The 72089-nt window shown below is 42.3% G+C and overlaps 4 protein-coding genes across 7 annotated transcripts in view; all 4 read left to right on the top strand.

The window, feature by feature from the left end:
- Positions 1-15667, top strand: part of LOC139380743 (ephrin type-A receptor 6-like) — a 193992-nt gene extending 178325 nt beyond the window's left edge. Inside the window, exons 13-19 of the mRNA XM_071123725.1 lie at positions 1-29; positions 11144-11205; positions 11303-11512; positions 12284-12433; positions 13108-13301; positions 13406-13555; positions 13931-15667. The exon at positions 1-29 is cut by the window's left edge and continues 157 nt beyond it. Of these exons, the coding sequence (XP_070979826.1) occupies positions 1-29; positions 11144-11205; positions 11303-11512; positions 12284-12433; positions 13108-13301; positions 13406-13555; positions 13931-14039 (904 nt within the window). The 3' untranslated portion in view covers positions 14040-15667. The remainder of the gene's footprint in view (positions 30-11143; positions 11206-11302; positions 11513-12283; positions 12434-13107; positions 13302-13405; positions 13556-13930) is intronic.
- A 4088-nt stretch (positions 15668-19755) lies between these two features.
- Positions 19756-20628, top strand: LOC139380259 (ADP-ribosylation factor-like protein 6). Its single transcript, XM_071122804.1, has 3 exons — positions 19756-19831; positions 20128-20222; positions 20394-20628. Exons 1-3 carry the CDS (start codon positions 19785-19787, stop codon positions 20525-20527), a joined length of 276 nt encoding a protein of 91 aa, XP_070978905.1. The 5' UTR covers positions 19756-19784; the 3' UTR covers positions 20528-20628.
- On the top strand, positions 20444-32912 carry LOC139380257 (claudin-14-like). 4 transcript variants are annotated; one of them, XM_071122802.1, is made up of 7 exons: positions 26648-26870; positions 27045-27111; positions 30351-31080; positions 31224-31452; positions 31581-32264; positions 32411-32570; positions 32891-32912. In XM_071122802.1, the coding sequence occupies exons 3-5, from the start codon at positions 30847-30849 to the stop codon at positions 31862-31864; spliced, it is 747 nt and encodes a 248-aa protein (XP_070978903.1). In that variant the 5' UTR covers positions 26648-26870; positions 27045-27111; positions 30351-30846; the 3' UTR covers positions 31865-32264; positions 32411-32570; positions 32891-32912. The 4 variants fall into 4 exon arrangements, with proteins under 4 accessions (XP_070978902.1, XP_070978903.1, XP_070978901.1 ...); XM_071122801.1 differs by lacking the exon at positions 26648-26870 and adding an exon at positions 20444-20523 and having other exon boundaries at positions 31581-32570; XM_071122800.1 differs by having other exon boundaries at positions 31581-32570.
- Positions 32913-36107: 3195 nt separating this feature from the next.
- Positions 36108-44308, top strand: LOC139380289 (high-affinity choline transporter 1-like). The gene is made up of 8 exons (XM_071122858.1): positions 36108-36313; positions 37302-37415; positions 38361-38516; positions 38723-38871; positions 39002-39145; positions 39281-39434; positions 41082-41299; positions 43003-44308. Exons 1-8 carry the CDS (start codon positions 36130-36132, stop codon positions 43654-43656), a joined length of 1773 nt encoding a protein of 590 aa, XP_070978959.1. The 5' UTR covers positions 36108-36129; the 3' UTR covers positions 43657-44308.
- The last annotated feature ends 27781 nt before the right edge of the window (positions 44309-72089 follow it).

Below are 72089 nucleotides of genomic sequence, written 5' to 3' on the forward strand. Positions count from 1 at the left end.
CATTAGGCTGGACGGCGTGGTCACCAGAAGTAAGGAGGATCATGGGAATTGCACACACAGAAAGTGTGTGTTTATGTGGGACAGCTGCCTCTAACACCGTTAATGAGTCATTACAACCAGCCATTCCACATAGCTGCATATGCCACACACACACAAGCACACGCTACAGCACAATGTGTAGCAGCCATTCCACGCTCGTCTAGTCCACTGTTCTGTAGAGACACCTGTGTACGCCACACTGTCACTTTCTCCATCGTTCTTTCCCTCTGATCTCTCTCTTCACTGTCAGACACTCTTCTCCCTCTCTCTATCCCTTTCTCTCTCCTTCTCTCTCTGTCTCCTTCAGTCTGTCTCCATATGTTGTTTCCCCTTCTCCACTCCAGAGTCTAATTAAAGGAGAGGTATCAGGGTGTGACTATCTTACCTGAACAGAAACACCAGGTAATGCTCCTCACTCACCACTACTTTATACTCTCAGTAGTTCCTCTGGATTGGCTTCTGCAGATACAGAGAGATGGAGAGAAGAAGAAAGAGAGGTAGAGAGGAGATAGGAAGAGAGAGGTAGAGAGAAGATAGGAAGAGAGAGGTAGAGAGAAGATAGGAAGAGAGAGGTAGAGAGGAGATAGGAAGAGAGAGGTAGAGAGGAGATAGGTAGAGAGGAGATAGGAAGAGATAGGTAGAGAGGAGATAGGAAGAGAGAGGTAGAGAGGAGATAGGAAGAGAGAGGTAGAGAGGAGATAGGAAGAGAGGTAGAGAGGAGATAGGAAGAGAGAGGTAGAGAGGAGATACGAAGAGAGAGGTAGAGAGGAGATACGAAGAGAGAGGAAGACAGAGGTAGTAGAGAGGAGAGAAAAAGAGAAGCTAGACAGAAGACGTAGAGAGAGAGAGAGGTCATGATCAGATGAGCTCCTGCATTTTTCAGAATGTTCTAAAAAAAGATAGATTTAGAGTTAGATAAACTTGGATTTTTTTGTCAGGAACATATACAGGATGCTACCCTCTACAACATAACCTTCACTCAAAACTCAAAATCTACAACCTGATTTTGGACGGAATTACAGAATCACCTGGAAGGCTTACAACTACCAAAGATTATTATTCCAACGCGATACAGCAAATGCTCTGGAAAACAACAGAAACCTGAAAACACCATCCAACCTGGAACTGAGTGAGTAATGTTTAGTCTTAAGCTATGTTTTATTTCCAAAAGCCAAGAAGAAGAATACGTTACATTACTTTATAAGGACTGAATGCTAAATCAAGGCTGCCAAGCTTGATACAACAATTAGCACTGACGTGTCAAGTGAGAGGTGTCAAAGCCTTTTAGCCCAACAATGGCAGGAGAGTCGCACAGTCTACTCCAACCAAACGGAGAGGCCTTAGAAGCTGCCTCCTGCTGTTCAGAGGTAATTCAAATACAGTACCCTGTGTATGTAAAGAATGATAAGGCAAGAAAAGATCACAAAATTAAGTTCCTTATGGAAAATCAAGAGACACTTTTTGCTGACTATTATAAAAATGGGAACATCAGCAATCTCATCTTCCACACAAACCGTCCCCTGGCATGGCACGGTGCTATATTAGCACACTACTCCTCTGTTTCACCTAATCAAAGAATTAGCCCAACAGGAGAAGCTCTCCTTTGAGAAAGATACCCCCACCCCGAGCGGGTCAGACCAGACCTCTTCAATACATAACCCAACAGATGAGAAACCCCAAGCAGAAAGTCAACCTCCCAGCACAGAGTACTACCCCCTCATTGAAGGATACATTCCCCCAGCTGGAGGTAAGACAGGTGGAGCTGAAACAGCAGGGGTTTACACTCCAGTCAGCACAGACCCAGACAACAGTCCAGCACAATAACACCCCCTTAACCAGACCCGGAGAGATGGAGGTGGAGAGAGACCTATCTGCACTCTGGACTGTGGTGAGACAACTTCAACAATAGTAAAAGCAAGAGCAGGAGAATAGCAGAGCACTAGAGGAGAGGATCAGACTGCTGGAGGAGAGGGTGAGGGGGATGGCGTGTGACAGAGAACAACCCACTAGAGATGTGGCCACCCCCGCAGAGAAGCCAGCAGAACAGCCCACCTCAGCTCCCGACAAAATTCTCGACAGCACAGCAGAACAGTCCACTGCAGACCCTGACCATAGTGTAGACATCACAGCAGAACAGACAAATGAAGAACCCCAAGCCCATGGGCATCTCACCCCCTCCCCCCTGTCATCCACCCTGATAGCCTTCCTGACAACCCCCCCACTGAGGACATACACAAGACACAGATTGTTCTCCTTATGGACTCAAATGGGAAATATATACAAGAAAAAAACTTTTACCCAAACACAGTGTGTCTAAACTCTGGTGTCCAAACACCCAGCGCGCCCTAGATCTTCTGTCTGAGGACCAACTAGGTTCACCTAGCCACATAATAATACACACAGGCACAAACGACCTGAGAACACAGCAGGAAAGGGTGGCCACAGGACTGAACGGAATGATTGAAAAAGCTTCTTCTACTTACCCCGATGCACAAGTGGTTTTCTCCACCCTGCTACCATGAAAAGACTTCCACCCTGCTACAATACAGCGGGTAAACGCAATTATTTCCCATGACTGTGCCTCAAACCAAATGTTTTCCTGGCGCACCACACCACCCTGGACTTGAACAGCCTCTATGACCAGGTCCACCTCTACAAGGCAGCAGTGCCCACCTTTGCCCGGACTCTAAAGGACATCGCTCTCAAACGCAGCCCCCACACTTCACACAGGAAGTGACAGATCAGATCAATAGACACCCCGCCCAGAACAGCGAGACTCTCCCAGACCTGCTGGGACCCCCACCCCCACCAGACCTACACATAGAGGACACACTCCAGGAGGACCTACATCCAGACCACAACACCACCAGCCACATACACACCCCCACCCCAACCAGTCAACACCCCCCCAAGTCAACCATGCACACACCCCATTTAGGCCCTCTCAGAACGGACCTATGCCCCTCCTGCCCACCCCATGCACCCCACCCCCGCAAAGAGGGCCTCAACATGGAAGTCACACATACGCCCAGGCCATGAGCGGGCAAACAGGCCCAACCCCCACTCTTACACTAGCCCAAGCCAATGGCATGTACCAGATGATCAGCAGGATCTGCTCACACTTATTGGGCTGAGGCCTAACCACACAACCAACAACATTGGACACTTTATGGAACACAAAGCCTTCACTATCTCATCCTGGAATATCCAAGGCCTGAGGTCATCTGCCTTTGGCCTAAAGAGCAGGAACCTGGACTTCATCAAAGAAATCGGAAATACAGACATTGTCATCCAACAAGAAACATGGTATAAAGGAGACGGACCCACTGGTTGCCCTCTAGGTTACAGAGAGCTGGTAGTCCCATCCACCAAACTACCAGGTGTGAAACAGGGAAGGGACTCAAGGGGTATGCTAATTTGGTATAGAGCAGACCTAACAAACTCCATTAAATTAATCAAAACAGGAACATTTTACATTTATCTAGAAATGCAAAAGGAAATGATCTTAACAGAGAAAAATGTCCTCCGATGTGTTACCTATACCCCCCCCCACTAGAATCCCCATACTTTAATGAAAACAGCTTCTCCATCCTGGAGGGGGAAATCAATCATTTCCAGGCCCAGGGACACGTACTAGTCTGTGGTGACCTAAATGCCAGAACAGGACAAGAACCTGACACCCTCAGCACACAGGGGGACAAACACCTACCTGGAGGTGACAGCGTTCCCTACCCCATATGCCATCCTAGGCACAACTATGACAACATAACCATCAGAAACAGGTCACAACTCCTGCAGCTCTGTCACACGCTGGGTATGTACATAGTCAATGGTAGGCTTCGAGGGGACTCCTATGGTAGGTACACCTAAAGCTCTGTCACACACTGGGTATGTACATAGTCAATGGTAGGCTTCGAGGGGACTCCTATGGTAGGTACACCTATAGCTTGGCAGTAGTACTGTAGACTATTTTATCACTGACCTCAACCCTGAGTCTCTCAGAGCGTTCACAGTCAGCCCACTGACACCCCTATCAGACCACAGCAAAATCACAGTCTACTTGAGCAGAGCAATACTCAATCATGAGGCATCAAAGCCGAAGGAACTGCACAATATTAAGAAATGCTATAGACGGAAGGAATGTAGTTTGGAAACCTACCAAAAAACAATTAGTCTTTATTCTTTTGGAACTTCTGTGAGTGTAATGTTTACTGTTCATTTTTATTGTTTATTTCACTTTTGTATATTATCTACTTCACTTGCTTTGGCAATGTTAACATGTGTTTCCCATGGCAATAAAGCCCCTTGAATTGAATTGAGAGATGAAGAGAGAGAGGTAGAGATAGAGAGAGGTTTACATGGAGAACTCAGGCCTGGTCCTCTCTGAAGCTCAGAGCTGATATAGAGAGAAGTGTAATCTGGTCAGCACCATGGACAGACAGCCTCTGATCACTGCTCTCTGTTGCCAGCCCAGCCAGCTGCTCTATATCTTCAGCCCCCATTCACCACTGCTTCACTCTCTCTCTCTCTCTCTCTCTGCCTGGCTGGCTGACTTACTGACTGCCTCACAGAGCCCCCATTCAGGTCTGGCCTGGCTAGCTGAAGAAATCACTGGCCTTATGTGTGAGCCAGATACTGAGTGTCCTGACCTGCCCCCTACCTCTCTCACTATAGCCGAGCAGCAGGCCAGGATTGTCAGCGCCAACGTTATTTCACTTCACGGAAACTGATCCATGTCTTGAAGAATTCATCAAATAGCCATTACTTAACTGAAACTCAGTCCTCCAAAAAATGTGATACAATTGAAATAGTAAATTTTACAGGAAACCCAAGTAATCATGACGACGACCCCTGACTGAGGCCTGCTTCTAATTCAGCCGTGGCAGGGTCACATTTTTCAACCTTCCGTCCTGTTTCTTTTCGCATCTCGGATTGTATATTCTGATATCATAGCCTCACAGTGGGCCTGTCCTTACTGCCAGACTGTTGAGCCAATTACCCCAATTAACAGGATACTGTGAGGAGTAAACAGAATGTCACTTTAGCGAAGCCAAACGTGCGATCGACAGAACCAATCAGCTGTAGTCTGTGTGAATCAGGAGCTGTGAAATGTCTGATGAGTTTGAACAGTGGGGTTTCCTTTAGTGTTCCCTTTCATTCATTACCATGGAGCCATGGCACTCATTCTGTGTCAATGGATGGACAACACAACAGACAAGAAACATAACATAAATCAATGGGCTCTGAAACAGTGAAAAATGTTGGTTGATTAAATGTGTAGTTTTCTGGATCACTGTATGATTTGGCTGTATGTTTTCTAATGAAAGACCTGTCTTTAATGCATATTATTATAATATATTAAGCTGTCCAGAGCTGTCTTTAATGCATATTATTATAATATATTAAGCTGTCCAGACCTGTCTTTAATGCATATTGTTATAATATATTAAGCTGTCCAGACCTGTCTTTAATGCATATTATTATAATATATTAAGCTGTCCAGAGCTGTCTTTAATGCATATTATTATAATATATTAAGCTGTCCAGACCTGTCTTTAATGCATATTATAATAATATATTAAGCTGTCCAGAGCTGTCTTTAATGCATATTATTATAATATATTAATCTGTCCAGACCTGTCTTTAATGCATATTATTATAATATATTAAGCTGTCCAGACTTGTCTTTAATGCATATTGTTATAATATATTAAGCTGTCCAGACCTGTCTTTAATGCATATTGTTATAATATATTAAGCTGTCCAGACCTGTCTTTAATGCATATTATTATAATATATTAAGCTGTCCAGACCTGTCTTTAATGCATATTATTATAATATATTAAGCTGTCCAGACCTGTCTTTAATGCATATTGTTATAATATATTAAGCTGTCCAGACCTGTCTTTAATGCATATTATTATAATATATTAAGCTGTCCAGACCTGTCTTTAATGCATATTATTATAATATATTAAGCTGTCCAGACCTGTCTTTAATGCATATTGTTATAATATATTAAGCTGTCCAGACCTGTCTTTAATGCATATTATAATAATATATTAAGCTGTCCAGACCTGTCTTTAATGCATATTGTTATAATATATTAAGCTGTCCAGACCTGTCTTTAATGCATATTATTATAATATATTAAGCTGTCCAGACCTGTCTTTAATGCATATTATAATAATATATTAAGCTGTCCAGACCTGTCTTTAATGCATATTATTATAATATATTAAGCTGTCCAGAGCTGTCTTTAATGCATATTATTATAATATATTAAGCTGTCCAGACCTGTCTTTAATGCATATTATTATAATATATTAAGCTGTCCAGACCTGTCTTTAATGCATATTGTTATAATATATTAAGCTGTCCAGACCTGTCTTTAATGCATATTGTTATAATATATTAAGCTGTCCAGAGCTGTCTTTAATGCATATTATTATATAAAAATCAAATCAAATCAAATTTTATTTGTCACATACACATGGTTAGCAGATGTTAATGCGAGTGTAGCGAAATGCTTGTGCTTCTAGTTCCGACAATGCAGTAATAACAAGTAATCTAACTAACAATTCCAAAACTACTGTCTTGTACACAGTGTAAGGGGATAAAGAATATGTACATAAGGATATATGAATGAGTGATGGTACAGAGCAGCATAGGCAAGATACAGTAGATGGTATCGGGTACAGTATGTACAAATGAGATGAGTATGTAAACAAAGTGGCATAGTATAGTATAAAGTGGCTAGTGATACATGTATTACATAAGGATACCGTCGATGATATAGAGTACAGTATATACGTATGCGTATGAGATGAATAATGTAGGGTAAGTAACATTTATATAAGGTAGCATTGTTTAAAGTGGCTAGTGATATATTTACATCATTTCCCATCAATTCCCATTATTAAAGTGGCTGGAGTTGAGTCAGTGTCAGTGTGTTGGCAGCAGCCACTCAGTGTTAGTGGTGGCTGTTTAACAGTCTGATGGCCTTGAGATAGAAGCTGTTTTTCAGTCTCTCGGTCCCAGCTTTGATGCACCTGTACTGACCTCGCCTTCTGGATGATAGCGGGGTGAACAGGCAGTGGCTCGGGTGGTTGATGTCCTTGATGATCTTTATGGCCTTCCTGTGACATCGGGTGGTGTAGGTGTCCTGGAGGGCAGGTAGTTTGCCCCCGGTGATGCGTTGTGCAGACCTCACTACCCTCTGGAGAGCCTTACGGTTGAGGGCGGTGCAGTTGCCATACCAGGCGGTGATACAGCCCGCCAGGATGCTCTCGATTGTGCATCTGTAGAAGTTTGTGAGTGCTTTTGGTGACAAGCCGAATTTCTTCAGCCTCCTGAGGTTGAAGAGGCGCTGCTGCGCCTTCTTCACGATGCTGTCTGTGTGAGTGGACCAATTCAGTTTGTCTGTGATGTGTATGCCGAGGAACTTAAAACTTGCTACCCTCTCCACTACTGTTCCATCGATGTGGATAGGGGGGTGTTCCCTCTGCTGTTTCCTGAAGTCCACAATCATCTCCTTAGTTTTGTTGACGTTGAGTGTGAGGTTGTTTTCCTGACACCACACTCCGAGGGCCCTCACCTCCTCCCTGTAGGCCGTCTCATCGTTGTTGGTAATCAAGCCTACCACTGTTGTGTCGTCCGCAAACTTGATGATTGAGTTGGAGGCGTGCGTGGCCACGCAGTCGTGGGTGAACAGGGAGTACAGGAGAGGGCTCAGAACGCAACCTTGTGGGGCCCCAGTGTTGAGGATCAGCGGGGAGGAGATGTTGTTGCCTACCCTCACCACCTGGGGGCGGCCCGTCAGGAAGTCCAGTACCCAGTTGCACAGGGCGGGGTCGAGACCCAGGGTCTCGAGCTTGATGACGAGCTTGGAGGGTACTATGGTGTTGAATGCCGAGCTGTAGTCGATGAACAGCATTCTCACATAGGTATTCCTCTTGTCCAGATGGGTTAGGGCAGTGTGCAGTGTGGTTGAGATTGCATCGTCTGTGGACCTATTTGGGCGGTAAGCAAATTGGAGTGGGTCTAGGGTGTCAGGTAGGGTGGAGGTGATATGGTCCTTGACTAGTCTCTCAAAGCACTTCATGATGACGGATGTGAGTGCTACGGGGCGGTAGTCATTTAGCTCAGTTACCTTAGCTTTCTTGGGAACAGGAACAATGGTGGCCCTCTTGAAGCATGTGGGAACAGCAGACTGGTATAGGGATTGATTGAATATGTCCGTAAACACACCGGCCAGCTGGTCTGCGCATGCTCTGAGGGCGCGGCTGGGGATGCCATCTGGGCCTGCAGCCTTGCGAGGGTTAACACGTTTAAATGTCTTACTCACCTCGGCTGCAGTGAAGGAGAGACCGCATGTTTTCGTTGCAGGCCGTGTCAGTGGCACTGTATTGTCCTCAAAGCGGGCAAAAAAGTTATTTAGTCTGCCTGGGAGCAAGACATCCTGGTCCGTGACTGGGCTGGGTTTCTTCCTGTAGTCCGTGATTGACTGTAGACCCTGCCATATGCCTCTTGTGTCTGAGCCGTTGAATTGAGATTCTACTTTGTCTCTGTACTGGCGCTTAGCTTGTTTGATAGCCTTGCGGAGGGAATAGCTGCACTGTTTGTATTCGGTCATGTTACCAGACACCTTGCCCTGATTAAAAGCAGTGGTTCGCGCTTTCAGTTTCACACGAATGCTGCCATCAATCCACGGTTTCTGGTTAGGGAATGTTTTAATCGTTGCTATGGGAACGACATCTTCAACGCACGTTCTAATGAACTCGCACACCGAATCAGCGTATTCGTCAATGTTGTTATCTGACGCAATACGAAACATCTCCCAGTCCACGTGATGGAAGCAGTCTTGGAGTGTGGAGTCAGCTTGGTCGGACCAGCGTTGGACAGACCTCAGCGTGGGAGCCTCTTGTTTTAGTTTCTGTCTGTAGGCAGGGATCAACAAAATGGAGTCGTGGTCAGCTTTTCCGAAAGGGGGGCGGGGCAGGGCCTTATATGCGTCGCGGAAGTTAGAGTAACAATGGTCCAAGGTCTTTCCTCCCCTGGTTGCGCAATCGATAATATATTAAGCTGTCCAGACTTGTCTTTAATGCATATTATTATAATATATTAAGCTGTCCAGACCTGTCTTTAATGCATATTATAATAATATATTAAGCTGTCCAGAGCTGTCTTTAATGCATATTGTTATAATATATTAAGCTGTCCAGACCTGTCTTTAATGCATATTGTTATAATATATTAAGCTGTCCAGACCTGTCTTTAATGCATATTGTTATAATATATTAAGCTGTCCAGACCTGTCTTTAATGCATATTATTATAATATATTAAGCTGTCCAGACCTGTCTTTAATGCATATTGTTATAATATATTAAGCTGTCCAGACCTGTCTTTAATGCATATTATTATAATATATTAAGCTGTCCAGACCTGTCTTTAATGCATATTGTTATAATATATTAAGCTGTCCAGACCTGTCTTTAATGCATATTGTTATAATATATTAAGCTGTCCAGACCTGTCTTTAATGCATATTATTATAATATATTAAGCTGTCCAGACCTGTCTTTAATGCATATTATTATAATATATTAAGCTGTCCAGACCTGTCTTTAATGCATATTGTTATAATATATTAAGCTGTCCAGACCTGTCTTTAATGCATATTGTTATAATATATTAAGCTGTCCAGACCTGTCTTTAATGCATATTGTTATAATATATTAAGCTGTCCAGACCTGTCTTTAATGCATATTGTTATAATATATTAAGCTGTCCAGAGCTGTCTTTAATGCATATTATTATAATATATTAAGCTGTCCAGACCTGTCTTTAATGCATATTATTATAATATATTAAGCTGTCCAGAGCTGTCTTTAATGCATATTATTATAATATATTAATCTGTCCAGACCTGTCTTTAATGCATATTGTTATAATATATTAAGCTGTCCAGAGCTGTCTTTAATGCATATTGTTATAATATATTAAGCTGTCCAGAGCTGTCTTTAATGCATATTGTTATAATATATTAAGCTGTCCAGAGCTGTCTCTGTCTCTGTTGTGTGTAATCCTGTAATTAGTGCACTCAGCAGCACACTCACCCACTGGGAGATCACAGAGAGGAGATGGGTGCCCCATGGGAGGCAGGGGGAGACAGCCGATAAATACCCCTTTGTCCTCACCCCGGCCTCCTCCTCTCTGCTGTCCTGACTCCCTCTCCCTCCCGGGCCCCTCCTCTCTCTTCTCTCTCTGCCTTTACCATGGCTCCTCATCTCCTACTCCCTTGACCTCCCGCCTGTCTACCTCTCCTCCCTGGTGTGACTAAAGAGCAATAACAGTGGCCAATAATTAGAACAGGCTGTTAATCAAACAGGATGTTAATTAATCCAGTGGTGGATTATGGTCCACTCTCCCCAGGCCCATAGACTCTCACAGTGAAACAGCATGCTAATGCTAAAGGCTAACGCTAATCCCTCCCCAGGCCCATGGACTCTAACAGGAAACAGCATGTTGATGCTAAAGGCTAATGCTAATCCCTCCCCAGGCTCATAGACTCTGACTGGGAAACAGTGTGCAGATGCAAATGTGGGCAGCAGGTGGCCTAGATGCTAGAGAGCGCACCAACCTTTGAGCAAGGTTAAACCGCAACCTGCTCCAATGGTGCTGTACCATTGCTGACCCTGAGCCTCACAATGTTTGAGGGTCTGGAGGGGTTGGGACAAATGTCCATTAAACACATAAATCTAGAATAAAGTATCTGTTCTAACCCCCGGTCTAATCTTCTATTAACCATCATACAGAGAGTAACTCCACTCTGAGTCCTTCAGCAAACAGGGATTAATGAAACACAGGGAAACCTGAGCCAGTGTTAATTTGTTCCTCTTGGTTACTTTCTGTAGCAAATATTGACACAATGATGATACACAGACAGTATGCAAGAGATGACTGCTGCTTGGTTAGTAGCATTACTGTAGACGAAGGTTCTCCTGCTCAGACCTGGAGAGCTGGGTGTGGGCAGGCTCTTATTCCAGTCACATCTCTAACCGGTCTGACTGACCTGGTGGTGCTGTGTGCTGTGATTTCAGGCAGACCTGTGATGATTGTGGTGGAGTACATGGAAAATGGATCTCTGGACTCTTTCCTGAGGGTGAGAAGCAAATACCATTTGTTTATTGATTTTCAATTATAAAAGAACGGAAAGACATAATGAAAATCTCGCTCTCTTGTGTCCCTCTCTCCATTAGAAGCACGACGGTCACTTCACAGTGATCCAGTTGGTGGGCATGCTGCGTGGCATCGCGTCGGGCGTGAGGTACCTGTCTGACATGGGTTATGTCCACAGAGACCTGGCCGCTCGTAATATCCTGGTGAACAGCAACCTGGTGTGTAAGGTGTCTGACTTCGGCCTGTCCAGAGTCCTGGAGGACGACCCCGAGGCAGCTTACACCACCACGGTAACTATGATCTTCCCCTGACCTTATCTGTGCTTTCAATAGCTTTCACTCATCTTTCTTTCCACTCGATCAACTGCTGTTATTTTGTTTTATTTCTGTAATGTATAGTCTGTCTTTTCCAAAAACACACAGTTCTCTGAGTCTGGGGTGTATTCTGGAAGAAAATGGGGAAGAGAGAACAGAAAAGATATTTTGCTTTTGGGGGCATCTGTAAACTATTTTCCGCTCGACAGAACTTTGGTCTGGTAGGGTGAGGGGACAGGGGGCGAGAGTAGGGGAAGAGAGTGGGGAGCAGGCAGGCAGGTTGGGTCACAGCCACAATATGGACTGAGGATTTGTGCAGACTGGTGATTTTACTCTTGCTCTCATCTGAAGAGATAGAAAGAGAGTAGAGGGAGAAAGGCCAGGAGGAATGTTAGTTCTGCTGTTAAAGCAGCTCAGAGCGTTTCTTTGTTCTTTGACACAAAGTCTCAAACTGTGAAAATGTGTTTGTACACGTTGAGAGACTTCATAAAAGTGCATTCAAACTGAGACTGTTTAACATATGGTCTGTCAATTGCACATATTTCCTCAAGCATGCATTGTCACGAACCAGATGGAACCTGACGTGTGTGTGTGTGTGTGTGTGTGTGTGTGTGTGTGTGTGTGTGTGTGTGTGTGTGTGTGTGTGTGTGTGTGTGTGTGTGTGTGTGTGTGTGTGTGTGTGTGTGTGTGTGTGTGTGTGTGTGTCTGTGTGTGTGTGTGTCTGTGTGTGTGTGTGTGTGAGAACAGGGAGGTAAGATCCCTATCAGGTGGACAGCTCCAGAGGCCATCTCCTACAGGAAGTTCTCATCAGCCAGCGATGCCTGGAGCTACGGTATCGTCATGTGGGAAGTGATGTCATACGGGGAGCGACCTTACTGGGAGATGTCCAATCAGGATGTGAGTTGTGGATGATGTCTTCTCTATGGAGTTAACCTGGGAGTCTTAATGGGGATTGGGTATCGTGAAACGCCATTCTTATCAGTGTCCATACTGTATAATATCTAAAGCTTTGAGATTCCACTGGTGGGAGAGAGAGAGGGGGGGAAGAGAGGGAGAGAGAGAGAGACTGGCCAATGGAGGGGTTTAAAAGTTGTGGAGTCAGACCCTGGCTGACTGACCTCACGGTCTCAGGTCAATCGTCAGAGGGATGGAGGGGATTCATCCCGTCACCCTGTGGAGTGTGAAAGCTCTTTGGTAATCCCCCTCAGCTATTCACAGCGCACACCAGCACACACACAGCCCCTGGCCTCATGGGGATTGTGATGCTGGGGAATTGCTTAGAAGTGCTTTCCAAGACAAACGCCCCCGCCAAATCCTGACTGTTGCTGCCTCTGCCTCCTCACCCCTCCGCCCAATCCTGCCACCCGTCAGGGCTCAGAGAGGACATCAAGGCTTCCGGACAGATGAACAGGCTGTTATATTTACCAGCCCCCCTAACACACCATGGAGGCATGCTTACAGTAGCTCTGATATACTGTAGTAATACTTGCATAGTACACACTTCCTGAAATGCCTCAATGACATGAGCGAGAAGTGTGTGCGTGCTGACTCTCGCCCTTCATCCACCCCAGGTGATCCTGTCCATAGAGGAGGGCTACCGTCTCCCTGCTCCTATGGGCTGCCCCGTGGTTCTACACCAGCTGATGCTGCACTGCTGGCAGAAGGAGAGGAGCCAGAGGCCCAAGTTCACTGATGTGGTCTCCTTCCTGGACAAGCTGATCAGGAACCCCAGCAGCCTGCTGGCCCTGGTGGAAGATATACAGGGGTACATCACATTATTCATTTCATTTAACAGACATTCTGATTTCACCTGCAAGTGAAACGTTTTTAGTTCTTATTATATTCTCTTTTGTTTGATCCATCTGTCAGTCTAGCAGAGTCCCCAGGAGAGGTGGTGGACTACCACATGTTCATCTCCATCGGGGATTGGCTGGATTCCATCAAGATGAGCCAATACAAGAGTAGCTTTGTGGCAGCGGGATTCAGCACACTGGACTCTGTGGCGCAGATGAGTATTGAGTGAGTGGATGGACTGTTCCCTACTTCAAACATTACTCTAATGTTACTCTAACTTTAACTAAACATTACTCTAATGTTACTCTAACTTTAACTAAACGTTACTCTAATGTTACTCTAACTTTAACTAAACATTACTCTAATGTTACTCTAACTTTAACTAAACATTACTCTAATGTTGCTCTAACTTTAACTAAACATTACTCTAATGTTACTCTAACTTTAACTAAACATTACTCTAATGTTACTCTAACTTTAACTAAACATTACAGTTGCACTGCCTGCCCACCTTATCCTTCCAATACCTTAAGTTAACCCAACAATTTCCCCTAACCGTGTGTGTGTGTGTGCGTGTGCGTATCTTCCCTCTCCCCCTAGAGACGTGCGGAGGACCGGGGTGGTGTTGATTGGCCACCAGAGGAGGATCGTCAGCAGCATACAGACCCTCCGACTGCAGCTATTACACGAGAATGGCTTCCATGTATGAGACCTTAAAACAGACGGACAGAGAGAGAGAGAGACGGACAGACAGACAGCCACAGCCTGTGCTTCAGACAGGCGTACAGACGGACCATCTCAGCCCGGGGGCCTCTCATACTCAGACTACCACACACTTGGACCTTGATGCAGAAACTCCATAAAGCCAGACTGTTTTGTACACCTGAACCAGAATCAGCCAGAGACAGACCAATACAGACAGGGACAGGACTCTGAGAGACACACTGTACTGGCTGCCCCTGGGGAATGTATGCCTTGTCGCAGCATCAGTACTTATTATACGGTAGAGCTGTAGATTTGATCTACTACATGTTTTTGTGACCATGATGTAGCTGCTAACAGACGAGCAATCAAAAGGATTGTCCTTAATTAATATGATATGAATTATTTTGGAGTTTGATAAGTAAGTGTAAACATAAGGTATTCTCGTTACGTTTTTTAACCTCTCCAGAGTATCTGGGTATGCTAATACTTGAAGAAGACGAAGAGTCCGCTTTGGAAGTGCGGAGGATTTCTGAATGTTTTAAGTGTATAGAATAATTTATCCATTATAATCCTAAAATAATATTTATATCTGTGCAGTCTTGTATGTGAGCGCCCTAGTAAATCTGGATACTATCTTAATTTATTTAGCATTTTATCTAAATGAGCAATATATGCAGTCGTCTCAGTAACTACGATAAGAGAAATAAATAAATGATACTCTCTTATGGACCTATAGACATTGAGAGCAGATTGTTAGCAAACCTCAACAGACTCTGTTACACGCTAACATGCTAGCTCTACAGGCCAATTGTGCAATGCTAAAGACTTATGACAGCTGTTGGAAAACAATGTATATAGTAGGAATGGAAACCAAGGCTTATTGGCATACAGTGGTTGGTGTCATGATATGTGTTTGCTGTCAAGACTCACATGTATGCCATGCTCGAGACAGATAGAGGTATGTTCTGCTCGGTGACAGACGCACAGAGAGACAGCAGCACCAAAGTCACATATATATACAACATCTCTTTGTCTCTATATGGCCCTCAACAGCATTGTAATATCCCATAAACCTTTCCAGATCCACAGGTAGCATAGGTGAACCACCCCAAACTCTGCCTGAAACCTGAAGTCTTTCATTAGCTCCCCGAAGCAAATGCTTAGGCTTTAACTCAGCAGGCTAGCACAGTCTTGTGGAGTACAGACGACTTGGGTTCAAACCCAGTCGGTCACACACACACCTACAGTATACAGTATGTTCAGGAGCAGGAGTGTACCTTAGGAGCCTGTACGGAGTAGAAGGAAGTTGCCCCTGGAAACTGAACGAAGGTCAATTTTACCCACTAATGGTTGAGGTAAGGATGGAGGTAGGCTATGCTGATCCTAGATCTGTGTTTTGAGGCAACTTCTACCGGGCTGGAGCTCACACCTGTCCAGCAGGTGTTCACAGACAGACCTCTCAGAGGGAGGATACACTTGGCTCCTCCTGGAAGGAGAAACCAGATCAGGCTGTTTAGCATGTCTTACTGCTGAGCAAAGGGAATGCTCTTTTGTACAAAGTACAAGTATACTTATAATTCTAGTATTTTATTTTTCTATCATTTTCAAAGAGACGTGGTAGATCTTGCACACTGTAAGAGACAGTTTAAAACTGATATTTATTTGCAAATAAAGGTGAACAGTACTGGTGGTTAGATGTATTTTTATTACTGACTGTTTCATTCTATGGATGGCATGTTCTTCTAGGAGGCATTGTTTACAGGTACTGTTCCATCAGATGATGAGAAGGGTATCTGGTTGAACATGGCTGTATTTACTGGAGTTGTATTGGAGTGTAAGTAGACTTATGACTTATGACTTTTTATTTTGCTTGACACTTTACCCACCGTTGGAAAAATCTATTGAAAGTATAGAGAACATTTTCACCGTGACTGGCAATCATTTTCCCCTTCTTTTTTTTGTTACCTCAACATCACTGGAAGTATTTTGTCCATCAGTGTCCCGAGAGGTTTGTAGAATACACTGTATTTCAGGTGGACTTTTTACTGCTAGCCAGCAGATGGGGCAGTTGGACCATGCATCAGTTAAGCACAAGAACAAACTTTTATTTGCAATAACAGCCCCGGACGACGCTGGGCCAATTGTGCACCGCCCTATGGGACTCACAATCACGGCCGGATGTGATGCAGCCTGGAATCGAACCAGGTGCAGTGTCTTAGACCACTGCGCCACTCAATACCATTATTCGAGCTAGGGCGATGTTGTGGATATCCAACAGTTTGTTTACTGCTTGTGCTTAATTGATCAACTACTGATAAAGCAGAAGAAAAGCCAAGTTATCCTATTGTGTGTTAAATAATTAATAATCATCTCGTTTTTTTTAATGTATAGGCTACTACTAAAAAAAGTATATAAAAAAAACACCAGTAGCCTGTACATATTCAGAATGACTGTAATATGTAAAGGCTACTGTAAGCCTATGTAATAAACCTTTCCTCATGAAGTTGACATTATCTAATGTCCATCTCAGAATCACCCCATACTGCGAGTCAGGTCAGCAGTAGGTTCAGAGCGTTAATTCACTCTAATAAGCTTATTCACAGACTGGACTGCCAACCTGCTGTCTAGTTACATAGTCCTCATATCCATGGCAACATTCTATTTTAGAACCTTAGACTTAATTGTAGCGATAAATTGTAGAAACTTTAGATTATATATTGAGGGGGTAGATGGCTTATACCGAATTCACATTTAAACCTTAGGTTCAGATGTTGTAAGCAGGACAAATGGGCCTGTTTGATAAACTGTTGGGTTGGCTGGGTCTGAAGAAGAAAGAAGTGAACGTGTTGTGTTTGGGACTGGACAACAGCGGGAAAACCACCATCATCAACCAACTCAAGCCCAGTAATGTAAGTCCACTGACATGGCCTAACTATAATTGAACATATGGGCCTACTGTAGTCCATTGACTGATGTATTTGATTGGGTTCTAAATTGAAAAGTATTAACGTGGTGGCCTGCTGTAGGCGCGCGCGTCCTTTGCGCGCTGGCCTGTCAATGGAAAGAGACGGAGTTGTGTATCTGAGTTGAGTGAGCTGAGCCATGGAGATGGTGGTTATACATAAGCGCTGTGAGTGTTAACCGTTGTGGTTATACACTACATGACCAAAAGTCATTGAACATCTCATTCCAGAATTAATATGGAGTTGGTCCCCCCTTTGCTGCTATAACAGCCTCCACTCTTCTGGGAAGGCTTTCCACTAGATGTTGGAACATTGCTGCGGGGACTTCCTTCCTTTCACCCACAAGAGCATTACTGATGTTGGGCAATTAGGCCTAGCTCGCAGGCAGCGTTCTAATTCATATCAAAGGTGTTCAATGGGGTTGAGGTCAGGGCTCTGTGCAGGCCCGTCAAGTTCTTCCACACTGATCTTGACAAATCAGTTCTGTATGAACCTTGCTTTGTGCCCAGGGGCATTGTCATGCTGAAACAGAAAATGGCCTTTTCCAAACTGTTGCCACAAAGTTGGACGCACGGAATCGTCTAGAATGCCATTTTTGTATGCTGTAGTGTTGATTTCCCTTTACTGGAACTAAGGGGCCTAGCACAAACCATGGAAAACAGCCCCAGACCATTATTTCTCCTCCACCAAACTTTACAGTTGGCACTATGCATTTGGACAGGTAGCGTTCTCCTGGCATCCGCCAAACCCAGATTCGTCCGTCGGACTGCCAGATTGTGAAGCGTGATTCATCATTCCAGAGAACGCGTTTCCACTGCTCCAGAGCCCAATGTCAGCAAGCATTACACCATTCCAGCCAACGCTTGGAATTGCGCATGGGGATCTGAGGCTTGTGTGTGGTTGCTTGGCCAAGGAAACCCATTTCATGAAGCTCCAATGAACAGTTCTTGTGCTGATGTTGCTTCCAGAGGCAGTTTGGAACTTACAACATTTCCCAATGGGGAAAATAAAGTCAAAGTCAGTAAAGTAGTGAGTGTTGCAACTGAGGGTAGATGATTTTCACCGCTTCAGCACTCTGTGGTCCCATTCTGTGAGCTTGTGTGGCCTTCCACTTTGTGACTTAACCATTGTTGCTCCTAGATGTTTCCACTTCACAATAACAGCACTTACATTTGAGCTCTAGCAGGGCAGAAATTTGACGAACTGACTTGTTGGAAAGGTGGCATCCTATGACGGTGCCACGTTGAAAGTCACTGAGCTCTTAAGTAAGGCCATTGAATTTGATACACCTGTCAGCAATGGGGGTTGCTGAAGTAACCGAATCCACTAATTTGAAGGGGTGTCCACATACTTTTGTATATATAGTGTATATTAGAACTGTGAATTTTAGGCATTGTGGTTATAAGCAGTGATGTAGTGGTAAACAAAAACATAGGTGGGTAAACTGATCGGCAGTCGCGGTGAAAAGAGTAACGTTCCCTATACTTTCCATGAATTCTTTCCCAAAAGGTGGGTGTACTGTCATGCAAAAAATAAAGGTGAGTAATTGTGTTACTTGCGTTTACTCTCCACTACACCACTGATTATAAGAGCTGTGAGTGTTATCACGTTGTGGTTATACATACGAGCTGTGAGTGTTATCGCGTTGTGGTTATACATACGAGCTGTGAGTGTTATCGCATTGTGGTTATACATACGAGCTGTGAGTGTTATCGCGTTGTGGTTATACATACGAGCTGTGAGTGTTATCGCGTTGTGGTTATGCATACGAGCGGTGAGTGTTATCGCATTGTGGTTTTACATACGAGCTGTGAGTGTTATCGCATTGTGGTTATACATACGAGCTGTGAGTGTTATCGCATTGTGGTTTTACATACGAGCTGTGTGTGTTATCGCATTGTGGTTATACATACGAGCTGTGTGTGTTATCGCATTGTGGTTATACATACGAGCTGTGAGTGTTATCGCGTTGTGGTTATACATACGAGCTGTGAGTGTTATCGCATTGTGGTTATACATACGAGCTGTGAGTGTTATCGCGTTGTGGTTATACATACGAGCTGTGTGTTATCGCATTGTGGTTATACATACGAGCTGTGAGTGTTATCGCATTGTGGTTATACATACGAGCTGTGTGTGTTATCGCATTGTGGTTATAGATACGAGCTGTGAGTGTTATCGCGTTGTGGTTATACATACGAGCTGTGTGTTATCGCATTGTGGTTATACATACGAGCTGTGAGTGTTATCGCATTGTGGTTATACATACGAGCTGTGTGTGTTATCGCATTGTGGTTATAGATACGAGCTGTGAGTGTTATCGCGTTGTGGTTATACATACGAGCTGTGCGTGTTATCGCATTGTGGTTATATACAGTATAAGACCTATGTGTTATTGCATTCGTTACTCTGCAATTATCCACTGCTTGCTTGTTTTCAGCTAAGGTTATATGGCCCACTCTCAGACGACTGGAAACATGTTAGTCAGGTGAAGGTCAGTACAGCCTATTTCACCCTATTTTAACATTTCTTTTTGATACACTTCAGTTATTGTTTGTCTGTCTGCGTTTTGTTTGTGCGTATTACAGACCCAGACACAAGACTTTGTCCCAACTATTGGCTTCAATATAGAACAATTCAAGAGTTCAAGGTAGTAATTAACTTGTAATGTAAACTATGATTAACTTAGTGAACCGGGAAAAAGTCATACTAATTATATTAATATAGTGCGTTAATGCGTAACATGTATTTTGTCTCTACAAAGTTTGTCTTTCACAGTGTTTGACATGTCTGGTCAGAGCAGATATAGAAACCTATGGGAACATTACTACAAGTAAGACTTTACACCTGCACTATTTATCTATATAGACCTGCATGATATGACAGGACGTTTTAATCCAGAGGTGCCTTACCTCTAAACTTAGAGTAACCAGTATTGCCTGTAGAGCAGTTTTAGTGGTTACCCAACCCTAAATCTATCTCCAAGAGTTACCGCCCCCCCCCCCCCCGGCCATTCGCTCTGAATCTAGTTGCTTAACCCTGATGTAGAGAAACACATTCAGTGTTTTTTACCCTGTTGAACCTCCTATCCCTTGTTGATGACATCGTTTTCTGTTGTGGTGTCCACAGAGAGAGTCACGCGATCATATTTGTCATCGATAGTGGAGACAAGTTACGAATGGTCGTTGCCAAAGAGGACCTTGATACTCTTCTCAATCACCAAGGTAAGAGAATGAGACAGTAAGAAAGAGAGAGAGACAGGAAGAGTGAGAGTAAGAGAGGGAGAGAAGGGGAGAAAGACAGACAGACAGACAGACAGACAGAAAGACAGACAGACAGACAGACAGACAAACAAACTTTCTTCACTTGTTCTTTGGTGTTCCTGCTCCCTCCAGACATCTGCAGTAGGAGGATGCCTGTGCTGCTCTTTGCTAATAAGAATGACCTGAGAGAAGCCATGTCTTCAGTCAAAGTCTCTCAGCTGCTCTGTCTGGAGAACATCAAGGACAAACCCTGGCACATCTGGTAGGACACAACTCTATCACACACATAAGCAGGTACAGACACACACAGTTGTGTTGAGATAGGTTACTAAAATCTGTCCCTGTGTTTCAGTGCCAGTAATGCTGTAAAAGGAGAGGGCCTACAGGAGGGGGTGGACTGGCTACAAGGTACATAACTGCGTGTGCGTGCATGTACGTGTACTTTTTTCTGATGGAATTCTGGCACCAATATTGAATCATTCTGTTTTGTTCTACCTTACCCATAGAGCAAATTGCACAGTAAGTATAATGCGTGCTCACATTAGTTTATGTCACTGTGGTGGACTTAGATGATGATGTTGTTGATGGGTTTGGAGCAGGGGAGACTATTCAGTCTGTAACAGGTATAATGTTGACGTGTGTCTCATGATAATTCATCTCCCCTACTCTTAACCCTCTAGTGAAGGGCTTTTCTAATGTAGTTGTGGAGCTTCAGGTCTCATTGTTGAGGCTGTTTGTTGTTGTAACTATCATCTCATGAATTGTCCATACATTTATAAACATATATTGTCCATATGTTTATCAACAGATCATATCAGAATAATGAATGAAATGAAATGAATGAAAGGCTTACGATGAAGGATTGTGATGGAGAGAAGAGGGACCTCCACAACTACAGCATGGCTCCTCCAACCGGCCGTGTCATTGCTTATCTTCTGTCACTATTTACATACAGTATGTGGTGCAAGGGAATCATATGTTTTTCCTTTCTATTTGATACTCTGTCATGATGCCTACTGATGCCTACTGTATGATACTGTTGTAAAGTGTGGATGTGAAGTGTTGTTGAACCGCTTGCTGCAGTGAAGAGAGACCACCCTCTGAGATGGATTCACCTGGGATGGCATGTAGTCTAGGGGTTTTAAGAGCGTTGGACCAGTAACCGAAATGTTGATGGTTCGAATCCCCAAGCCAACGAGGTGAAAAATCTGTCGATGTCGCCTTGAGCAAGGTACTTAACCCTAATTGCTCTTGTAAGTCGCTCTTGATAAGAGCCTCTGCTGAATGACTAAAATGTAAATGTGATCAGACTGTTATTCAGTGTTACAGCACGTGATGTGTAACTGTGTTGTCTGCTTGTGGAAAGATATGATTAATGTATTCTGTTAAACATTTTACCCTACATATTTCTGAACTGTACTTGATGCTCGTTTTGTATGCCATTAAATGTGCTGTGATGTTTTCAGACATAGTACACCAGTCAGTGCTACAATATATTGCTATATATGTTGGGATGTTTTAATGAAAACAATTAAAGGCGTAGCATTTGCTTGATTTGTTTAGTCTCTTTCTTCTCCTCCAAGAGGATGACAATTTGTATTTCTATTTGCAGGATCTGTAGATATATTGATCTCGCATAGTAAGTGGGGATAATAGTGAATTAACACTTCAGACTGCAAAGGCTGTTTTAATCATTTATGCAAAAACAGGTGAGTTTAGGTTCCATCAACACAGAAGTATCAAGTGCAACTAGAAAAGTACATTTTCTGAAGAAAATGTGGTGTGCTTGCTAGCTTGCTTAAAAGGGAAAGGGGGATACTTAGTCAGTTGTACCACTGATTGCATTCAACTGAAATGTGTCTTCCGCATTTAACCCAACCCCTCTGAATCTGAGTATTTATGGTTGTGAAAGAAGTTATAGTAGTGGTAGTGACTGCAGTAGTAATGGTAGGGACTGGTTATAGTTGAAAAAGTAAGTAGATGGAAAGATTGAGTGATGGATTGATTGGATATGATAAGATAGGATAGCCTGAACATGTGAAAGTTGGTTTGGTGTCTCTAGCTTGAACGGTTCAAGAGTTACTGCTGGTGGGGGTTTGTCATGCTAATCTATCCTTGATAAAGGTTTTTAAGAATTTTAAGTTAGGATAGCCTGAACAATTTAAAGTTTGTCTTATAGCTTAATTGGCAAAGTAGCAGGGCCATATCATACCATACCTCTGTATTCCCATGGATCTCATTCAAACCTATGTTAATTTAAGGACATTTTAAATGGTTATAGTTGAAAAGGTATAGATGGATAGATTAAAGAATTTATTGATTTATTACTTAGGATAGGATAGCCTGAACATGTGTAAGTTGGTTTGGTGTCTCTAGTTTGAACAGTTACTATTGCTTTTAGTGGATTGATTTGTGCAAATGTATGCTAATTTAAATAGTTAGAACTTATAAGGTTTTGAAATGTCTAGCCCAAGGGATACCAAGGGTATTTTCTTGCTCACGGTGTCGCCTCGTATCTCATAGTGTTTGTAAATCACCGTTTTTTAAAATGTTTTAACTTTTAATGATGTCATCAGGTAGAACTGTATTTTTTCCAATGTTGTAGTAGTACTTGAGACCAGGTGTCGGTCCGGTCTCGAAACCACATTTTGAGTGTCTCAGTGTCGGATATATTTGTACTCGGTCTTGGACAGTAAGGACTCATAATTTCTACCCAAAACCAGCCGAGTAAAAAAACCTCATAATTATCAGCTTCCATTCAGTAAGCGCATAAAACCGCTTCGCCAGGCCAAATATATACACTCCTTTCTTGAAATATTAATACCTGCAGTCTTTATTTCTATTAGACATGTCTGCGCAGTGACGAACCTATTGGACCTAGGCCTTCAGTGTGTGACAGGTTCGTGATGCTGAAAGGACAGCAACGGTAATAGCTGCGCACTCATGTAGGAGAGTGTACTTTTGTAAAACAAAGGGTTAGTGGTGTAGTTATTCTTGTAAAGGGAGAAGCTAACAAATTAGCAACAACGTCCTCTTTGACACCTGCTGCAGCGATTAAATCAGAACATCATTGAAAAGATTAATGTAAATAAAATTATTATTCTTATAATTATTTTATTAATCCTTAGCCCCTCTCAGAAAGCGTATAAGGCCCTTATTGTTCCCCAGGTCAAGAGAAGTGAATTGGACAATAATATAAATGATAATTTATATTATAATTTGATCTGGCCTCCACAATCACCCGACCTCAATCCAATTGAGATGGTTTGGGATGAGTTAGACCTCAGAATGAAGGAAAAGCAGCCAACAAGTGCTCAGCGTATGTGGGAACTTCTTCAAGACTGTTGGAAAAGCATTCCAGGTGAAGCTGGTTGAGGGAATGCCAAGAGTGTGAAAAGCTGTCATCAAGGCAAAGGGTGGCTACTTTGAAAAATATATTTTGATTTGTTTAACACTTTTTAGTTACTATGTGATTACATATGTGTTATTTCATAGTTTTGATGTCTTCACTATTATTCTACAGTGAAAATAAAGAAAAACCCTTAATAGTAGGTGTGTCCAAACTTTTGACCGATAGTGTATATTTCACTGAGGCTGACTATCAGGCAGTGAGTTGGAGGCGTGCATGGCCACACAGTCATGGGGGAACAGGGAGTACAGGAGGGGGCTGAGCACGCACCCTTGTGGGGCCCCAGTGCTGAGTAGGGTTAGGCGACGTGGAGATGTTGTTTCCTACCTTCGCCACCTGGGACGGCCTGTCAGAAAGTCCAGGACCCAATTGCACAGGGCTGGGTTGAGACCCAGGGCCTCAAGCTTAATTATGAGCTTGGAGGGTACTATGGTGTTGAATGCTGAGTTGCAGTCAATGAACAGCATTCTTACATAGGTATTCCTGTTGTCCAGATGGGATAGGGCAGTGTGATGGTGATTGCATCGTCTGTGGACCTATTGGGGTGGTATGCAAATTGAAGTGGGTTTAGGGTGGCAGGTAAGGTGGAGGTGATATGATCCTTGCCTTGTCCTCAAAGCACTTCATGATGACAGAAGTGAGTGCTACGGGGTGATAGTATTTTAGTTATTTTGCCTTCTTGTGTACAGGGCCATCTTGAATGCATGTGGGAACAGCAGACTGGGATAGGGAGCAATTGAATATGTCCGTAAACACACCAGCCAGGTGGTCTGCGCATGCTCTGAGGACGTGGCTAGGGATGCCGTCTGGGCCAGCAGCCTTGCGAGGGTTAACACGTTTAAATGTTTTACTCACGTCGGCCACAGAGAAGGAGGAGGGGAGGGGGGCCGCGATGGTGGCACTTTATTATCCTCAAAGTGGGGTTAGAAGGTGTTTAGTTTGTCTGGAAGTGTGAAGTCGGTGCCTGTGACGTGGCTGGTTTTCTTTCTGTAGTCCGTGATTTCCTGTAAACCCTGCCACGTACGTCTCATGTCTGAGCTCTTTACCTACATTTTACTTGTTTGATTGCCTTGCGGAGGGAATAACTACACTGTTTATTTTCAGCCATATTCCCAGACCTCTTTCCATTGTTAAATTTGATGGTTCGCGCTTTCAGTTTTGCGTGAATGCTGCCGTCCATCCACGGTTTCTGGTTAGGGTAGGTTTTAATAGTCACAGTGAGTACAACATCCCCAATGCACTTCCTAATAACTTCACTCACCGTGTCAGCGTATAGATCAATGTTGTTCTCTGAGGCTGACCAGAACATTTCCCATTCCATGTGATCAAAACAATCTTGAACGTTGATTCCGATTGGTCAGACCAGCGTTGAATGGTTCTAGTCACTGGTACATCCTGTTTGAGTTTCTGCCTATGAAGACAGTAGGAGCAAGACGCCGTTGTGGCCGTATTTACCGAAGGGAGGGCGGGGGAGGGCTTTGTATTCATTGTGGAAGTTAGAGTAGCAGTGATCAAGTGTATTACCCCCGCGAGTACTACAATCAATATGCTGATAGAGTTTAGGTAGCCTTGTGCTCAAATTTGCTTTGTTAAAATCCCCAGCTACAATAAATGCAGGATATATAGTTTCCAGTTAACATAGAGTCCAGTGAAGTTCCTTGAGGGCCACCGTGGTGTCTGCTTGAGGGGGAATGTACACAGCTGTGATAATAACTTACGAGAATTCTCTTGGGAGGTAATATGGCCGGCATTTGATTGTAAGGAGTTCTAGGTCGGGTGAGCAGAAGGACTTGAGTTCCTGTATGTTGTTATGATTACACTATGAGCCGTTAATCATGAAGCATACACATATCTCTGTCGGCGCAATGCATGGAGAAGCCCGGTGGCTGAACCGATTCCGACAACATATCCTGAGAGAGCCATGTTTCCGTGAAACAGAGGATGTTACAATCTCTGATGTCTGTCTGGAAGGCAAACCTTGCTCGAAATTTGTCTACCTTGTTGTCAAGAGCATTGGCGAGCAATATACTCTGTAGCGGTGGGTGATGTGCACATCTATGGAGCCTGACCAGGAGGCTGCTCCATCTGCCCTTTCTGCGGCGCCATGGTTTTGAGTAGGCTTCTGGGATCCGATCCATTGTCCTGGGTGGTGGTCCAAACAGAGGATCAGCTTCGGGAAAGTCGTATTCCTGGTCATAATGTTGGTGAGTTGACGTCGCTCTTATATCAAATAGTTATTCCCGGCTGTTTGTAATAACGCTTAAGATTTCCTGGGGTAATAATATAAGAAATAATACATAAACTAAAGGTCTTGAAGCGAGGCGGCCATCTCTGTCGGCGCCATCCTACACATCCTAAACGTGTGTGATTTATGATAAATGTACCTATGATCCCTCTCATGTAGGCTAGCCTAATGATTATGTGGCTTAACATTAGTCTTACATGACATTACCAGATTTTTTATTTAGCCTAGCCCACAGTAGCCTAACCTATGAATAAGCTGATTCTAATGTCAAATCTTAGGCCTTAGCTGCATTCAAAATGGCTTTACAGTGATCATTCAAATATACGTTTCCTATTTGTTGTCCTAGAAGCAGATAATAAACACCTTATTTAAGACAGAGCTCCCTAATGCGTGGAGGATTACAGTGTTTCCCCTAAGGCTATTAACTGCTCAGCATTCACATTGTCATGGTTAGAAGGGATCCAGCTTTTGCCAGAATTGACTATTCGTAGCAGGTTTAGGAGAAGTTATGCAGCAGGTTAGGAGAATAAATGTGGCAGGCTAGGAGAATTAGGAAAAGGGTTAGGGTTGGCTAAAATGCAACAAAAAAAATAAGATCACCTTTTGATGTAAAATTGACAAAAGCTGGATCCCATGTAGACATGACCCATTCACATGGTATTATATCCTTCTGGAGGAGATAGCCAGGACACATAATCTTATGAGAGACTGACACAGCAGGATGGGCTGCACTGCAGGCCGCTAGAAAGGCTACTGCTAGGCTACTACTCTGTATGAAGGAATGACAGACAGATTGGGAATATAGCCTTGTGTGTCGGTCTTCTATAGGCTCAGAATAAACAAAACTAGAGAACAGGACTAAGAAAATAGTGTCAGACTGTCTATCACTGACCAGATCAAGAGCAACCAGCAGATTTGGAGGAGCTCACACGACATGGAATATCTTGTACTTCAGGTATTGTACTTGTGTCACTCTGTTTATGTTGTCCCATGATAAGAGCTAAGGCATAATCATTTATAGTGCTATCATTATCTACTATTGTCTTTGAATACTCTCAAATTATACTGTCCTCAAACATTTTCAATTACTTTTTGTTGTTTCCATCTTCCTGTTTGTTGTTTTTGACAGATCCCCCATGTTGACTGGTTAGAAGGAGGAGGACCATGCAGTGTGATGCCCTCTCTCTTCCCCTGGGGTAGGAACTATGTTTGCAACTAACCGTTATAGAGCCAAAGTAGAGCTACACCATACTGAGCTACGCCATGTCACATTACTGACAGACAGTTATCACCTCCCTGACAGGACAATAAGGACACAGACATACCCATACACTGCCCTCACTTGGACTCTAAAGCAGAGGCGACACTGGTGGTAAAGGGAAAGAGAGAGTGAGAGAGAGAGAGCAAGCAGACAGAGAGCTGGTCTGGTCTGGGCGGTGACGTGCAGCTTTGACAGGCTTTTTGAACAATGGAGAGGCCTTTATAAATGCTACATAACATGGGTTTGTGAGTCTACATAGGACACACAGACAGAGACTGCCAGCTGCTAACCTCCTGCAGCACTAGACAGCATCAGGCAGGATATGCATGTCACAGGTAAGAAGGGGAGAGGAGGGAGTGTGTTGGGTAGATCACTGAAAGTGAAGTGTTGGGGTTTTTGTTAGTCAGTTGTTCTGATGTGTGGTTGTTTCCTCCCTTACAGAATCCATCATTAAACACAAATAGCATTCTGTTCCCAGTGTTCTACTGAGCTGCTTTTATTTGACAGAGTATGAAACATATAAACAGTGGGTGCTTTGTTTCAAGGTTGGTGGTAGATGAAATAATGGATAAATGAAAACTGGAAAGTGGATCATAATACTGATATCAACTGTATTCCCTCTGAATGAGGCAAAGGAAAACTGTAGTATTCCATATCAGAAATAAAATGTGAGAAATCCTGTTTATATGAATAACACAATATCAATGGCATGTGCATTAGTCTGTCACTGTCCAGCGTTTGTGTGTGTGTGTGTGTGTTTTATTTAATTTATTTAACCTTTATTTAACTAGGCAGGTCAGTTTTAAGAACAAATTCTTATGTACTGTGTGTGTGTGTGCGCGCATCACTGACTGGCAGCAGTAGCATAATATCAGGACTCTGATCTCATATGGCAGGTGTCCACACATTAGCCACTCTTCTCTTCTTCAGATAATAATTGTTTTATTACTTTATGCTCTATGTCACAATCAACTTAGCTGTGACATTTAATAGTACTGACATTAGTTGAAAACGAAGATAGTTGGTGTGGAAATGTGTGTTTTATTTTTCACTAGATCAATAGCCTTCTCCTCTCTGAGCTCTTCAAATCAAAAATGGTTTACCAAAGTGAGTTATAGAGGAAGGAGAGGGCAAGGAAAACTAAATCAAAGAGGGTTGACAACACTTCTGACCTTTCTGCACCTCAGAAGCCCCTCCAAAAATAGCATATTGATACGAGTTCATCCTATGGTCAATTGAAATTAGGTCTAGAGTGAGGAAAAGCAATGTGTTCTGTAAGTGCTGTATGCAAATTATTGATCAAATGTGTTTGACGCAGCTTGTGACTAAATTCCAAATCTGTCTGTGAATGAACTTTTGTCAAGTTGAATATTCCAACTGCATGTTGCGTATTATCAGTGAGAAAATCTCTGAGCGCACTGAACAAAAATATAAACGCAACATGTAAGGTGTTGGTCTCTGGTTTCATCAGCTAAAAGATCCCAGAAACATTCCATACGCACAAAAATATTATTTCTGTTCAATTTCTTTTTACATTCCTGTTAATGAACATTTGTCCTTTGCCAAGATAATCCATCCACCTGACAGGTGTGGCATAACAAGAAGATGATTAAACAACATCATCAATTAAAAGGCCACTCTAAAATGTGCAGGGTTGTCACACAACACAATGCCACAGATGTATCAAGTTTTGAGAGAGTGCAATTGGCATGATGACTGCAGGGATGTCCACCAGAGTTGTTGCCAGAGAATGTAATGTTAATTTCTCCAACAGCGTTTTAGATAATTTGGCAGTACATCCAACCGGCCTCACAACCGCAGACCACAAGTATTTTTTAAACATTTAATTTCACCTTTATTTAACCAGGTCGGCCAGTTGAGAACAAGTTCTCATTTACAACTGCGATCTGGCCAAGATAAAGGTGTTGTGTGGGCGAGAGGTTTGCTAATGTCAACGTTGTTGCCGGTGGGGTTATGGTAAGGGCAGGCACAAGCTAGGGACAACAAACACAATTGCATTTTATCGATGGCAATTTGAATGCACAGAGATACTGTGGCAAGATCCTGAGGCCCATTGTCACGCCATTCATCTGCCTCCATCACCTCATGTTTCAGCATAATGCACGGCCCCATGTCGCAAGGAGCTGTACACTATTCCTGGAAGCTGAAAATGTCCCAGTTCTTCCATAGGTTGCATGCTTACCAGACATGTCACACAATGAGCATGTTTGGGATGCTCTGGATCGACGTGTACAACAGCCTTTTTCCGTTCCCGACGATATCCAGCAACTTCGCACAGCCATTGAAGAGGAGTGGGACAACATGTCACAGGCCACAATCAACAACCTGATAAATTCTATGCGAAGGAGATGTGTCGTGCTGCATGAGGCAAATGGTCACACCAGATACTGACTGGTTTTCTGATCCACGCCCCTATCTTTTTTTTAAGTTATCTGTGACCAACTGATGCAAACTTGCCACCAATACTCTTATAGGACACGTCACTGCACTCTATACTCTTCTGTAAACTGGTCATCTCTGTATACCTGTCGCAAGACCTACTGGTTGTTACTTATTTATAACTTATTCACTCCCCCTATCGGCAGGTAGCCTAGTGGTTAGAGCGTTGGGCCAGTAACTGAAAGGTTGCTGGATCAAATCCCTGAGCTGACAAGGTTCAAATCTGTTATTCTGCCCCTGAACAAGGCAGGTAACCCACTGTTCCTAGGCCGTCATTGTAAATACGAATTTGTTCTTAACTGACTTTCCTAGTTAAATAAAGGTTCAATAAAATAAATTAATAAACATATCTGTATTCCCAGTCATATGAAATCCTAAGATTAGGGCCTAATTCATTTAATTCAATTCAATGATTTCCTTATATGAACTCTAATTAAGTCAAATATTTTAAATTGTTCTATGTTACGTTTATAACAGTATAATAACAGTATGATTAAAATAAAACACATTTTATTGTACTTGGGGAAATGCAATATCTATTATGGGCCAGCTGAATGCATATTTTCATTAAATAGTTTTAGTGTTTTTAAACACAAAATATACAGTATACAAGAGTTATAAAACAGTCTCTCAATTAGAAGTTAGTGGTTTGTCACATTCAACTGAGCTGGGTGTTGGTTTCTGTGAATGTTTAATCATGTGTGTTCTCCACAGGAGCAGCGGAACAGCCTCAGTCACAATCATAGAGAGACTAGCTGGCTGAGCTCAGAGGACCACGCTCAACAAGTGGAGCTGAACGAAGAACTTATTAGTCACAGACTCAATGACACCAGGGACAGAACCCTCAGAAGAAGCATCTGTTAAAGAGCTCTAGAGAGCACATGGAAGACACAGCCACTGGAGCCACTGAAGTCACTGTACAGAGCTCCATAGACAATACTGAAGACAGCGAAACCACAACACCTGAGCTCCAAAGGGACCACCACTGCAGGATGGCTTCAACACCATGACTGACTCTAGACCCTCTGGAGTTCCAACAGTACAGCTGGGAACCAGAGCTAAAGACCAGAATAATAGGATACTAAACTCATGTCTCAAAGACATTATTGTGTGGTTGTGTGTGTGGCTATGTGTGTGTTGATTTGTGTGTGTTGTGTGTAGCATTGTGTAGTTTTGTGTGTGCAATTGGTCATTAGCGGATGTTCCAAACATGGCCAGCATGGCGGTCCAGCTGCTGGGCTTCTTCCTGGGTCTGCTGGGGCTGGTGGGTAGTGTAGTTGCTACAGTGCTCCCCCACTGGTGGCGGACGGCCTATGTGGGCTCTAACATAATCACAGCCACTGCCTACATGAAGGGGCTCTGGATGGAGTGTGTGTGGCACAGCACGGGCATCTACCAGTGTGAAGTACATCGCTCAATGCTGGCTCTGCCACCTGACCTGCAGGTAGGAATTATTGGTTGTTTGATTTGTTAATTGATTGGTTGATTGATTTAGATTCATTTGAGCACATGGTAGCTTAGTAAATAGGGGGTAGGGTGTAATTTGAGCAACAGCCATTATGATACTAAACACTTCTCCCTCCCTAGGCGGCACGGGCGTTGATGTTGCTGTCCTGCCTGACCTCCACCCTGGCAGCCCTCGTGTCCTCTGCAGGGATGAAGTGTACCCGCTGTGCCCGCGGCTCGTCCATCAAGCATGACCTGGCCATCAGTGGAGGGGTCTGCTTCCTGTCTGCAGGCATGCTCTGCCTAATCACTGTCTGCTGGACAACCAATGATGTCATCCTTGACTTCTACAACCCCATCCTACCTGAAGGTACTATTCAATATATTTAATTAATATTTTATTTATTTTATTTTATAACTCTGATACCAGTTTTTTTTCTCACTTAAACATGTTTGCAGAAATAACAAAATAACAAGAAATGTTACTTTGTGTTGCAGGTATGAAGTATGAGATTGGCATGGCGGTGTATTTGGGCTACGTCTCGGCCTGTCTTAGTCTGATGGGAGGGGTGGTGCTCTGTTGGAACTGTGAGGGGCGGCCCAGGAACCCCCTACATCTACCACATCATCGCCACCCTTGTCCTCCCCTCGTCTTCAACACTATAAACACCCCCAACACCCCAGCACCCCTCTACTATCCCCCTGCCGCCCTGAAAGGGAACTACGCCCCCTCATGCACCTCACTGTCCAGCAATGGCTACAGACTCAATGACTACGTCTGAGGGATAGAGTACACACTCAATGAATGCTCCTAGTGTGGAAGTGCAAACACTCAATGATTATGTCTGAGTGTGGCAGATAATAGAAACTGATTGAGGGAAGTTTAAACTCAATGACTACAAAAAACAGACTCAAGTTACTTTTAAGTGAGCAAGTACACACTCATTGACTTTCCAGCAGACCTTCAGAGAGTCAGTGAGGATCCGTGTGGTTTACGGTGTTGATGTTGTTCAGGTTGTGTCCTTCTCTAGGACTGCCCACAGGCTAATCTTGTATTACTTATCCTGTTGACTTTGTATGTTTACTATAAGAGCCGAAAAACATTAACAGGACTTATTCCTGATTCAAAAATGAGCTTCCTTCATAAAGGCCTTTAGGAAAATGACAGCAGGTATGATAAAGGTAAGTTTTATTTCACATGTATTATTTGTTCCCGTTTCATTGCTCGTAACTTAATGGCTGTTGTGAAGCACTTCCTGTCTTTATAGTTTTATAGTCTCATATTTGTAAACTGCTTTATACTTATACGGCTATTTTAAAATACAAAGTCACCATGGTGCAACAGACCAGGTTTGAGCTTGAGTATGGTGGTAGAATGCTCGCTATGTGCATTAGCCTAACTGGACTAAAGCACAGAAACTTCTGGGAAATGTGATCTGCGCCAGGCCTACGATGACCACACGGTGGCACCAACAGTCTGTCTAGGACGTGAGTGGCGTTCACTGTTCAAGAAAGAAAGACTAGCCAATTGCTTGGCAGATATCCAACTTGTTCTGGGTTGAAGACAGGCAGCTTAGAAAGAAGTTTCATTTAAACATAGTCGATGTCTAAATGAAACTGCTTTTTAAAAGGTTCCTAGAATTTCCATTAATTATGTCCAATCCCTATATCAATATATCCAAGTATAACCCTTGAAAATTGTATTCGTCTTTAATTTTAAGTTAGCTAAAGGCTATATTTGATCATTTACACGCAGTCCATATCGCAGTCCATGTCAATTCATTATTGTTGTCTGTCTCCTGTTGCAGGCCCCTACCTGCGCTGTTAGCCACGGCAGGCACGTGGACAGGTTTATGAGTTGTTTGTGTATTCTAAAGCTATCCAATTAGATGTATCCTCTCTCTGGCAGACCGTCAACATAAAGCAAGGTAAATTAGACAGAGCTGTCAGAGGAACAGATAAATCAGCTGTCTGGTAGCCTATTTATTAAATTGGTCAACATGTTCAGTCTAAATATAGAAATGAAAAATGCCTTTCCAATCTTCAATGCAAAAAGAGGTCCATTGCTCTTAGAAATTAGACAATGTCTATATGAAATGTGCACTGAAATGAGTAAATTGCTTGAACAGACTGAAAACCAATACACTCAAAAAATGAGGGGTTCAACAAGGATTCTTCTAAGATCCTCAAAGTTATTCGAAGAACCTTAGGGTTCTTGGCACTGAAATTGTACCCAAAAGATTATTCCAAGAACCCCATAGAACCCCATATGAGGTGGGTTCCTACTAACCTCCTTAGTTGGTGGGGTTTCTTGCAGGAATCTAATTGCCCAACAGAAACATTTGGATTAGAATTTGAAAGGACAGTAGATTCAGTCACTTAACTGAAACATTTAAAGATCTCCTCAATTTAAGGTAAATTGTTATTTTCATATTTGTGCAACTCTTTCCCAAACAGAAAATGGACACAATTCAATGGATATCAACCAACAAAGAGGTAAGAATATGTAGGCTATAAGAATATGTTGAAGGCTAGTTGTATTAGGTGCAGATGACTGAACTGCTCACTTTTGTGTCTGCAGGTATACAGACGAGGAGCCATACATCCGTATGTCAATTGGTATTGGTATGTTACGCAGTTCACATTTACCATGCTCCTCATTTACCTCTTCAATTAATATCCCATAGGCCTCTACATTATGGACAATGTATGCGTATGAAGACCATTATCAAAACAGTTTTTAAATTCACATTTACCACAAAAACTAGGGTATGAATACTGTTGTGTGCATGTTTTGTTAATCATCTGCATAATTACTATTTTTGGGATTCACACCCTCCCTACACCTCTGATGAATATAACAGGAAACCTGTTCGATCACCATGAACTAATCATTCTGGTTATGGGTTGGAGGAACATCAACACGCCAGAGGATATGTCTATTGGATTTGGGGTTCTGCTGGGAGTTTTTACCTCATATTTACATTTTTTAATTCTGCTTTTCCACTGAAACCATAATAAACACTGATAACAAAAATATTGTGTTATTGTTATGCATATTATTAATAATAATAATAACAGGGGGGTAGTTCAGAAATGTACCTCAAAACGTTCTCCAAAAGGTTCTTTGAGGATCAATAAAAAGTGGTTCTTCAAAGAACTTCTAGGGGTTCCCCCACAGTTTCAATTTGAAGAACCCCTAAAGGATACCCCATGAATCTTTTCTTTTTAGAGTGTAGATTGGATGGAAGTGGTTGTTTCCAAATTTCAGTACCGTGGACAGCAACAATCTGACAATTGCGAGTTTATACTCCAAATCCCCGATGAGCTATCTCCAAAAACTTGACGCACACCACGCAGAGCTACTAAATGCACACTGAAAGTAGAACAATGTTGGTGTAGGTCAGGGATCATCAACTAGAGCGGAAGGTCGGGGGCCTGAACATAATTCTAAATAATTTGTAGACTTCAAATTGACTGCAAAAAGCCCACACAAATATATTTGACTTAAACATAATTATTTCAAACCTTGCTTACATTTGTATAGGATCACGTCTCTCTATAATCTGTGGGAATATACCAAAATTAAAATCACGTGGAGATGATTTCCTGGTGGTTTTTTGTATTTTTATGTCCAACAGTCTGACTGATTCTCGTTCCTATTGCCCATGGCTATAATGTTAGACACCATCCTGCATAAAATGGCCCATGTTTTACCAGATAAATAAATAATTTAAATGTTACTGGATGTAGCAAGAGAAAGGCCATCCATCCAGCATTCTAACCGCCCACTATCTCAATATTCTCCCGCGTAAAAAAATTCCAGTGCTTTCATTTCCACTCAACAGGCCCCTGTGTGAACGTCAATCACGTCTAAATGTAACCTGGAGAGTTAACGGGGTCTATTCAAACCGGACGTTTTAGAGGACATCTCTCCCCTGGGTGTGCGTCATGCCATTACCTATTAGTTATTTTCCTGTCCTTTCCTGGAAGACCTTCACTGTCTGCTTCTACACAACCTGTCACCTTTATTGATAAACCAAACCCACCACTCCCCTTCAGTTTCTCACGCCCATACCCCCACCCCCCTCTGACGAATATTCCTCTCATAAACCACACCGGGGAATTACACACGGGTGGCGTGGATTACGTTGAGTTCTAAGATTTTTCAAACCAGGATCTTACCCATTATTCTCTGGAAATCCAGTTGGTCGCTCTTTTGCAACCACCGCCCGACGTCCATTTAAGAGCCAACTATAAAGGTAGGAGGAACACACACTGTGTCCTGGATAGGGTACTCCCTCGTTCTCCAAACAATTGTCTTTACATATATGTTTCAACCGGTTTGTTAATTAACTGTCGACTCAGATTTCATTCAATTAAAGTAGAAGCCATTAGCTGAAATTACGTTTAAGTGTGTGTGTGAGAGATCGGCGGGTCTTTGAAAGGAAGTCGATATTACTGCTTTAGCCGCTCCTGAAACCCTGCCGTCAGCAAAAATTAAACCTGAAAAGTGATTTGATTTTGGTGGTGTGGCACGAAAGACACATCCAGTTAAAATGTCTCAGCACTTTATTTTCCTAGTAGGGCGCGCTCTCCGCGATGCGTAATGCGCCTTTTACGCACATGTGAAACCAGTGTAGAACATAGCCTTTTCTACATCTGATAAAACATGGTTACAATCACAATCCCTGTTTTACTTTAAACATTATTGTAAAACCCATAATCATTCGTGGGTGTATTATGTAGCCTACATGATTTTGGTTAACATGTAAATAAAACAAAATATTCAACAAAAGAGTGGAAAGGGAGAAAGCTCAAATGGTCAAATAATATTATAGCCAATACAAATTCAACTAATTATTATTTTGCCAATTATGTAATAAAACAGTTACATCTGTTTGTCTTAAGAAGATACACGTTTGATTGTGCGTCTGATGACCACTTTACCGGGAGTGGCTGAGTGGCTTTTTCCTCTCCATCCCTGGCGCAGGTCTCAATGAAACGCCGTACCTCACGCAGAGACTGATCACGGCAGTGGAAGAGGATGGCCGTCCACGCTGAGGGGATCGTGGCTATAGTGATCTTCTACTTGCTTATTCTGGCCGTGGGGATATGGGCCGCGTGGAAGAACAAAAATTCAGGGGTGTCGGAGGGCCAGGACCGCAGTGAAACCATCATGGTGGGCGGGAGGGACATTGGGTTGTTCGTCGGTGGATTCACCATGACGGGTGAGTTGTGACATGTTTTTAGACTTCGCGACTTGGAGAGAGATTGTGGCAGGGCTGGGTTGGCTTATAACATTTAATTCATGATTTGAAAACCTACAATTGTTTCCTATGAGGATGGTTTACATTTAAATGTGGACTTCTTCCTAAATTGACTGAATTGTTGGAGAGGAATTGCACCTTGCATTTATTTCCAAATATTTCCGCTGTCAACTTTAGAGACAGTTTAGTGATGGGGAAATTGAAATCAATCATGTTCCTCATGACACAATGGAAACTGACGTAATAAGACAAATGCCTGTATGACTGTTTTTCCCCACACAGCAGTCAGACCAGCACCGCGGACCGGTTTTACGCACGGACCTTTATCAACTGTTGCGATAGGCATCGCGAAAATCAATTACCTAAATTTCAACGACAGCTGTTGTATCGAGTTGGAGAACACAATGTATCGACGGGCTATTGTAAATGCACACCGTCTCATTATCAGAATTATTCCCTTGTTTTAGTGAGAACAACATTAATTGACGCCAAAGTTAATTAAAGACCCAGAGCATTTCCTAACTAATCTCTTTGATGCTATTTTAATAACAGACCCCGGAGGTGCAGGCTTTTATAGGCGCGAAAAGTCATCAATTATTTATTTTCCGCCAGTTACAGAAATGCTCAGGAAAATAATGGTGGCCAAATTGATCTATGTTAACCGTTTCATAATTTACCAATCCTGACATATTCATTAGCTTTATTAACTGGGAATAAGAACTAGGTTATTAACGTTCTGTGATTTATTCCACTAAATATATCAGATTTGACATTGTTTGTATGATTGGATGTTAGTTGTGTGATTAATTTGAAGGCTACAATGTGGCTCTAAAATTATGTCTATGAAAAACATAAACTATAAAGACATCGCAACAATTTGAATTTTTTTTAGGCAAGCTTATTAATGTGTGTTAAATGTTTTAAACTATGTGATGAACCTCTCCTCCAGCTACATGGGTGGGCGGAGGCTACATCAACGGGACGGCAGAGTATGTCTACCTGCCTGACTACGGCCTTGCCTGGGCACAGGCTCCCTTTGGATATGCCCTCAGTCTGGTAGTAGGTAAGGACACTAACCAATTGTGTTGGGATTCATCATCATCAATGAAGGATAGTACTGTCGTTCCACCAATTAGGTGCCTTTTGAGTATAGTGTAACTTTCACCAAATGTATACATTCTGTTCAACTTCATAAAAAACGAGTTTTCCCATCTCAAGAGGTTAAATAGAAAAAATACTATAGTAAGTGTCTATTAGCCTAAGTGTCAAATATAGTAACAGGGTTGACTGTAACAGTGTTGAAAATGTCATCTTATATCAGCCATAAATCCCCTTGCTAAAGGGTGATGGCAGCGTGTTGTGTGCAACAGGGAGGGGTCATTGAATGCCAGCTTCACAAATCATTTAAATTGTGAGAATATTTCTAGCCTGGCTATCTATGGGTAACAGCGTTGACGTGAGAATATTTCTAGCCTGGCTATCTATGGGTAACAGCGTTGACGTGAGAATATTTCTAGCCTGGCTATCTATGGGTAACAGCGTTGACGTGAGAATATTTCTAGCCTGGCTATCTATGGGTAACAGCGTTGACGTGAGAATATTTCTAACCTGGCTATCTATGGGTAACAGCGTTGACGTGAGAATATTTCTAGCCTGGCTATCTATGGGTAACAGCGTTGACGTGAGAATATTTCTAGCCTGGCTATCTATGGGTAACAGCGTTGACGTGTTATGCTTGACCCTCTCAGTTTTTCACTACAAAACACCAGAAAATGGCCAAAAAGAGTAGAACCAGCTCACCTGCTTTCACACTATGATTTGACTATTAGATGTTCATTGTTTCTCACCATAGTAAAACAAGAGTTCACTTCATGTAACAGGGTTGACATTAAAATGAGGCACAGGTTGTTGTTGTTTTTGAACCTTAAAATGAATCACTAATCATTTTGTGGGACAACCCAGTATCTCAATGACGATGTTGGTTAATGGTGTCTCTCTCGTGCTCCAGGTGGCCTGTTCTTTGCCAAGCCCATGCGCTCCAGAGGTTACGTCACCATGCTGGACCCGTTCCAGCAGATATATGGGAAGCGCATGGGGGGGCTGCTCTTCATTCCCGCGCTCATGGGGGAGATCTTCTGGTCTGCCGCCATCTTGTCAGCCCTGGGTAGGCTTGGGAACCATACGATTTTAACTCCATTATTCAAATGAAAAATCCTTATTGAAAAGGGAGAGATGAGGAAAATGAATACGCTATACATTCTTCAATAATCAGGCGTTAGACTGTAGCACCACATGTTTATTTATTTGACACATCAGACCTGACTTCATACCTGCTGCTGATGTGTGTGTGTGTCCCTGTGTTTTGTCTAGGAGCTACTCTGAGTGTGATTGTGGACATTGACATCAACATGTCGGTGGTGATCTCAGCCCTGATAGCCATCTTCTACACCCTGGTAGGAGGCCTGTACTCTGTGGCCTACACTGACGTGGTGCAGCTCTTCTGTATCTTCCTGGGACTGGTGAGTCCAACACAAAGCGTACTTCCTCCTTTGCCATACAACTCCAGGATGATGTACTCTCCAGCGCTGATCATGGTGCTGAAACCCCCCCACCCTTCCCCTCATCTCTCTCTCTCTCGCTCTCTCTCAGTGGGTCAGTGTGCCGTTTGCCCTGTCCAACCCAGCGGTGTCAAGCATCAGTGTGACAGCTAAAGAGGCTGTGTACCAGACACCCTGGCTGGGTAAGATAGACTCAGCAGACACCTGGATGTGGATCGACAACTTCTGTCTTCTGGTATGTCATCAGTCACTATAATCATCAGTCAATTATATTGACTATAATGTAATTATGCTTAGGTTAGGAGTAGGTATTCATTATAAAGCTGTGCGTTGGTTTGTTGTGTATTGACTGTGGTGTTTCTGTCCCTAGATGTTGGGGGGGATTCCGTGGCAGGTGTATTTTCAACGGGTTCTCTCTGCCTCTTCAGCTACGTACGCCCAGGTTCTGTCCTTCATCGCTGCCGCTGGTTGCCTGGTCATGGCTGTCCCCTCCGTCCTCATAGGAGCGATAGGGGCCTCCACAGGTAAACACACATACACACGCACACAGGCACGCACACACTCACATATACACAGGCACTCACATACACACACACAAACATTTGTCTCACACATATTTTCTCATTCATTACGTTGTTCATATCCATGAATCCACTCACATTATTTACTAATGGGAAGTATGATAAAAAGCCCCATCTTTCTCTATTAGCTTGTTTCTACAATGTATCTCAGCTCAGATGTATACACCAGTAGGCAGGATACAGTGGGATGTAAACAACACCAGACGGCTCCTGTCATACAGCACGAAGAGGGATTCATTAGGAGATGTGATTTCTGTCAATAGTACATCAGGAGGAATACTAATTAATTAGGTTGATCTGAAGATTCTTCATCAAAGTCACTGTTAATCAACAGCTGTTTGTTAAAGTCCAGAAGTGAGAAGGAGAGTGAGACTGACTGACTAGGGGTATGACAGACATGGACGAGTGAGGAGAAGGGGGAAGTGGTAGAATGGAGGGGGAGAGGAGGTATTCAGATGGCAGATATATGTTCTGGTGTTGTGGGGATTTATTATTTATTCCTGTTGAGATACATGCAGTTCCTGTCATCACTGATGAAATGACAACGTTCAGAATAGTGTCATACTATGGCTTTGAGACTAGAGATATTTTCTAACAGACAGATTGAATCACATCTGTTGTATGTACGGATTTGAGTAAACCCTGCCCATATACATTTGATAAACCCTGCCCATATACATTTTATAAACCCTGCCCATATACATTTGATAAACCCTGCCCATATACATTTTATAAACCCTGCCCATATACATTTTATAAACCCTGCCCATATACATTTTATAAACCCTGCCCATATACATTTTATAAACCCTGCCCATATACATTTTATAAACCCTGCCCATATACATTTTATAAACCCTGCCCATATACATTTTATAAACTCTGCCCATATACATTTTATAAACCCTGCCCATATACATTTTATAAACCCTGCCCATATACATTTGATAAACCCCGCCCATATACATTTTATAAACCCTGCCCATATACATTTTATAAACCCTGCCCATATACATTTTATAAACCCTGCCCATATACATTTGATAAACCCTGCCCATATACATTTTATAAACCCTGCCCATATACATTTTATAAACCCTGCCCATATACATTTTATAAACCCTGCCCATATACATTTTATAAACCCTGCCCATATACATTTTATAAACCCTGCCCATATACATTTTATAAACCCTGCCCATATACATTTGATAAACCCCGCCCATATACATTTGATAAACCCTGCCCATATACATTTTATAAACCCTGCCCATATACATTTTATAAACCCTGCCCATATACATTTTATAAACCCTGCCCATATACATTTTATAAACCCTGCCCATATACATTTTATAAACCCTGCGCATATACATTTGATAAACCCCGCCCATATACATTTGATAAACCCCGCCCATATACATTTGATAAACCCCGCCCATATACATTTGATAAACCCTGCCCATATACATTTTATAAACCCTGCCCATATACATTTGATAAACCCCGCCCATATACATTTGATAAACCCTGCCCATAAACATTTTGGCCCAAAAGTACGTAAACTACTATGTCTGTTGTATTCCCCAGACTGGAACCAGACTACATACGGGGCAATTCCTCCCAAAGAGAAGGACCAATCAGATATGATCCTGCCCATTGTGCTGCAGCACCTGTGCCCACCCTGGATCTCCTTCTTTGGTCTGGGGGCGGTGTCTGCCGCTGTGATGTCATCAGCGGACTCCTCCATCCTTTCAGCCAGTTCAATGTTCGCCAGAAACATCTACAAGCTGGCCTTCAGACAGTCTGTGAGTGCACACACACACACACACATACATAAAGTGGGGCAAAAAAGTATTTAGTCAGCCACCAATTGTGCAAGTTCTCCCACTTAAAAAGATGAGAGAGGCCTGTAATTTTCATCATAGGTACACTTCAACTATGACAGACAAAATGAGAAAAAAATCCAGAAAATCACATTGTAGGATTTTTAATGAATTTATTTGCAAATTATGGTGGAAAATAAGTATTTGGTCACCTACAAAAAAGCAAGATTTCTGGCTCTCACAGACCTGTAACTTCTTCTTTAAGAGGCTCCTCTGTCCTCCACTCGTTACCTGTATTAATGGCACCTGTTTGAACTTGTTATCAGTATAAAAGACACCTGTCCACAACCTCAAACAGTCACACTCCAAACTCCACTATGGCCAAGGTCCAAAGAGCTGTTAAAGGACACCAGAAACAAAATTGTAGACCTGCACCAGGCTGGGAAGATTGAATCTGCAATAGGTAAGCAGCTTGTTTTGAAGAAATACACTGTGGGAGCAATTATTAGGAAATGGAAGACATACAAGACCACTGATAACGATCTGGGGCTCCACGCAAGATCTCACCCCGCGGGGTCAAAATGATCACAAGAACGGTGAATGACCTGCAGAGAGCTGGGTAACAAAGTAACAAAGCCTACCATCAGTAACACACTACGCCGCCAGGGACTCAAATCCTGCAGTGCCAGACGTGTCCCCCTGCTTAAGCCAGTACATGTCCAGGCCCGTCTGAAGTTTGCTAGAGAGCATTTGGATGATCCAGAAGAAGATTGAGAGAATGTCATATGGTCAGATGAAACCAATATATAACTTTTTGGTAAAAACTCAATTCGTTGTGTTTGGAGGACAACGAATGCTGAGTTGCATCCAAAGAACACCATACCTACTGTGAAGCATGGGGGTGGAAACATCATGCTTTGGGGCTATTTTTCTGCAAAGGGACCAGGACGACTGATCCGTGTAAAGGAAAGAATGAATGGGGCCATGTATCATGAGACTTTGAGTGAAAACCTCCTTCCATCAGCAAGGGCATTGAAGATGAAACGTGGCTGGGTCTTTCAGCATGACAATGATCCCAAACACACCGCCCGGGCAACGAAGGAGTGGCTTCGTAAGAAGCATTTCAAGGTCCTGTCGTGGCCTAGCCAGTCTCCAGATCTCAACCCCATAGAAAATCTTTGGAGGGAGTTGAAAGTCCGTGTTGCCCAGCAACAGCCCCAAAACATCACTGCTCTAGAGGAGATCTGCATGGAGGAATGGGCCAAAATACCAGCAACAGTGTGTGAAAACCTTGTGAAGACTTACAGAAAACGTTTGACCTCTGTCATTGCCAACAAATGGTATATAACAAAGTATTGAGATAAACTTTTGTTATTGACCAAATAATTATTTTCCACCATAATTTGCAAATACATTCAGAAAAAATCCTACAATGTGATTTTCCGGATTTTTTTTCTCGTTTTGTCTGCCATAGTTGAAGTGTACCTATGATGAAAATTACAGGCCTCTCTCATATTTTTAAGTGGGAGAACTTGCACAATTGGTGGCTGACTAAATACTTTTTTACCCCACTGTACATATGCAGGCACGCACAGTAAACACACAGGCAACACAAGATACATAAATGCACACAGATACAAACACTAAAGTCCCTCCTCCCCTTTCCTTCTCCTTAACCCCAATAGGCAACAGACCGTGAGATCGTGTGGGTGATGCGTATCACCATCTTTGTGTTTGGAGCTCTGGCCACAGCCATGGCGTTGCTCACAGGGACAGTGTACGGCCTGTGGTACCTGAGCTCCGACCTGGTCTATGTTATCATCTTCCCCCAGCTGCTCAGCGTGCTCTTCATCAAAGGAACCAACACGTACGGCTCGGTGGCCGGCTACATCTTCGGTCTGCTGCTGCGTATCGGGGGAGGGGAGCCCTACCTCAAACTACCCCCCTTTATCTACTACCCCGGGTGGGTGCAACAGGAAAAGATCCACCACCTGACTGGAGACGTGGAGTACTTCATCCAGCAACGCTTCCCCTTTAAAACGGTCTCCATGCTGGCCTCCTTCCTGGGTAACGTGGCCTTCTCCTACCTGCTCAAGTACCTGTTTGAGTCTGGGACTCTGTCTCATAAGTATGACTTCATGGATGCTGTGGTGTCCAAACACAGTAAGGAGATCATGGACAAGACCACGTTGGTCAGTAACGACAACATCATCCTGTCGGAGATGGCGCCGGTCAAAACGCACCTCAGCACCTCACTGGCCGGGGCGTTTACAAACACAGAGGCTCTCAGTGATGACGAGGAGTCCAGCCCCGAGTCCTTAAACAACGACCAGGAGTAGAGACCAGGACCCAAAGCCCAGGACCCAGAGCCAGACCTAGACCCAGAACTGACTAGAACCAGCCCTCCTGGGTACCTACCCTCCTGCAGAATTTTGCTGCAGCCTTGCTCTAACATACCTGACGCTACTAATCAGCATCTTTAAAAGCTCAACCAGGTGTGCTACAGTAGGGCTGGAGCAAAAGCCTGCATACCAATTGCTCTCCAGCAGAAGGGTTAGCCAGCCCTGATGTAGATCATTGAACCCAGGCCCAGACCATGTCTGTCCAGCCATCCAGCCCCGTCGTGTTCTCATCATATCAACCACTGACTGACTTTCTGCGAATCAGACGCCACGGCCATTTTAGTTTTCTGTTCTCAGTGCTGCTACAGTAAATGGAGTCATTATAAAGGTAAGGTAATCAAGGTATAAAATATAACTGTCTGTATGTGTCAATAGGGAGCTCTGAGATGGATGCCAGCCCAGAGGGTGATATAATGCAATATTTAATTGTGTGTGTGTGTGTGTGTACGTGTGTACGTGCGTGTGTGCGTGCGTGAACAAATTCATATCTATTAGTTATGTGTCTGAAATCAGCTTTAGATTATTTTATTTATTTATTTAGATTATTTCCTAATTTGCTTAGAATTAATTTATTAATACAGCAATACTGTTTTTAGGGTCCATACTTTAAATATATATGTCATTACAAATCATTCCAAACTGTTGATTGTTTTTTATCTTGATAGCAAAAACACAACATTTCAGTTTGTTTTTATGTTGTGTGCTCATAATCTAATTTCCACACAATAACCTGGTACAGTTCAGAATACTCAGTGTTAACAGTATTTGCATAGTAACCGGATTTGAACAGAGCTGAGAAGGGAAACTCCTATTCCATGTTGTCCATGTCCCAAAATCCTCCTCTCTGCAGGTGGAGAGGTTCAATACTGTGCTGTTGTGTTGGAGCGGAACACTTGCTATATTTCACAGTCTTACATCACATTTTTACTGAGAAACTACCGTGTGTCAGCAATATAGGTGACAAGACATACAAATACTGTATTAATGGCTATACTGGTTGAAAGTGGACCTAGCTGTGGTTTTCATCCATCTGCATCAGAAATTACACCATATTCCCTATATAGTGCACTACTTTTGGCCAGAGCCACATAAGGTTAGGTAGTGTGCTATATAGGAAATAGGGTACCATTTGAGATGGGCCCTATAATCGTTTGTTACCTTCTCTAAACTGTTATTGAGTGCAGAGCAGCAGCAGAGCGGCAGAGGGGTTGGGGAGGCTGAGATTGCTCCTCCAGGGATCGTATCAATAACCCGTTTGCACGAACGATTCGATTCTTCTCCGTCCGTCTGCCCCAAGAACATCTGATTGGTGTTCCAAGCTGGTTATGAGCTGAGACAGGGAAAGAACAGCACTGGTTGTTTTGGTATCAGTGGTTGTAATGATTGGAAGCTGAGCAGGTCCTATGCTGAGTGAATGATAGGTGAATGCTGACAGGGCCCGGCTCTAGCCTTTTGGGGAGCCCATGTTTTATGTTTTAAACTTCATTTCCTGAGATTCTACAGGAAGTGTAGTGAAAATGTTCCAATTTATAACACATTTCATGCAATAGTACACATTTTGCCGTGAGGCAGAGAGATTGTTTTGCAGTTCTACTGCAATTTTATCCATTTTTACCATGGGGTGGAAAGATATTTTTGCAGTTTTAAAGCAAATTTCCTGCAATTCTACACATTTTGTAATGACTTATTCCATGTTAATATGATATCTCACTGAGAATGCCAAACAAAATCAATGGGGGCCTGCTGGAGGTCAGGCCCCCTGGGCATTTGGTATTCGGCCATGATTACTACAAGTTTAGATAGCTGATGAGTTTAACTACCACTCTAAAAATTGTTAGCTGACATGGCTAACTGAGTGGCTGTCAGTAGCTAGGTTTCCATCCAATTTCGACAGATTTTCATGCAGATATTCTAAAACCTGCATAAAATAATATGCTTATTTTGCACCAGAGATGTGTTTCCATTAAACTTACTTTTTGCCTTTAAAATACTGTGCGTGACGTAATGTAGATGGAAATAACTTTTGTGGTTCAATTTCCATTTAACAGTACCAAATGAAAAATAATAGTTAGATGGGTTTCAATCACATTTTCAGCTCTACTGATGGTTTTGTCACAAAACCTTTTGAGTTATATAATGTATTCACTCCGGTCTTGGCACGTGTGCTCTAGCCAACAGCTGGCAGATACAGTGCAGGTAGATTACCTATGTTATGAGATTATTATGGATAAGAGTGTGTTTTTCAAACGGCAGCCAGGAATCGATCATGTCACCAGAAGAAGACCCTCAATATTTTTTGGAAAGGAGCATCAAATTCATCACCTTGCACATTCACCCACTGTGCGATGTTCATCATAACTTATTTCAACTGCAGCCTAATAAACTGCATGATTTTCCGAGTCGTAGTGGGAGGACCACACAATATATCATTGCATCACTCCAAGTTTACTTCGATAGGATGGTTATTATACCAATATTTGCGCATAAAGGCGCTTCCACTACCATTTCTCACATAATTCATTTTACAGACACAAGAAGATCACACCATGTTGAACCAACATTGTCTGTTGGCATTTATGAAATTGTATCGGCATTTCTTGTTTCCATCAGCCCAGTCGTGACTTGTTTATGCGTCAGGTAATTGATGCTCATGAAATGGCTGGATGGAAACGTAGTCAGTGAACTGACACAAGAAGAAAAAACTGCTGATACACTACCACATTTCTAAATTGCACCTGGTGTATTATACTATTCTAACTGTCAATAGTAAGTTGAGACCCTGACCGACTTCCTTTAAAAAACATTTGTGGGGGGACCCCCTAGCAGCCAGGGGCCCTAAGCTTATGTCTCTTATGCCTCGAACCAGCCCTAAACGCTGAGGAAGGTCTGTTGACCAATAGGTTGGTCAGAGAAAACATGTCAAAATGCAGATTTGAGATGCTGATGGGAAATTTGGTTGTTGTTTTGATGTTGTTGAGTATTTCTATTCTCTGCTTTACTCCTCTCAAATAGTATTTGTTAGTAAACATTTGCTGGTCTTAATATATCATTTTAATCTGTTTGAATTATGGCCTTAATTTGGGTAGTATTGGGAGCTGGTCTGATGCTATGCAAAGTGTCAGAGTGAACTTGTGTGTCAGGCAGTCTGTTTAGAATGTAATGTGAATGTAAAGTTTCCTCTCCTTCAACCAGGAGACCAGGCTTCATGCTGTCTTATGTGCTACAGTATCACTGGAAAACCAAATCAAAATGAAAGAATAAAAAACATAATCACATCAGTTGCTCGGCTGGCTATACTAAATGTGCTTCTATGTCGTAAATGGAAATATATATTTATGTGTGATACATGTATATACCAACAAAGTCAGCATATGAACAAATGGAATATACGTTTCAATGCAACATTATCAATTATTTATCCGTTTAATGAGGTGAAATTACAGCTACATAATTATTTATTTATTTATGCAGTGTCTATAAAATGATGGTGATTAATATGTGAGGTAAATAAATGATATTATTTAGCACATTGATCATTTGTCTTTCATTGTTTTTGTGTATTACATATAACCAGTGCAGTGTGAGAGCTATAAACAGCTGGTATAAAGAGAGTGCTGACTGGCTGATTTGATAGCTCTGGGTAACGTACCACGGTAAGCGAGACTGGCTGATTTGATAGCTCTGGGTAACGTACCACGGTAAGCGAGATGGGCCAAGGTCTTCCCTTTACTCTCTAAAAAATATTTTCAGCTCCAGTGATTTTGTTGGTATTTATGTGTAGCCCTACTTCTGTGATCTCCAATCAGGGCATCAAACCCACTTTTTAGTGAACAGTGAAAAGACAGACTGATTTCTCTGCTGATATGCCAATATGGGGGGGGGGGGGTGTGTGTGTGTGTGTGTGTGTGTGTGTGTGTGTGTGTGTGTGTGTGTGTGTGTGTGTGTGTGTGTGTGAGAGTGATTGGCAGCTCTGACAGCAGTGATGGTTATTATATTCTGTGTTGGTCTTTGATTGATGCCTTTTTCCAGAACCCCAGATGAAGCACTCTCCTGCCAAACAGACAGACACACACTGACGGCCTTCTGTAATGCCAAACAGACAGACACACACTGACGGCCTTCTGTAATGCCAAACAGACAGACACACCCTGACGGCCTTCTGTAATGCCAAACAGACAGACAGACACACACTGACGGCCTTCTGTAATGCCAAACAGACAGACACACACTGACGGCCTTCTGTAATGCCAAACAGACAGACACACCCTGACGGCCTTCTGTAATGCCAAACAGACAGACACACACTGACGGCCTTCTGTAATGCCAAACAGACAGACACACACCCTGACGGCCTTCTGTAATGCCAAACAGACAGACACACCCTGACGGCCTTCTGTAATGCCAAACAGACAGACACACACCCTGACGGACTTCTGTAATGCCAAACAGACAGACACACACCCTGGCGGCCTTCTGTAATGCCACACAGACAGACACACACCCTGACGGCCTTCTGTAATGCCAAACCAGACCACTGACACGCCTAACCTGATGCTTCACACTGACCTGAATACAAGACTTCCTCCCATGCCCTGACCCCATCTGGCCCCTGATCCAGTTAGCTCATTCATTTCAACAACCTTGTTTGGGGTGTGAAGTAGCAACCCCTGGGCCATGAACTCATCACAGAGTATTGGGAAAACCAAGGTCACTCCACTCCATCAGGATAATTAAACACAGACACAGTGGGTGATGTGTCTGATGGTGTGAGTTTATGTACATGCGTACAGATGTAGGATTGCAGGACTGTTCTCCGGCAACAGGGTGATCAAATTAAGATGCTACATTTGTACCTGTGTGTGTGGGAAGATCTCAATAGAATGCTGCTGTTGGCAGCCTTGATAGAAATCACTAGGGGAAATACTGGTGAACATTGGACTCCACTTCTGTTCACACCCCCTGCAGGCTAACATCACAGAGGTATAACTCATGCCCATGCACTTGACGGACTAACACAGTTGACATTGGATATGCTGTACAGTTCAAGGCTTTTCTTTATTTTTACTATTTTCTACATTGTAAAATAATAATGAAGACCTCAACGTTGTGAAATAGAAAGAGAGTAAGAGAATGATGTAATTTACAGCAATGCAGCTCCGTTGATGTAGTGCTTCTTCAGTCAAAGCAGTAAGGGTGAGGAGGTCTAGAAATAGCCAGCGGTATTTACATTACTCTAAGTGCTGCGCTCCTCTCCTCAAGATGGAGGAAAGGAAAAGAAGGGGCCAGTCATGTATTGTGTCTCCATTAGCCGGTATGAGAAATGGGATGGACTGGGAGACTCCACCCACTAGCCGACGCCCTTCTCCTCCTCCTTCCGGATTGGTGTGTGTGCGTGTGTGTATGAGCACAATGTTGTTAGAGATGTACTGGGTTTTCCACAACAGAGGCATAAAAATAAGAGAGATAAAAGCAGCTACAGGCTAGTGGCTACCATCTTCTTTTCAACTCCGTGGCAACAGATTCACATAGAGACAGTAAGACAGTGTGAGTAACAGGTGCTTCCATCTTGAATTAGGTATGGAGGATGTGGAATTGACTCAGCAGTATGGTTGGTGTCGATATAATCTATTTACATTGAAAGCCATCCGGCACTGTTACAAGTGCTTGTTGGGCTAACTATTGCCTTCTGGCAGATTCCATTCGAGCTGCAGGTTAGTTACAGAGAGATCACACACACAAACACAAACACACACACACAAACAGACACACAAACACACACACACACGCACACACACACAAGAGCCTGCCTGCCTGCCTCCCTCGGGTGCAGACAGAGTTTATTAACGCCAGTGCTGTCAGACAGGAACATAAATACTAGTAGTTATTACAGCACAGCTATAGCAGGGAATTAACCTGAACTAACGCTTTAGACTGGACATCGATACACCAGTTAATACTGCCAGAAATGCAGTTTACTGGAAGGAGAGGAATATGATACATTTAGTACATAGACTAATATGATACATTTAGTACATAGACTAATATGATACATTTAGTACATAGACTAATATGATACATTTAGTACATAGACTAATATGATAAATGTATTACATAGACTAATATGACACATGTATTACATAGACTAATATGACACATGTATTACATAGACTAATATGATACATTTAGTACATAGACTAATATGATACATTTAGTACATAGACTAATATGATACATTTAGTACATAGACTAATATGATAAATGTATTACATAGACTAATATGACACATGTATTACATAGACTAATATGACACATGTATTACATAGACTAATATGACACATGTATTACATAGACTAATATGACACATGTATTACATAGACTAATATGACACGTATTACATAGACTAATATGACACATGTATTACATAGACTAATATGACACATGTATTACATAGACTAGGTCTCAGTAGCAGACTCATTTCATCTCCTATCTGTGATAATGATGCTGTGAAACAAAACAACAATCAATACAATGTGAAACAAAACAACAATCAATACAATGTGAAACAAAACAACAATCAATACAATGTGAAACAAAACAACAATCAATACAATGTGAAACAAAACAACAATCAATACAATGTGAAACAAAACGACAATCAATACAATGTGAAACAAAACAACAATCAATACAATGTGAAACAAAACGACAATCAATACAATGTGAAACAAAACAACAATCAATACAATGTGAAACAAAACAACAATCAATACAATGTGAAACAAAACGACAATCAATACAATGTGAAACAAAACAACAATCAATACAATGTGAAACAAAACAACAATCAATACAATGTGAAACAAAACAACAATCAATACAATGTGAAACAAAACGACAATCAATACAATGTGAAACAAAACAACAATCAATACAATGTGAAACAAAACAACAATCAATACAATGTGAAACAAAACAACAATCAATACAATGTGAAACAAAACAGCAATCAATACAATGTGAAACAAAACAACAATCAATACAATGTGAAACAAAACAACAATCAATACAATGTGAAACAAAACAACAATCAATACAATGTGAAACAAAACGACAATCAATACAATGTGAAACAAAACGACAATCAATACAATGTGAAACAAAACAACAATCAATACAATGTGAAACAAAACAACAATCAATACAATGTGAAACAAAACAACAATCAATACGATGTGAAACAAAACAACAATCAATACGATGTGAAACAAAACAACAATCAATACAATGTGAAACAAAACAACAATCAATACGATGTGAAACAAAACAACAATCAATACAATGTGAAACAAAACAACAATCAATACGATGTGAAACAAAACAACAATCAATACAATGTGAAACAAAACAACAATCAATACAATGTGAAACAAAACAACAATCAATACAATGTGAAACAAAACAACAATCAATACAATGTGAAACAAAACAACAATCAATACGATGTGAATCAATACAACAATCAATACGATGTGAAACAAAACAACAATCAATACAATGTGAAACAAAACGACAATCAATACAATGTGAAACAAAACAACAATCAATACGATGTGAAACAAAACAACAATCAGTACGATGTGAATCAATACAATGTGAAACAAAACAACAATCAATACAATGTGAAACAAAACAACAATCAGTACGATGTGAAACAAAACAACAATCAATACAATGTGAAACAAAACAACAATCAGTACAATGTGAATCAATACAACAATCAGTACGATGTGAATCAATACAACAATCAATACGATGTGAAACAAAACAACAATCAATACAATGTGAAACAAAACAACAATCAATACGATGTGAAACAAAACAACAATCAATACAATGTGAAACAAAACAACAATCAATACAATGTGAAACAAAACAACAATCAATACAATGTGAAACAAAACAACAATCAATACAATGTGAAACAAAACAACAATCAATACGATGTGAATCAATACAACAATCAATACGATGTGAAACAAAACAACAATCAATACAATGTGAAACAAAACGACAATCAATACAATGTGAAACAAAACAACAATCAATACGATGTGAAACAAAACAACAATCAGTACGATGTGAATCAATACAATGTGAAACAAAACAACAATCAATACAATGTGAAACAAAACAACAATCAGTACGATGTGAAACAAAACAACAATCAATACAATGTGAAACAAAACAACAATCAGTACAATGTGAATCAATACAACAATCAGTACGATGTGAATCAATACAACAATCAGTACAATGTGAATCAATACAATGTGAAACAAAACAACAATCAATACAATGCAAAAAAAATTGGAATACAGCACAACAAGAAATGTAAGAAAAGCAATTATATTCCTTGGCTACTAGGTCCTCAATCAACACTTTAAATTGCCCGAGTGGCACCAGAACATCCAATTGTAATGAGTTTTGTAAATTATTCCAGCAGTAAGTTGCATTAAAACTTCAAGCAGATTTACCTAATCCGGTGAAGACCCGAGGAACAGGGAGTTAACCAACCCTGTGAACGGGTTTGGTAACTCATGTCTTTATACTTCACCCACAGAGTTAGGTAAGTCGGAAGCTTGTGTAGGAGAGCTTTGTAAAGAAAAAGGGAATAGTGAAGTGATCTAAGGGATGCATGTTAGCCCATTATCTCTGTCTAGATGAAGAACGTTAGTCTTGTTTATGTGTAGACGGACACCTCTTGTTAGAATGAGGATGACCAGACCTCTACCTCTGATCCCAAAGAAAGGAAAGCCTTGATTAAATGTACATGTCTACCTGGACAGGAGAGAGTAGAGGGTCAACAGACAAGACATCCATCCTCATCATGGATGTTACCCTTCAATCACTACAAGATCCCTGGTTAAAACTGGAGGATGAGACAACCAACACACACCATGGCAGAGAGAGGTTCTGATGTGTCTGTTTAGCTCAAAACAAATATTTTGGCAAAAGCAACTTCTGACTGCTGGCTTTATGTTGACTCTAAAGGACCTACTGATCCTTTGGCATCAACATGTAGAGGGAAACCAAAGCTGAAACCTTTTTTTACAAGTGATGTATAAGTTATAGTAACTGTTCATTTAAATCTACCATAAACCAGTTGAATGAAAAATGTACAGGTAGCCTAGTGGTTAGAGCGTTGGGCCAGTAACTGAAAGGTTGTTGGATCGAATCCCCGAGCTGACAAGGTAAAAATCTGTTGTTTTGCCCCTGAACAAGGTAGTTAACACACTGTTCCCAGGTAGGCCGTCATTGTAAATAATAATTTGTTCTTAACTGACTTGCCTAGTTAAATAAAGGTTAAATAAAAAGTAACTGCCAAAATAGAGGAAACACCAACATAAAGTGGAGTGGCTAATAGGTGCCCTGTCTTGATTCATTATCTGGGTGCTCTGCCATATGATGACGATGGCCTTTCTAGGGGGGGTTTTCCTAGCCACCGTGCTTCTACACCTGCATTGCTTTCTGTTTGGTGTTTTAGGCTGGGTTTCTGTACAGCACTTTGAGATATCAGCTGATGTACGAAGGGCTATATAAATTGATTTGATTTGATTTGATGACTTCAAATGAAAATCCCAAGAAAAATCTCAAGTTGAACATTGAGAAACTGCGGCACTCCAACATTTTTTATAAAAGGACAAAAGGACGTCACCTCATTTCACCTTTTTATTTGGGGCCGGGCAGGTTACAGCGTCGGAAGTTACATCCGAGCATCAAGAGGTATGCCAGTTACATCAGAGCATCAAGAGGTATGCCAAAGACAGTGTTTCTTATGCAAGTCTTTAGGTGATAGTTTCAGGCCTAGTGGTAATACCAATATTAGTCAATAGACAATTGTTACAATATATATGCAAATACATAAACAAATATACAAACACCAACATAAAGGGTCTTAATAGGACATTGGTCCACCACAAGCCAGAACAGCTTCAAAGCACTTGGCATAGATTCTACTGGTGTCTGGAACTCTACTGGAGGGATGTGACACCATTCTTCCACCAGGAATTCCATCATTTGGTGTTTTGTTGATGGTGGTGGAAAACGCAGTCTCAGGCTCCACTCCAGAATCTCCCAGAAGTGTTAAATTGGGTTGAGATGTGGTGACTGAAATACACACACTGAATCACTGAGATTTCTCCAAAATAACGAGCAACTGGCATCTTTATACGTGACTCCCAGGAACTCAGGAACTACACCTGTGTGGAAGCACCTGCTTCAATATACTTTGTATCCCTCATTTACTCAAGTGTTTCCTTGCAATTAGCTGTATATGTTCTACTGAGTGATCTTCTGATTCTGAGTGTCTTCCTGATCAATTCTTTACCGGTTTGTATTACCTTTATATGCATTGATTGTTTTAAGCAGTTGTGGTGTATGGAGCTGCAGTAGATGAGTAATGAATATGGTGTTTGTCCAGCCATGGTCCTACCATTGATCTCATCAACAATAAGTGGCCTGTGGCCTGTTTAGACCTGATAGGGAGATGGGGAGCAGGAGAGAAGAGCAGAGGAGAGAAAGAGATCCTGCTTATTTCTGACCAAGCTGATTAATCCCAATGTACTCCACAGCTGGTTGTGTTTAAGTGGGTATCCATGGATTAAAATAGCTCTGTGTGGTGGCTAAATATAGAGTCGCCTGTATCCTTAGGCCCACTTAGAGCACCGGACTGGGGAGAACTGGACAGGACAAATGTGTGACGGTAGATGGTTTATAAGGGCCTGTTGGGGACTCAAGGACACTTCTTCAATGGGTTGAGGTTATATTTATAATGTAAAAAATAGTCATGTTTTAAACATCCATTGTGTATAGACTAATACAATGTAAACTGATGTAAATAATTAGCTTTCCTTTCAGTATATTAAACTCCAGCATTGAATCGATAACACTGGTTGAAATAAACATCCCTACCCTGAATATTATCAGTCTCTGTTCCAATCTCTCTCTTTAATAGCATCCCGACAATTTAAACCTGTTCCGAAGCTATCCTGCTTTTCTTCCTGGTTGGTGAGTTGACAGGTGCTGAATCGTCACAGCAACAACAGTAGCCAGCGTAATGACTCGCCGCAGCGCTGAATCCAGCTGACCTTCAACACACAAATTACATTACGCATGAGAGAGGAGGGGCTGTCATCTTTGAGAGTGATTTAGTTGATGCCCAGAAGGAGCTCCACTGCAAGGAGAGGGGGTTGGGTTTGGGGGAAAGGCATTGGGGTGATGCCTGAGACTTAGTGTTGGGAAGTCTGTAGTAAAGAGTCTGTAGTAAAGCAGATCCCTCTCACCCCACTGGTTCTGAGAAAGCATATAGCAGTTATGGCAGCAAGGGGAATCAACCCATTACCAGGGAAAAGTTTTCTAAAGAGGGTGTCCATTTCTTTTTATCTAACACTACACTATCAACAACAATAACAACACACAGTTGACGTGTTTCGCTATTCCTCTTTTTTTCTCTCCTTCCTCTCTCATTCTCTCTCTTTCTCGCTCTTTCTCATTCTCTCTCTCTCTCTCTCTCATTCTCTCTCTCTCTCATTCTCTCTCTCTCATTCCCTCTCTCTCATTCTCTCTCTCTCTCATTCTCTCTCTCTCATTCCCTCTCTCTCATTCTCTCTCTCTCTCTCTCTCTCTCTCTCTCTCTTTCTCATTCTCTCTCTTTCTCATTCTCTCTCTCATTCCCTCTCTCTCTCATTCTCTCTCTCTCTCATTCTCTCTCTCTCGCGCTCTCATTCTCTCTCTCTCTCATTCTCATTCTCTCTCTCTCGCATTCTCTCTCTCTCTCTCTCTCTCTCTCTCTCTCTCTCTCATTCTATCTCTCTTTCTCTCTCTCTCTTCCCCCTCCTCTCCTATACCCCCCCTCTGTTTCTCTCTACAGTTCCAGGAGAGAACAGAGCACCTGTTGCCCAGATTGCTGTCTGTGTGTTTACCTGCATCTGTAACTGATATCGGCTTCCTGGTCGTTCTGTTCTGGGGAAGAGCCTCATCCGTCACACTAACAAACCTCTGGCAACAGCGCATGTCTCTACGCCCATAATGCTTTACGATGCTGTCATTTAAAGATGACACATGATAGGGCAGGATTTAGCCGGGCAATATCCCTCTACACACACAGACACACACACACACACACACACACACACACAGCTGGTGCTGTTGAGGAGGCAGAGGCAGGCAGAGATGGATGGGCAGCTGCTGTGTGTGTGTGTGTGTGTGGGGGGGGGGGGGGGTCTGGTCTGCTGACCGCCACTGGTAATTTATTTAATTATTAACGTTGTCCATGAATCAGGAGGAGGGGCTGTGTGCGACAGCAGGGATGGGTCCTCCTCTCTGTCAGGACTCAGAGAGAGAGATGGAAGGAGAGACAGAGACAGACAGAGAGACAGAGACATTAATCAGTCCATAGGTCTGACAAGAGGTCTGTAAGTCTTTACTGTGCTACCAGAGAGGACATGTTGATTTTAACTAACAGGACATCTGCTCCTCCACCTCTCATCTACATATCTAACCATAAATAAGCTTTAAGAGACAGCAGAGTTACCAACTGATATCAGCTCTGCTCTGGAGAGGAGGACTGGGCTGTTTTCATCTGTCATTGTGGTGTCAGAGGAGACAACTAGGCAACTAGCTGGATTTATATGGAACAGGAAGTCCCAAGTCAATCTCTGTTTGATGGCTAGGGGCTGTTGTCTAAGGTCCATTCAGGTCCACACACACAGCTGATGCTGTTGAGGAGGCAGGCAGAGATGGATGGGCAGCTGCTGTGTGTGTGTGTGTGTGTGTGTGTGTGTGTGTGTGTGTGTGTGTGTGTGTGTGTGTGTGTGTGTGTGTGTGTGTGTGTGTGTGTGTGTATTAGGGAGGGAGGGGTAAATATTTCAGGTTTATCTGCAGTGAAAGATCAGGGCCCCTTGATTAGATCATTAATTGTGGATTAATTAATGAGAAGAAACCAAGTCCAGCAGCACAACACAGTAACACATATTCATTATAAAGCTCAGCTGGAGGGAGACACGCCTCCCTGTGGTATTTCAGACTAAGATATGAAGATAGATAGATAGATAGATAGACTTTTAGCCTAAATCCAATGATGTTGAATTCATGTTAGTTGACAACTCAATCAAACTGACATCTGTGTCCAGTGGGGTGATAGTGCACTTTACCATAAACACAGAGTATCTGGTTCAGATATGGTCTTCAAGCATGTTGGTGAAAGCCTTACATTTGCAAAGCTTTTCCAACCCAAATACTTGACCTCACTATAATAGGAAATAGAGTCATGCTATTGTCTTATATAAGGCCCAGTTAGCTTGTGGGTAGAGAGGAGCAGAGTAAGAGGACATTAGGAGTAGCAATGCATTGGTGCCGGCCTGATTTGCTCCACTCAGCCTCTTACTGCGACACTGCCAGGGGGACAGTATCAGTTATGTAACTGTCCGGGACGGTTCCCCATGTAGTGCTCTACATTACAAACATTATACAGCCCTCTTCAGCCAAAGTTTCTCAATGACATAACACACAGAGAGAGTGTATTTAAAGTGGTGCAGTAACCATCCATTTTATTACATTTTCTGCCTGGTATAAAAGCATATTCTCATTCCGAGAAGCGGCCCACGCAGGGATAGAGAGAATATTTATGGTTTCCTTAAGTGGTGTTTCCTATAATGTAGTTGCATATCTAACAGAGAGAGAGAGAGAGATAGAGAGGACAGGATAGAGAGACGGTGGGTGGGACAGAATAGATTGCACACTCATGCCTTCCACTTCTCTCCGTTCATCCCTCTCTGCTGCCGGTTGTGCCCATACAGGAAGCCATGGATGTTAATCTGATTGCTGGTTCTGAAGACGGAAAGATAATTCAATCTAACAGGAGCTAACCCAGTTACATGCACTGTTACGTATTGGGACAGCCTCTAGTCTGGCAGGTACACACACAAGTACACACACACGTACACTCACATACACACAGACAGACACTGACACAGAGGAATGGCCATTGTGTGAGTGTGTGCCTGAGGCAAAGGGGAACACAGTAGGGGTGTGTCTGTGAGAGAGAAAGAGACATGGAGGAGAGAGGCTGGATTTGGGAGTAGTTCTCTGCTGACATGAATGGATGTGCTTGGCCCCTGAGGCCCCAAGCCAAGACATCACAGAGCACACACATCTCAGTGAAGTGTCTGGGATGGGTCTGCTCTAGATTTCTGCCCCTGCAAGACTATTCTCTGAGTGTTTTTTGGCACACACATCAACCAAAGTAGTCGTTTCACGACTTGTCCAAGCCACACGCACACAGTATGTGTTCACAGTCTCTATGGATAGTGTCCCTGATCTGAGAATAGCCCTGTAGACCCAGGTAGTTATGACCTATTAAAAAGGACACTGACATCTTTACCCCTGAAACCCACCATATATCACTAGACAGACACAGGTCTGCTTATAATAAACAGGTGTTACGATGTCATCAATAAATGTCTTCAATGCTTTTACTGTCTCAAACCTTGTTATGCAAAGGAAGAAGTGGATCAAGCAAAAGGAAAACGCACTTACAGAACGTTTACAGAAACAGGCCCCTTTGTATCATTTTAGCCCAGGCCAAAGTAACAGAGACTGGGTTGTGTCACTGAAAACATCAGTATGACAATGATAGTTAACCACTCTCTCTCATTTTCTCTCTCTCTCTCTCTCTCTCTCTCTCTCTCTCTCTCTCTCTCTCTCTCTCTCTCTCTCTCTCATTCTCTCTCTCTCTCTCTCTCTCTCTCATTCTCTCTCTCTCTCTCTCTCTCTCTCATTCTCTCTCTCTCTCTCTCTCTCTCATTCTCTCTCTCTCTCTCATTCTCTCTCTCTCTCTCTCTCATTCTCTCTCTCTCTACATTCTCTCTCTCTCTCTCTCTCTCATTCTCTCTCTCTCTACATTCTCTCTCTCTCAAATTCAAATTCAAATTCAAATTCAAGCTGCTTTATTGGCATGAAAAACATTGTGTCAATATTGCCAAAGCAACAATGTATACAATATACATTGTAACAAAATTATAAATGATAGCAAATAATAATATAAAATGGTAGTAAATAATAATACAAAATTAAATACAAAAATAATAACAATAAAATGGTAACAGTCAATAGTAGAAATTAAACTATAACTAACTTATAACTAAATAACGGTCATCTTCTTCTTTATATCAGTACTACAACTACAATCATCATTACTACGACTACTACTACCATCACTAAACTGTTATCACTACCATTACCACCCATATTTGGAATGATAAACATTAATAATTATAGTAATAACAATAATAGTAATAATAAGTAAGTTACTATTTACTATCCAGATGTTATTATTCAGTGTCCCTCAGGCTATGGCAGGAAAATACATATTTGGCTGCAAGAGGAGCCATTGCTCCTTCGCCCATGAGTATTCTTAGTTTTTCCTCTGGGTTCAATTTGTAAAAATGTGGAATATATGTAGTCATTTCTGTGAATAATGAATCTCTCTGTGAGGAATATTTATCACAGTAAAGGAGAAAGTGCATCTCTGTCTCTACCTCCCCTGTCATGCAGTGACCACATACACGCTCCTCTTTGGGTAGCCATGTCTTTTTATGTCTGCCGGTTTCTATTGCCAATCGGTGGTCACTCAGCCTGTACTTGGTAAGGATCTGTCTCTGCTTCGTATCTCTGACAGAGTAGAGATAATCAGCCAATTCATATTCTCTGTTTAGGGTCAGATAGCAATTTAGTCGGCTTTGGGATTTTGTTTCGTTTTTCCAGTATTGTAAATATAATTCCTTTGATTGGTTCATGATTTTGCTTATTGGAATTATTTCTTTTGAAGCAGTGCTGGTGTCAGCTTGGTTGGTGAGGTCCAACACAAGCTGACTGAGAGGGCTCGTTTCTGAGCTCAGCTCTTGGGCTTGAAGTGCTTTAAATTGCAGACTCGAATTTGGACTTGAATTTAGATGTAGCCAAAATTTTAATGATCTTTTCTGGATTTTCATTATTACTGGAAAACGGCCCAATTCTGCCCTACATGCATTAGTTGGTGTATTTCTCTGGACTTGTAGAATTTTCCGACAGAATTCTGCATGTAGGGCTTCAATTGGATGTTTGTCCCACATTTTAAAATCCAGTTTATTGAGTGGCCCCCAAACCTCACTTCCATAAAGTGCTATTGGTAGGATTACACTGTCAAATATTTTAGTCCAAATTCTAATTGGGATGTTGATTTTGAATAATTTCATTTTTATTGCATACATTGCTCTGCGGGCTTTTTCTTTGAGTGCCTTCACTGCCATATTAAAGTTTCCCGATGCAGATATGGTCAGACCAAGGTAGGTGTAATTTTTTGTGTGTTCAATTAAGGTGTTGTTCAGGGTGAATTTACATTTGTGTTTCTGACATCTCTTTTTTGGGGGGAAAATCATGATTTTAGTTTTTTGGAAATTTACTGCCAGGGCCCAATTATGGCAATATTGCTCCAGAATATTAATGTTTTGTTGAAGACCTTCTTTGGTTGGTGATAGAAGTACCAAGTCATCAGCATATAGCAGGTATTTCACCTCTGTGTCAAATATTGTGAGTCCTGGGGCTGGAGATTGGTCCAACATGTCTGCTAATTCATTGATATAAATGTTGAAAAGATTTGGACTCAAACTGCAGCCTTGTCTCACACCTCGACATTGTGAAAAAAATTCTGTTTTTTGGTTTTTGATTTTTATTGCACACTTATTTTCTGTGTACATACATTTTATTAAGCCATACACCTTACCACCAAGCCCACTTTGTAGAATAGCCCTTCGTGCCAAATCGAATCAAATGCTTTTTTAAAGTCAATAAAGCAAGCAAAGATTTTGCCCTCTTTTTTTTGGTGGACGTGTTTATTAATTAGTGTGTGTAAGGTGGTCAGTAGTGTGATGGTTAGGGAGAAAGCCAATTTGACATTTACTTATTACATTTTTTTCTTAAAGAAAGGTTTGAATTCTTGAATTCAAAATGCTACAGAAAATCTTTCCCAAGTTACTGTTGACGCAAATTCCCCTGTAATTATTGGGGTCTGATTTGTCTCCACTTTTGTGGATAGGGGAGATGAGCCCCTGGTTCCAGACATCAGGGAAGCAGCCAGAAGTTCAAACCATGTTGAACAATTTAAGCACAGCATTTTGCAACTCAGGTGTGCTGTTTTTCAGCATTTCATTTCTGATGTTGTCTACACCACAAGCCTTTTTTTGATTTAATAGATTTTAGCTTTTCATTTAGTTCTTGTTGGGTTATTGGGTAATCTAATGGATTTTGGTTGTTTTTAATGACTGATTCAAGGATGTTCAATTTTTCTTTAATTTCTAATTGGTTCTGTTGTAAGTCTTTTTGTGGGATGTTTTTGTATAGATTATCAAAGTAAGTTTTCCAAATTCCTACATCTTGTATGGCTAATTCTTGTGGCTTTGTTGTGCTTAAATTGTTCCACATGTCCCGGAACTGATTTTGGTCAATTGCGTTTTCAATTTCATCAAGTGTCTTGTTGGTATAATTCAATTTCTTGCATCAGTGCATTCAGTGTTTATTTATACTGTTTCAGAGTTTCAAAGTATTCATATCGTAGCTCTGGGTTGTTTTGCTGCTTATGTTTTTTGTTTGACATTTGTCTTAGGTGTTTTCTAATTGTTTTACATTCATTATCAAACCATTTGTCAGAAACATTTAGATTTTTGCTTCTGATGTTGCATTGCTTTGGTTTTCTCAAATTTGCTTTCGATGCTGCTTTTTGGAATATGCAGTTGATGTTTTGGGTAGCTGAATTGACACCATCTTTATTGTTTTGGTACTGTGAGTTCTTGAAAAACTGTAGAGAGTTCATCATTTCATTTGAGTTCAATGTTTCAATGAATGCCTCTGCACTGTTTGGAGCCCATCTGAACGATTGGTTTATGTTGTAAAGTTTATTGGGCTGTTTTTTTGAATGAACATTGCCGGTTAATTTCTTCAGAAACACGTTGATCTGACTGTGATCTGACATTGGTGTCTGTGGTCTGACAGTGAATGCACTAATGGAGGAGGGGTCAATGTCAGTGATGGCATAATCGACTACACTTGTCCCAAGAGCTGAGCAGTAAGTAAACTGACCTAAAGAGTCCCCTCTGATTCTACCATTAAGCATGTACAGGCCTAAGGCTCGACAGAGATGTACTAACTCTTTTCCATTTTTGTTCAGTATTTGGTCAGGACTGTTTCTATTATTTATAATAGGGCTACTGTACAAGGAGGGGTGTCCAAATATGTGTTGGTTACCTCCCGCATCAGTGTAGTCAGGCTCAGAACCTGTTCTTGCATTGAAATCTCCACAAAGAAGCACTTTACCCTGTGCCTGAAATGTAATGATTTCTGTCTGGAGATTGTCAAAAAACTGATCATCATAATATGATGAATCTGAAGGAGGAGCATAAGCTGCACATATGTATACATCATTGTCACAATAGATTGTACCTTTGTTAAATTTTAGCCAAATGTGAGTGGTACCTTTTTTCATTTCTTTCAGTGCTAAGTCCTGCTTATGCCAAATGATGATTCCACCTGAGTCTCGGCCCCGTTTAACATTTTTATGTTTGATTGATGGTAATAAACTTTCTCTATAGCCTGAGGGACACTGAGTATCTATGTCTCCACGACACCATGTTTCCAGTAGGATTATGATGTCCTGTCCCTTGATGTTTTTAATCAATTCTGGATTTGTTGTTTTATAACCAAAATGTGAAGAGTATAGGCCCTGGATATTCCAAGAGCTGATAGTTAATGATCTCATTTATAATAAGTGATATTCACTGGTTTGAGTAAAGTACATCGGAAAAAAAATAAAGAAAAAAAATATACTATATATATATATATATATATACACATATACATACACATATACATACACATACACATACATATACACACATACATATACACACATACATATACACACATACATACATATGCATATACATATATATATATACATGCATATATACAATAATACAGTGCCTTGCGAAAGTATTCGGCCCCCTTGAACTTTGCGACCTTTTGCCACATTTCAGGCTTCAAACATAAAGATATAAAACTGTATTTTTTTGTGAAGAATCAACAACAAGTGGGACACAATCATGAAGTGGAACGACATTTATTGGATATTTCAAACTTTTTTAACAAATCAAAAACTGAAAAATTGGGCGTGCAAAATTATTCAGCCCCTTTACTTTCAGTGCAGCAAACTCTCTCCAGAAGTTCAGTGAGGATCTCTGAATGATCCAATCCAATGTTGACCTAAATGACTAATGATGATAAATACAATCCACCTGTGTGTAATCAAGTCTCCGTATAAATGCACCTGCACTGTGATAGTCTCAGAGGTCCATTAAAAGCGCAGAGAGCATCATGAAGAACAAGGAACACACCAGGCAGGTCCGAGATACTGTTGTGAAGAAGTTTAAAGCCGGATTTGGATACAAAAAGATTTCCCAAGCTTTAAACATCCCAAGGAGCACTGTGCAAACTATAATATTGAAATGGAAGGAGTGTCAGACCACTGCAAATCTACCAAGACCTGGCCGTCCCTCTAAACTTTCAGCTCATACAAGGAGAAGACTGATCAGAGATGCAGCCAAGAGGCCCATGATCACTCTGGATGAACTGCAGAGATCTACAGCTGAGGTGGGAGACTCTGTCCATAGGACAACAATCAGTTGTATATTGCACAAATATGGCCTTTATGGAAGAGTGGCAAGAAGAAAGCCATTTCTTAAAGATATCCATAAAAAGTGTTGTTTAAAGTTTGCCACAAGCCACATGGGAGACACACCAAACATGTGGAAGAAGGTGCTCTGGTCAGATGAAGCCAAAATTGAACTTTTTGGCAACAATGCAAAACGTTATGTTTGGCGTAAAAGCAACACAGCTGAACACACCATCCCCACTGTCAAACATGGTGGTGGCAGCATCATGGTTTGGGCCTGCTTTTCTTCAGCAGGGACAGGGAAGATGGTTAAAATTGATGGGAAGATGGATGGAGCCAAATAGAGGACCATTCTGGAGGAAAACCTGATGGAGTCTGCAAAAGACCTGAGACTGGGATGGAGATTTGTCTTCCAACAAGACAATGATCCAAAACATAAAGCAAAATCTACAATGGAATGGTTCAAAAATAAACATATCCAGGTGTTAGAATGGCCAAGTCAAAGTCCAGACCTGAATCCAATCGAGAATCTGTGGAAAGAACTGAAAACTGCTGTTCACAAATGCTCTCCATCCAACCTCACTGAGCTCGAGCTGTTTTGCAAGGAGGAATGGGAAAAAATGTCAGTCTCTCGATGTGCAAAACTGATAGAGACATACCCCAAGCGACTTACAGCTGTAATCGCAGCAAAAGGTGGCGCTACAAAGTATTAACTTAAGGGGGCTGAATAATTTTGCACGCCCAATTTTTCAGTTTTTGATTTGTTAAAAAAGTTTGAAATATCCAATAAATGTCGTTCCACTTCATGATTGTGTCCCACTTGTTGTTGATTCTTCACAAAAAAATACAGTTTTATATCTTTATGTTTGAAGCCTGAAATGTGGCAAAAGATCGCAAAGTTCAAGGGGGCCGAATACTTTCGCAAGGCACTGTGTATATATATATATATATATATATATATATATATACATACATACATACATACATACACACACACACACACACACACACACACACACACACACACACACACACACACACACACACACACACACACCATTACATATAATAATTATTATAATACCGGTGTCAATACATTTAGGAATATTTGTAAACAAGTTAATAAGAATGGAATAAGATTGCATTGTACTTATTTTATGTGCAATCTGCCACCCTGTGTGTGTGTGTGTGTGTGCGCGTGCGTGCCCGTGTGTGAATTAAAGGGACTGTCTAGCTCAGTAGTCTGCATATTAGTTGCAGTAGTTGGCGCACCTCTCCTATCTCTGATTGTTCTAGGGGTCTTCTGCCAGAGGTTACCTCAGCATATGTAGGCTGATGATCTGACTGATACATGGTGTGGACTGCATCATGTGGTCTACTTTCCTGAAGGGCAGTGTTCTGACCGACCCTGGAGTAGTGGTCAGAGCTGTGTTGTGATGGGCTGGGTCTAGTAGAGCTGTGTTGTGATGGGCCAGGTCTAGTAGAGCTGTGTTGTGATGGGCCGGGTCTAGTAGAGCTGTGTTGTGATGGGCCGGGTCTAGTAGAGCTGTGTTGTGATGGGCCGGGTCTAGTAGAGCTGTGTTGTGATGAGCCAGGTCTAGTAGAGCTGTGTTGTGATGGGCCAGGTCTAGTAGATCTGTGCTGTGTTGGGCCTGGTCTAGTAGAGCTGTGCTGTAATAAGCCATGTCTGTCTCTTTTCTCCTCGGGATGGTGGAGGTACTGTTGTTTCAGAAGGTGGGGCGGGGGACCTTTGTTGCTGGGGTGATGGGTGTGTGGGTCCCTGCCAAGTGTTGCATCTTTTAGGTCCTTGGCAAAGGTTCTGATACTGTCCTGATCAAGATGTATATTATCATATAAGTGTTGACATGTCAGAGTGGGGTGGTGAGCCGTTCTGACGTTGAGCAGTGAGGCACAGTCCACAGTGATCTGTTGATTTATTTTGTCGATCAACTTTCCTGGGAAGTCTTTTCTTGGTAGGAGGGTGGACACAACTATATTGGTTGTTGGGAACATAGCCTGTGGCCGTTCTGCCACTCTTCTCACTGCCCCAGATACATTTTCACCTTTGGCATGAAGGTCGTTTGTGCCAGTGTGGATGATGATGTTGTCAGGGGTGTCAATCCTGGTCTGACTGAGTAGCTGCATTGCACTCTCAGTTGTAGGACACCAGAACTTATACACCTGGTGTATAGGGAATAATCTTTCCTGGACTAAGAACTTCCCATTTGAATCAATTAGGATTGCAGTTGTGGGTGATTGTCTGGGTGGAGCAGACTGGGAGGCTGGTATTCTGACCTGGGCTGGAGCAGACTGGGAGGCTGGTAGGTTAACCTGGGCTGGAGCAGACTGGGAGGCTGGTATTCTGACCTGGGCTGGAGCAGACTGGGAGGCTGGTAGGTTGACCTGGGCTGGAGCAGACTGAGAGGCTGGTAGGTTGACCTGGGCTGGAGCAGACTGGTAGGCTGGTGCAGTGTCATCCGGCTGTGTAGTGGAGGCCATGCTGGTCTCAGGTTCTGCTTGTGTTGTACCAAGCTGGTGGACATGTTCTCTAGATGCAGAGGACAAAATGACTCTCTGCCGCTCTCTCTCTCTCTCTCTCTCTCTCTCTCTCTCTCTCTCATTCTCTCTCTCTCTCTCTCTCATTCTCTCTCTCTCTCATTCTCTCTCTCTCGTTCTCTCTCTCTCTCTCTCTCTCTCTCTCTATCTCTCTCTCATTCTCTCTCTCATTCTCTCTCTCTCTCTCTCTCTCAATCTCTCTCTCTCATTATCTCTCTTCTCTCTCTCTCTCTCTCTCTCTCTCTCTCTCTCTCTCCTTCTCCCCCTCTCTCTCTCTATCTCTCTCTGTCTCTCACTCCCTCGCTCACCATGCAAAATTAAATGAGTTCCCTTGAGAGGGGAAAGGAGCAGTTTGTCTCTTAGTCTAACACACACAAACACACTCAGTCTAAAGAGGCAGAGTAGAACTAGCAAATCAATACAGATATCTTTATGGTTGCTAACCGGCCTTTAATATATTATGGATGGTGGTTCTCACTGGATTAGATTTGAGCACAGCAGTTTCTCTTGATCACAACACCCTGGGGAGACAGTTGGTTAGGGATACACTGATACAGGACGCCTTGTCTTATGACTCACATACAGCAGAGAGACAGATAGTTATTATAGGTTAGACTGAATGGCATGCCAAGATGATTTATTGCAGGTATTATAGAAATTCACATTGCGATGATGACTGATTTGTTGAATCGTTCAATGCGAGGGAGCAAGTAGCCTTCCATGAACACAACAGCTGCTCACAGACCAGTAGTGCCACATATGGGTAACTGTATACACATCCGCGTTCTCTCATCATCTTTACCTGAGTGAAACAGTAACTAGAACTATAATTCTATTCAATAGGAGCACATAATGGTGGTCCATTAGCCCAGGCAGAGAACACACACCATACTGTTAGAAAACAGCCACACACAGTAAGAGTCTCAGTGAAGGGAGAGCTCTGTTCAGCTGCTGTTTATTGTTAGCGCTAATTGCTGTTTCTACTTGAGCACATTCAGACAAACACACACACAGAAAAATCATTATTTACCCCACGCTAAGGCTCTCTAAGTGACATTCACTGGTGCTAAGAAAATTTTCCACATTATTTAATTTCTGGAATTGATCTCTCCCTCTCCCTTTCGTTCTCTCTCCCTCTCTCTCTCCCTCTCCCTCTCGTTCTCTCTCCCTCTCTCTCTGCCTCCCTCTCCCTCTCGGTCTCTCTCCCTCCATCTCTCAGGGTAATTTCACTAATGGAATGGTTTGTATTCAGGGCAGTTTCCTGCCAGCCAGAGTGAATGATGCTCCCTAAATGCTTAAAGGAATATTGAATCCTTCTCCTGCTGAGGGTAAGTATACAGCTGTAGCGAAGTGGTGCAAGACCTCACCATTACCACTACACCTCAGTGATACGGAAGTGTTACACCCCAGTACTTCTTGCTGGGGGTCATGAAGAGGTCGTGGTGTGTGTGTGAGAGAGGGAGAGAAAGAGAGGGGGGGGGAGAGAGAGGAGGAGAAAGGGAGAGAGAAAGAGAGAGCGAGAGAGGGAGAAAGAGAGAGTTCTGAGGAAAGCTGTATTTTACACACCCAGCTCAGGCCTGTCAGGGGCCAATCCAATACTGTTATCTTTACCCAGGGACAGCCTCCATCTGCAAATCTAATCTGTGTGTGTGTGTGTGAAATCACATTTTATTGGTCACATACGCATTCTTTTTTTTTTTTTCTTTTTTTTACCTTTATTTAACAAGGCAAGTCAGTTAAGAACAAGCTATGAACAGTGGGTTAACTGCCTGTTCAGGGGCAGAACGACAGATTAGTACCTTGTCAGCTCGGGGGTTTGAACTTGCAACCTTCCGGTTCCTAGTCCAACTCTCTAATGCACTGGCGGCTACCCTGCCGCCAGTGCATTCGAAAAGTATTCAGACCACTGGTCTTTTTCCAAATTTCTTTACAGCCTAATTCGAAAATGTGTTAACTAAAAAATGCTCCTCATCAATCCACACACAATACCCCATAATGACGAGGCAAAAACAGGTTTTCATTAAATAGTACCCACAAAACACCAGTCTCAACGTCAACAGTAAAGAGGCGACTCCAGGATGCTGGCCTTCTAGGCAGCGTTGCAAAGAAAAAGTAATATCTCAGACTGGCCAATAAAAATAAAAGATTAAGATGGGCAAAAGAACACAGAAGACCAGTATCCCGGAGTCGCCACTTCACTGTTGACATTGAGACTGGTGTTTTGCTGTTACTATTTAATGAAGCTGCCAGTTGAGGACTTGTGAGACGTCTGTTTCTCAAACTAGACACTCTAATGTACTTGTCCTCTTGCTCAGTTGTGCACTGGGGCCTCCCACTCTTTATATTCTGGTTATTGCCAGGTTGCGCTGTTCTGTGAAGGGAGTAGTAGACAGCGTTGTACGAGATCTTCAGTTTCTTGGCAATTTCTCACATGGAATAGCCTTCATTTCTCAGAACAAGCATAAACTGACGAGTTTCAGAAGAAAATTATTTGTTTCTGGCCATTTTGAGCCTGTAATCGAACCCACAAATGCTGATGCTCCAGAAACTCAACTAGTCTAAAGAAGGCAGGTTTTATTGCTTCTTTAATCAGGACAACCGTTTTCAGCTGTGCTAACATAATTGCAAAAGGGTTTTCTAATGATCTATCAGCCTTTTAAAATTATAAACTTGGATTAGCTAACACAACGTGCCATTGGAACACAGGAGTGATGGTTGCTGATAATGGGCCTCTGTACACCTATGTTGATATTGCATAAAAAAAGTAAAAAGAAGTTGGAAGTTTACATGCACTTAGGTTGGAGTCTTTAAAACTCATTTTTCAACCACTCCACACATTTCTTGTTAACAAACAATAGATTTGGCAAGTCGGTTAGGACATCTACTTTGTGCATGACACAAGTACATTTTTCAACAATTGTTTACAAACAGATTGTTTCACTTAATTCACTGTATCACAATTCCAGTGGGTCAGAAGTTAACATACACTGAGTTGACTGTGCCTTTAAACAGCTTGGAAAATTCCAGAAATTATGTCATGGCTTTAGAAGCTTCTGATAGGTTAATTGACATAATTTGAGTCAATTGGAGGTGTACCTGTGGATGTATTTCAAGGCCTACCTTCAAGCTCAGTGCCTCTTTGCTTGACATCATGGGGAAATCAAAGGAAATTAGCCAAGACCTCAAAAAATAAATTGTGGACCTCCATGAGTCTGGTTCATCCTTGGGAGCAATTTCCAAACGCCTGAAGGTTCCACATTCATCTGTACAAACAATAGTACGCAAGTATATACACCATGGGACCAGACAGCTGTCATACCGCTCAGGAAGGAGACATGTTCTGTCTCCTAGAGATGAACATACTTTGGTGCAAAAAGTGCAAATCAATCCCAGAACAACAGCAAAGGACCTTGTGAAGATGCTGGAGGAAACAGGTACAAAATTATCTATATCCACAGTAAAACGAGTGCTATATCGACATAACCTGAAAGGCCACTCAGCAAAGAAGAAGCCACTGCTGCAAAACCGCCATAAAAAAAGCCAGACTAAGGTTTGCAACTGCACATGGGAACAATATCTTACTTTTTGGAGAAATGTCCTCTGGTCTGATGAAACAAAAATATAACTGTTTGGCCATAATGACCATCATTATGTTTGGAGGGAAAGGGGGAGCCGAAGAACACCATCCCAACCGTGAAGCACGTGGGTGGAAGCATCATGTTGTGGGGGTGCTTTGCGAGGCGAGGGACTGGTGCACTTCACAAAATAGATGGCATCATGAGGCAGAAAAATTATGTGGATATATTGAAGCAACATCTCAAGACCTCAGTCAAGTTAAAGCTTGGTCGCAAATGGGTCTTCCAAATGGACAATGACCCCAAGCACACTTCCAAAGTTGTGGCAAAATGGCTTAAGGAAAACAAAGTCAACATATTGGAGTGGCCATCACAAAGCCCTGACCTCAATCCTATAGAAAATGTGTGGGCAGAACTGAAAAAGCATGTGCGAGCAAGGAGGCCCACAAACCTGACTCAGTTACACCAGCTCTGTCAGGAGGAATGGGCCAAAATTCAATTTATTGTGGGAATTTATTGTGGGAAGGTTGTGGATGGGTACCCAAAATGTTTGGCCCAAGTTAAACAATTTAAAGGCAATGCTACCAAATACTAATTGAGTGTATGTAAACTTCTGACCCACTGGGAATGTGATGAAAGAAATAAAAGCTGAAATAAACTATTACTATCTAACATATATTACTACTATCTCCAATTATTCTGACATTTCACGTTTCACGTTCTTAAAATAAAGTGGTGAATTTTTACTCGGATGAAATGTCAGCAATTGTGAAAAACTGAGTTTAAATCTATTTGGCTAAGGTGTATGTAAACTTCCGACTTCAACTGTATGTACACAGGGCAGCAGCCTCTAAGGTGCTGTGTTGAGTAATCAGGTTTTAGCCGACTTGTGACAGAGACTACGTTCAGGGCAGGTTACTGGTGGAGGCTGGCTAGTGATGGCTATTTAACAGTCTGATGGCCTTGAGATAGAGGCTGTTTTTCAGTCTCTCTGTCCCAGCTTTGATGCACCTGTACTGACCTTGCCTTCTGGATGATAGTGGGGTGAACAGGCCGTGGCTCGGGTGGCTGAGGTCCTTGATGACCTTCTTGGCCTTGACACCAGGTGCTGTAGATGTCCTGGAGGGCAGGCAGTGTGCCCCCAGTGATGCGTTGGGCAGACCACACCACCCTCTGGAAAGCCCTTTAGTTGCCATACCAGGCAACTACCACACGTACCAGTGTGTGTGGGTGCGTGAGTGCGTGTGAGCACACTTGTGTGTAGTTTCAGGGTTCTATCACAGGAGTGACACGTCTATATTACCATAGTGACTCCAGGGGACTAATGTGAAACATAGGGACATGTCAGGGAGGATGAAATACTATGAAGGTTCAGGGCACTCCGCATATGAGAACCACAAATAGGAAAATCTATTGCATGTGTGTTAAAAAACCATGGGACAGAACTCTTGCTCGATTACTACCAACAGTATTTTTATTGTTTAAAGAGTCAAACCGGGAACAAACTAACTGTTCTTTCCATTCTGGGCTGAGAGGACACAGACAGATCATACTGGGATCCTTGCAGTGAGTACCATAGTTGGACTACTGAGACTCAGACACATTAGTGACAGACACACTGTGGGGATATAGGACAGCTGTGTGACCAGGAGCTAACAGAGGGCTCTGTCTTTAAATGGAGAGAAGGGAAGGAAGATAAGAGAATGGTGGAGGAAAGAAGCGGTAGGAAGTGTTTGGATAATATTCATGCAGTGTTTTCTATAATCGAATAAGAGAAGGTAAAGTAGGAGAGGAAGGGGGAGAGGAGGAGAAGGGAGGTGGATAGCATTCAGGAAGCAGTAGAGTAATCAGTTGTGGTTGTTAAAAACAGGCAGGTTGTTCCATTGGTGGCTAATTAAATGTGTGTGTGTGTGTGTGTGTGTGTGTGTGTGTGTGTGTGTGTGTGTGTGTGTGTGTGTGTGTGTGTGTGTGTGTGTGTGTGTGTGTGTGTGTGTGTGTGTGAGAGAGTGAGAGTGAGAGTGAGTGAGTGAGAAGGTGTCCTGCAAACTACACATCACAGTCATGTCCAGCTTTGGCTATATACTGTATAGGGCCAGAGTTGATATAGCTGCTACCTCCCTTCTGGCAAATTGGTGACTGCTTCGCGGGTGAAACAGGGGGGTATTACAATGGTGGTGGGTGAGGTTTTCGTCCCAGAGGGCTGAGATGGGGCGAAGGTCAACTCAATACTCAGATCAAAAGGTTAATATCTATTTGTATTTATTTTCTATGCATCAATAATGAGGGGGGGGGGGGGGACAGAGAGGACGTAGCTAAGGACCACTGCTCTGGGGAAGGCCTCAACAGTGGTCACTCTTTCTCTCTATCTCTTTCGCTCTCCCTCTTTCTCTCTCCCTCTCTCTGTCCCTCTCTCTCTCTCCCTCTTTCTCTCTCTCCCTCTTTCTCTCTCTCCCTCTTTCTCTCTCTCCCTCTCTTTCTGT

Source organism: Oncorhynchus clarkii, chromosome 22 (genome assembly GCF_045791955.1).
Source record: "Oncorhynchus clarkii lewisi isolate Uvic-CL-2024 chromosome 22, UVic_Ocla_1.0, whole genome shotgun sequence".
NCBI lineage: Eukaryota > Metazoa > Chordata > Actinopteri > Salmoniformes > Salmonidae > Oncorhynchus > Oncorhynchus clarkii.

Excerpts from the sequence above, each read along its gene's own strand:
- LOC139380257 (XM_071122801.1), top strand. The coding sequence starts at position 30,847 with ATGGCCAGCATGGCGGTCCAGCTGCTGGGCTTCTTCCTGGGTCTGCTG. Across the intron at positions 31,081-31,223 it reads CTCTGCCACCTGACCTGCAG|GCGGCACGGGCGTTGATGTT; the intron begins GTAGGAATTATT and ends CTCCCTCCCTAG. Across the intron at positions 31,453-31,580 it reads CAACCCCATCCTACCTGAAG|GTATGAAGTATGAGATTGGC; the intron begins GTACTATTCAAT and ends TTTGTGTTGCAG.
- LOC139380289 (XM_071122858.1), top strand. The coding sequence starts at position 36,130 with ATGGCCGTCCACGCTGAGGGGATCGTGGCTATAGTGATCTTCTACTTG. Across the intron at positions 38,517-38,722 it reads CGCCATCTTGTCAGCCCTGG|GAGCTACTCTGAGTGTGATT; the intron begins GTAGGCTTGGGA and ends TGTTTTGTCTAG. Across the intron at positions 39,435-41,081 it reads AGCGATAGGGGCCTCCACAG|ACTGGAACCAGACTACATAC; the intron begins GTAAACACACAT and ends TGTATTCCCCAG.
- LOC139380259 (XM_071122804.1), top strand. The coding sequence starts at position 19,785 with ATGTCTGGTCAGAGCAGATATAGAAACCTATGGGAACATTACTACAA. Across the intron at positions 19,832-20,127 it reads CTATGGGAACATTACTACAA|AGAGAGTCACGCGATCATAT; the intron begins GTAAGACTTTAC and ends TGGTGTCCACAG. Across the intron at positions 20,223-20,393 it reads TACTCTTCTCAATCACCAAG|ACATCTGCAGTAGGAGGATG; the intron begins GTAAGAGAATGA and ends TGCTCCCTCCAG.